The 52,500-nt window shown below is 44.7% G+C and overlaps 4 protein-coding genes across 9 annotated transcripts in view; all 4 read left to right on the top strand.

Annotated features, from left to right (window-relative positions):
* Nucleotides 1-10,075, top strand: part of taok2a (TAO kinase 2a) — a 21,132-nt gene extending 11,057 nt beyond the window's left edge. Inside the window, exons 9-20 of one of the 4 annotated variants that reach the window (XM_083931337.1) lie at nucleotides 24-117; nucleotides 1,026-1,107; nucleotides 1,197-1,367; nucleotides 1,475-1,684; nucleotides 2,435-2,563; nucleotides 2,737-2,973; nucleotides 3,895-4,023; nucleotides 4,102-4,305; nucleotides 5,037-5,276; nucleotides 5,427-5,639; nucleotides 6,602-6,784; nucleotides 7,238-10,075. In XM_083931337.1, the coding sequence (XP_083787463.1) occupies nucleotides 24-117; nucleotides 1,026-1,107; nucleotides 1,197-1,367; nucleotides 1,475-1,684; nucleotides 2,435-2,563; nucleotides 2,737-2,973; nucleotides 3,895-4,023; nucleotides 4,102-4,305; nucleotides 5,037-5,276; nucleotides 5,427-5,639; nucleotides 6,602-6,784; nucleotides 7,238-8,236 (2,891 nt within the window). In that variant the 3' untranslated portion in view covers nucleotides 8,237-10,075. Of the gene's footprint in view, nucleotides 1-23; nucleotides 118-1,025; nucleotides 1,108-1,196; nucleotides 1,368-1,474; nucleotides 2,564-2,736; nucleotides 2,974-3,894; nucleotides 4,024-4,101; nucleotides 4,306-5,036; nucleotides 5,277-5,426; nucleotides 5,649-6,601; nucleotides 6,785-7,237 lie in introns of all 4 variants that reach the window. The other 3 variants (XM_083931336.1, XM_083931335.1, XM_083931334.1) reach the window with 3 other exon arrangements.
* A 7,274-nt stretch (nucleotides 10,076-17,349) lies between these two features.
* cdipt (CDP-diacylglycerol--inositol 3-phosphatidyltransferase (phosphatidylinositol synthase)) lies at nucleotides 17,350-23,559 on the top strand. Its single transcript, XM_083930647.1, has 6 exons — nucleotides 17,350-17,518; nucleotides 18,557-18,691; nucleotides 18,774-18,927; nucleotides 19,454-19,535; nucleotides 19,755-19,836; nucleotides 20,584-23,559. Exons 1-6 carry the CDS (start codon nucleotides 17,476-17,478, stop codon nucleotides 20,724-20,726), a joined length of 639 nt encoding a protein of 212 aa, XP_083786773.1. The 5' UTR covers nucleotides 17,350-17,475; the 3' UTR covers nucleotides 20,727-23,559.
* A 1,793-nt stretch (nucleotides 23,560-25,352) lies between these two features.
* Nucleotides 25,353-31,935, top strand: maza (MYC-associated zinc finger protein a (purine-binding transcription factor)). Of its 3 annotated transcripts, XM_083932053.1 has the most exons (9): nucleotides 25,358-25,482; nucleotides 25,849-25,992; nucleotides 27,026-27,176; nucleotides 27,890-28,296; nucleotides 28,514-28,758; nucleotides 29,762-29,825; nucleotides 30,044-30,215; nucleotides 30,666-31,048; nucleotides 31,806-31,935. In XM_083932053.1, exons 2-8 carry the CDS (start codon nucleotides 25,960-25,962, stop codon nucleotides 30,989-30,991), a joined length of 1,398 nt encoding a protein of 465 aa, XP_083788179.1. In that variant the 5' UTR covers nucleotides 25,358-25,482; nucleotides 25,849-25,959; the 3' UTR covers nucleotides 30,992-31,048; nucleotides 31,806-31,935. The 3 variants fall into 3 exon arrangements, with proteins under 3 accessions (XP_083788180.1, XP_083788178.1, XP_083788179.1); XM_083932054.1 differs by having other exon boundaries at nucleotides 25,353-25,992; nucleotides 27,890-28,290; XM_083932052.1 differs by having other exon boundaries at nucleotides 25,353-25,992.
* Nucleotides 31,936-36,839: 4,904 nt separating this feature from the next.
* On the top strand, nucleotides 36,840-45,772 carry nlk1 (nemo-like kinase, type 1). The gene is made up of 12 exons (XM_083931344.1): nucleotides 36,840-37,001; nucleotides 38,041-38,495; nucleotides 39,634-39,763; nucleotides 40,060-40,115; nucleotides 40,399-40,505; nucleotides 40,775-40,860; nucleotides 41,455-41,664; nucleotides 42,351-42,452; nucleotides 42,772-42,858; nucleotides 43,353-43,551; nucleotides 43,643-43,736; nucleotides 44,671-45,772. The coding sequence occupies exons 2-12, from the start codon at nucleotides 38,188-38,190 to the stop codon at nucleotides 44,717-44,719; spliced, it is 1,428 nt and encodes a 475-aa protein (XP_083787470.1). The 5' UTR covers nucleotides 36,840-37,001; nucleotides 38,041-38,187; the 3' UTR covers nucleotides 44,720-45,772.
* The last annotated feature ends 6,728 nt before the right edge of the window (nucleotides 45,773-52,500 follow it).

The raw sequence follows: 52,500 nt of genomic DNA, 5'->3' as shown, positions 1-52,500 counted from the left end.
TAACGCGGTGCTCTTTTCCACAGCGGAGAGGAAGCCCCCGCTGTTCAATATGAATGCTATGAGTGCCTTATATCACATCGCTCAGAATGAAAGCCCCATCCTTCAGTCCAACCACTGGTGAGAGCTTTTCTCCTTCTCATAATGATCATTTTATCACGTTTCTGTCAACCCTCTGTGAAGGGAAGCTCTTGTTCCTGTTGTCTGTTAATGCTGTGCCTTTACACGTCTCTGTTTGGAGTTCATTCACTTATGAGCTACGTACGTAGGTAAAGATGTAACATACACAGTCAGTGTATGTTTAAATGTATTATTAAATCTGCAGTAAACACTCCACCTCCGCATCACACCAACGTGAACCTTTCACCGCCATTGTTTGAAATGTCCGCGCATGGTCCCTCCTTCTTTTTTCTACGTCCCAACAGGTGCACAGGAAATGACCTCAGAACCGCCGTAGGCCTCGTGCTCGTACACGTGCGCACGCTCGTGCTTGTACACGTGCAAACGTGCTTTACTAAAGCCCACCTCTCCCAAGCGTGCCGCTCCTAGACGTGGTACGGTTGCACTCACACTGGTCAAAGGACCCAGACTTTAGCCGTGACACGTGCTGGGGCACGGTACGGAGGCACAGTGGGAGTGCTTACTGGATCTCCACGCTGCGTCACCTCCTTTCACCGCGTGCGTGCTCCGGAGCGTCCTGATATCAGGAAACGAACTAAACGGGAAACTAAAGGACAGAATCGATGATCTAAAGAAGTGCTCAGAGCTTCTTCAGACGCCTCCATGTTAAAAAACCACAGAAACTCTGTTTAAAGAGGATTTGCCTGAATATCACCACGTGTTTTACAGACGCTCGTGTTCAGACAGGATGAGTTTGAACCTGTACGGTGAAGAACCTAAACACCAGATGTGTTTTTCCACCGGCGCTAATTTCGGCGTGTTCGTTACCGGAGGGTCGGAGCCGCAGATTAAGAAATGAGCTGAATATTCTGATCTCTTCAATAACATTATCCCGTATTTCTCCGCAGGTCTGATTCCTTCCGCAACTTTGTTGACTCTTGCCTCCAGAAGATTCCCCAGGACCGTCCTACCTCCGACGTGCTGCTGAACGTGAGAACGCGTCCCTTTCTCTACCCAAACATTTCCGTCCTGTTCAGTGCCTCCGTGCTCACGCGTGCCTGGTCTCTTCCCTTCCGCAGCATCGCTTCTTGTGCCGCGAGCGTCCGCTGACGGTCATCATGGACCTGATCGCACGAACCAAGGACGCAGTGAGAGAGCTGGACAACCTGCAGTACCGCAAGATGAAGAAGATCCTCTTCCAGGAGACGCAGCAGAACGGCCCTGTGTCCGAGGGCGGGGAGGACGAGGAGGTGAGGAGAGGGCAGAGAGGGGAGGATGACGGCCGTTTATTTACTTTTATGTTCTACTTGATGATGAGTACGGTGCTCAACCCTGTGTGTGTGTGCGTGTGTGTCAGGAGGTGGAGCAGTACCTGCTGCGGACGGGCACCGTCAACAGCATGGAGAGCTCCCAGTCGGTGCCCAGCATGTCTATCTCCGCCAGCTCCCAGAGCAGCTCCGTCAACAGTCTGGCCGACGCCTCCGACGACAGCAGCAGCGAGATGGCCATGATGCAGGAGGGCGAGCACACCGTCACCTCCAACAGCTCCATCATCCACAGACCCATGGTAAGCACCCCGTCACTGGGCCTCCTCCTGCAGCTCCTCCGTCACTGGGCCTCCTCCTGCAGCTCCTCAGTCACTGGGCCTCCTCCTGCAGCTCCTCAGTCACTGGGCCTCCTCCTGCAGCTCCTCAGTCACTGGGCCTCCTCCTGCAGCTCCTCAGTCACTGGGTCTCCTCCTGCAGCTCCTCCGTCACTGGGCCTCCTCCTGCAGCTCCTCAGTCACTGGGCCTCCTCCTGCAGCTCCTCAGTCACTGGGCCTCCTCCTGCAGCTCCTCAGTCACTGGGCCTCCTCCTGCAGCTCCTCAGTCACTGGGCCTCCTCCTGCAGCTCCTCAGTCACTGGGCCTCCTCCTGCAGCTCCTCAGTCACTGGGCCTCCTCCTGCAGCTCCTCAGTCACTGGGCCTCCTCCTGCAGCTCCTCAGTCACTGGGCCTCCTCCTGCAGCTCCTCAGTCACTGGGCCTCCTCCTGCAGTTCCTCAGTCACTGGGCCTCCTCCTGCAGTTCCTCTGTCACTGGGCCTCCTCCTGCAGCTCCTCTGTCACTGGGCCTCCTCCTGCAGTTCCTCCTTTACTGGGCCTCCTGCTGCAGCTCCTCACTGCTCCTTGCTCACAGAATTATCTACAGTTTTAAAAATTGTTTTTTAAATCTGGGTTCATGTGATAAAAACGTGCCTGACTCTGCCCCTCTCTCCTGTCCTCCTCCTCTTCTCCTTCTTCTTCTTCTTCTTCTTCCTCTTTCTCTTCCTCCTCCTCAGGGTCAGGATAACATCTACGATGATCCGTACCAGCCAGAGATGGACCAACCTCAGGCTCCGTCAGCCGGACGCCGTCGAGCGTATTACCGTAACCGTGACCACTTCGCCACCATCCGAACTGCCTCATTGGTCAGTCTCCCTCCTCCTCCCTGCTTGTTGTTGTGGGAACGTTTTGTGAATAGATGTGGGCGGGGCTTAATGTGCTTCGTCTCTGTGATAAATAATAAAACTGTCTGCGTCTCAGTCGGTGTGTTTTGGGACATGTTCGCCGCCTTCACCCGTCCATCTCCTCCCTCCTGCAGGTGACCCGTCAGATCCAGGAGCACGAGCAGGGCTCGGCGCTGCGGGAGCAGATGTCCGGGTACAAACGGATGCGGCGGCAGCACCAGAAGCAGCTGATGGGGCTGGAGAACAAGTTGAAGGCGGAGATGGACGAGCACCAGCTGAAACTGGACAAGGAGCTGGAGAACCAGAGGAACAGCTTCTCCACCGAGGCAGACAAACTGTCCAAGAAGCACCAGGCCATCCTGGAGAAAGAGGTACCAACAGGCTGCATGTTAAAGAGGACCTATTCTGCTTTTCCATCTTTCCTGACCTATCAATGTGCCTATATTGTTCTATAGTCGTGTTAAACGTCTGGGTCGGCTGTGCTCAGCTCTGAACGCTAGCGTGTCGCTTGCTGTGAGAGTTTTCTCCAAATTTCCTGAATTTGTCTCTGTAGAAAAATCCTGACTTCCTATCGGTATTGCTGCTACACACAGGCTCACACTGTAAGCTGTGAGTTTGGACACTTTTGGAAATTAACCTGTTAAAGCTAACGTTAGCATGTTAGGCAGCTAACGTGGCTGTGTTCAGCTGCTTAGGTCACTTGCTGTGTCTCAAATCGCGCACTTCCACCCTCAAACAGGCTTTGAAAACGCCCAAACGGCTGAGTGTGGATCGATGGACACTCAACTTCCTCAACAACTACATTCACTTTATAATGTAAATATTTTTGGCGATGTGCTGAGTCAGAAGCGTTGATGGGAAAGTGCAGGGCGGCAGTGTGTGATTTTGGACACAGCAAAGGATTCCGTAACATTTCCCTGCACGCTGCATAAACGGACCAGCCGACCGTATTTGGACCATCGCTCCAAATGCGTGAATGACGATATCATGAACCCAACAAGAGAGCAGCCGGGGACAAACGACCGGGGTCCATGGGAGTCTTCAGGACTGCAGCTCGTCTACTCTGCTGTTATGCTAGTGCTAACCAGTGCTAACTGACGTTCATAGTGAAGCAGATCAATAACAGGACAGACACATGTTCACACGACCCGCCAGAAAAGTTTTCAACCCGTGTGTTGGAGGTTTTGGGACAGGCCTCCATCCTGTAATGCGAAACGTTTGAAGTCGCGTCTGTACATTGGCTTTGTTTGTGAACGCGCCTTCACCTCGACCATGTTTGTGTCCCACCGCAGACGAAAGCTGCGCTGACAGAAGAGAAGAAGTTCCAGCAGCACATTCTGGGCCAGCAGAAGAAAGAACTGACCAGTTTACTGGAGTCCCAGAAACGTCAGTACCGCCAACGCAAGGACCAGCTGAAAGAGGTCAGAGCGCGTCCTGGAAAAGTATTCATCAGTGTTTTGAGCATTGGTTCTTATCTGGTCTCCTTCTTTTCTACACAGGAGCTGAGTGAGAACCAGTCGACTCCGAAGCGAGAGAAGCAGGAGTGGTTGATCCGTCAGAAGGAGTGTCTGCAGCAGATGCAGGCGGAGGAGGAGGCCAGCCTGCTGCGGAGGCAGCGGCAGTACTACGAGCTGCAGTGTCGTCAGTACAAGAGGAAGATGCTGCTGGCTCGCCACAACCTGGAGCAGGACCTGCTGCGAGAGGTACGGCCGCTCGAGGTTCTGCACCAGAGACGTGACGAGCGCTCGACGGCCGCCTTTAACCACGAGTGCAGCCGGGAGACTCTCTCTGCCGGAGTTAATTACCGTATTTTCCGCACTATAAGGCGCAGCACATTATAAGGTGTATAGAACAGACGCTACAGTGGAGGCTGGGGTTACGTTCTGCATCCATTAGATGGAGCTGCTCTAAAGGGAACGTCAACACAACAGCCAGGGGAGGTCGTCTTGTTGCTTCCTCCACTTCGGCACCATTGATTGGTTCATGTTCAACTCTCTGGCTGCTGCTCTATTCCCGTGTTCTACTGCGTGACTAATGGCCTTGAGTGTAAACTCTGCGTCGTAAGCGTGTCTCTTAACAGGAGCCATTTTGGGCTCTTTACACAAACACACACATGGAAATGAAACGGCACGCTTCACGCAGTCGTATATCTCAACATGCACCGCGCGTTACTTCTTCTACGGGGAAAATAGAGTCGGTGGCTGCTCACCGTAGTTGGAGACCTGTTGTGGTTCAATATTGGTCCATATATAAGGAGCACCGGATTATAAGGCGCACTGTCGGCCTTTGAGACATTTGAAGGTTTTTTAGGTGCAACTTATAGTGCGGAAAATACGGTAGATCAGGACACAGTTTCACACCTGTAATCTGTATTTTCCTTCTTCTCCGTCTCCTCCCGTGTTCCCACTGACCCCCTCGTCTCGTCCTCCACCAGGACCTGAACAAGAAGCAGACCCAGAAGGACCTGGAGTGCGCCATGCTGCTGCGGCACCACGAGTCCACCCAGGAGCTGGAGTTCAGGCAGCTGGGCTCGGTGCAGCGGACGCGGGCCGACCTGATCCGAACGCAACACCAGACCGAACTGACCAACCAGATGGAGTACAACAAGCGGCGCGAGCAGGAGCTGAGGCAGAAACACACCATGGAGGTCCGGCAGCAGCCCAAGAGCCTCAAGGTCGGTGGAAAACCTGAGATCTGGGCAATACTGTGTTTGAGTGATTGGAGCAGGGACGTCAGGAGGAACCGACGGCCTCGTAACAACAGTTTTAGCAACGAAAAATCCCAAATCTTGTAGAATAACTTTGGTACTGTGTGATTGTTTCAGTCCAAAGAGCTGCAGATCAAGCGTCAGTTCCAGGAGACCTGTAAGATCCAGACCCGTCAGTACAAAGCCCTGAGGAACCACCTGCTGGAGAGCACTCCCAAATCCGACCACAAGGCCGTCCTCAAACGCCTCAAAGAGGAGCAAACACGTAAGCTGGCCATCCTGGCCGAGCAGTACGACCACTCCATCAACGACATGCTGTCCACACAGGCTGTGAGTAAGGCAAGGAAACCCCCGCGCACCTGCTGCACCTACACCACCCAGAGAACCAGTAAATACACTTAAAACACATCAGAGAACCAGTAAATACACTTAAAACACATCAAAGAACCAGTAAATACACTTAAAACACGTCAAAGAACCAGTAAATACACTTAAAACACATCAAAGAACCAGTAAATACACTTAAAACATGTCAAAGAACCAGTAAATACACTTAAAACATGTCAAAGAACCAGTAAATACACTTAAAACACATCAAAGAACCAGTAAATACACTTAAAACACATCAGAGAACCAGTAAATACACTTAAAACACGTCAGAGAACCAGTAAATACACTTAAAACACGTCAGAGAACCAGTAAATACACTTAAAACACGTCAGAGAACCAGTAAATACACTTAAAACACATCAAAGAACCAGTAAATACACTTAAAACACATCAGAGAACCAGTAAATACACTTAAAACACATCAAAGAACCAGTAAATACACTTAAAACACATCAGAGAACCAGTAAATACACTTAAAACACATCAGAGAACCAGTAAATACACTTAAAACACATCAGAGAACCAGTAAATACACTTAAAACACATCAAAGAACCAGTAAATACACTTAAAACATGTCAAATAAATAATAAATACACTTAAAACACGTCAGAGAACTTAAAATAAATAATAATTACACAGTTAAAAATGAATAAAAATAAATGAATAAAAGGGAAAATTAAATAGGTATGTAAATAAATAGATGGATTTATATTAATAAATAGATTTAATCAATAATTAATGCCGACGTTCTGATATCTGTGCGTCTAACGCCACAGTGAGGGACGTGTTTCTCTCACAGTCGCTGTGAAAGACTAAAAAATAGATGAAATGTTTCTGCACGTCACCTCTGAGCTGACCTCCTCTGACGCCGCCGCTCGCCCCCGTGCTTCTGCTCCCACAGCTGCGTCTGGACGAGACCCAGGAGGCCGAGTACCAGGTGCTGAGGATGCAGCTGCAGCAGGAGCTGGAGCTGCTCAACGCGTACCAGAGCAAGATCAAGATCCACACGGACACGCAGCACGAGAGGGAGGTGAAGGACCTGGAGCAGAGGGTGTCCATCCGCCGGGCGCTGCTGGAGCAACGGGTACGTCCACCAAACACACAGGTCAAAGGTTGAATCTGGAGAATGAGCAACAACAAAAAAGAAGTCTAGCAGTGGGGTTGCCAGGTTGGTCAGACCCGGCCCAGTAGCTCCAGGAGAGCGGAGTCTGTTTGAGCCTGTTTGAACCCGTCCCCTCCAGAAAATCACAGCATCAAAACAAGGATTAGAGGAGTTTGACTGACAGTTAGCGTTAGCCGTTAGCGTTAGCCATTGCAGCTAAGTGCAGATGAAAGTGATGTTAGCATCCAGGAGCAGCGTAGCCATGTGGGCGTGCGTTTGAATGGCGTTCCTCTCCTTTCTTTCATTATTTTCTCTATAAATTGTTGTAAAATAGTAAAAAAGTTCAAAACGATGTCTTTTAAATAGTTTATTTTCATATGAGGCAGAAAAGCGTCGTGTGTTCGATCCCCTGACCATGTGCTCGTGTGTTTTCAGATCGAGGAGGAGATGCTCTCGCTGCAGAACGAACGCTCCGAGCGAATCCGGACGCTGCTCGAGCGCCAGGCCCACGAGATCGAGGCCTTCGACTCGGAGAGCATGCGCCTCGGCTTCAGCAACATGGCGCTGAGCGGCATCCCGGCCGAGGCCTTCAACCAGGGCTACCCGACCCCCAGCCCGTCCTCGGGCTCCAGCGGGTGGCCCTCCCGGCCCGTCCCTCGGTCCGGCAGCCACTGGACCCACAGCGTGCAGAACTCTGTGGCGACGCCGTCCTGGCGCAGTCAGAACCACGGCGGGGGAGGCTTCAGCCGCGCCGAGTCCATCAGCTCGTCCCACGGCCTCGGCAGGGACAGCGAGATGCACAAGAGCAGCCGGGGCCACGTCTCCTCGCACGCCTCCCACTCCTCGCACGCCTCCCACGCCTCCTCCCACTCCTCGCACGCCTCCTCCCACTCCTCCCACGCTGTCTCCCACGCCGTCTCCCACCACCACCACCATCACCAGCAGCAGCAGCAGCAGCAGCAGCACTACCTCCCTCAGCACTACCAGCACCACCAGAGCACGCCGCAGCTCTACCGCGAGACCCACGACAGCCGGGAGCGCGACCGGGCCAGAGAGTGGGTGGGCGGCGGCAGCGGTGGCGTCGGCGGCCAATACCCCCTTCACTCCCAGGTCCACCACCACCGCCACCACCTCGCCACCCACGCCTCCTCCCAGTCCTTGGCTCTCCTGCCTCCCCCGCCGCCACCTCCCCCCATGTCCTCCTCCTCTCCTCCCTCCTCCGCCTCTTCTTCGTCATCGTCACAGGGAGGCTACGGCGGCGGCGGCCTGAGCATCAGGGGCCCCGGCCTCATGGCCCTAAGGAACAGCCCCCAGCCTCTGAGGAGGACGGCCTCCGGAGGGCCGGGGGGCGGCGGGGGGAGCGACGGCGGGCTGAGCCGGAGCACGTCGGTCACTTCTCACATTTCTAACGGCTCGCACCTCTCTTACTCGTGAAACCGCCCGACTCCTCAGACGGCGCCGCCACAGAGAGGAGGGTGTTCGCTTTTAGCCGATTTTAAGAGTAAAACGGCACCAAACAGGTTTTCAGTGAAGAGTCCAACGTCTCCTTTCTTCGAGTGTTTCTGACGCACGCCAAGAAAGAGAGGAAGTCTCTTCTTTATGTTTTTAGCTCGCTCCCACAGACTGTGTGAAAGAGATGGACGCCTCACGGTGTGTGGACGACGGTTCTGAGCGCTTTGACCGTCACCATCCCGGATGTGGTCATATTTGGGCGAGAGGGCGGAGCGGGAAGCCAGCGTCGCTTCAATGACGCTAAGCTAAACTCTACAAATACGCCGCCCTATCTCCAGTTACCAGCTAACGTTAGCGTCGTTAGCAACGTTAGCACGCTGATTTTTCAGAGACACAAACGTCCCAGACTTTAACACAGACGATGCCCAAAAACAAGTTCACTTATTCACTATTTTAATGTCCACCGTTGCCATGGATACACTTAAATGTTGATTGACAGGTGGCTGTGTAGCCCCGCCCCATAGCGCCCCCTGCGCTCTCGTCCGTTTGACTCTAAATGAACATCACGCTGAACTGAAGAAGACTTGAAACTAGAGACTGAGACACGAACTCATCAGGAAAACATTTACTAAGGAAATAAACCACGAGAAGTTCAGACTCATTTTCTCATTGACTTCTACACAATCACGCTTCTGTGTGGAGCCGGTGGAGTCGCCCCCTGCTGGACATGAGAGGGAACATCTCTTTTCCACAGTCTGTGGTCGATCCGGAGTATTACACATCACTGTCGACCTCTTCCTCCACACGGTTAAAGAGTTGCACAGGAACAGGGATGGAAACAAAAATGAGCCACGTGCTGCGAAACGAACGAGTCCAACAACAACAACAACAACAAAAGTGTGTTTGTTCATTTTGCGTCGGGTCGAATCTGTCGCACGGTCGTGAACCGTCGCAGCAGCGCGAGCGTCGGAGCGGGTTTCGATCCCACGACAGTTGTGGAGCTTCCACTCGGCCCGCGGTGCTTTTAAGAACCACTGTAACTATGTAAATAACAGTCAGTTGTAAACACTTTTTTTGTTTGTTTGTTTTTTCCGGAGCGTTGGAGACATTGGCGTGCGGCGTCGACCGAGACGAAGACTTCCTGGAAACACATTTCTTTTTATTGGTAGAGCTTAAATAAGATTCTGTACATGACAATTAAAGAAACACTGCCATCTCTGTGGGGCTGAACCCGCGGCGCCCTTTACGTCGTCTTAAAGGGGCGGCGGCGGCTGAAGCGGCGGCGGCGAGGGAAGCTTGAGGCTTGTTTGCTGTTTTCATCAGATCATCTGCAGCTGAGAGACGAGCTCCAGCAGCGAGTCCTGCGTCAAAACTAAGCAAAATAAACTCAAGACTGTCAAATCAAACGCTTTCTTCCTGTTCTTTTCCACCGTGCACCGTTTGGATTCAAGCTTTCACCAAACTGAGACGTTAATGACATTAACGCCTCAAAACGACCTCGTTTAAAGCGACAGGACCTAAAGAAAACTCCCCAAACTCTCGTAAAGTTCAGTTCAGACCGAAGATTCACAGAGAAACTGAGTCTCCAGAGATTCAAGTCATCAAATCTCCAGCGGCTGCTTTCAACGTCACACACGTCACCGGTTACAACAGCCAGTCAATCGATCTGAGGCTCAGAGAGAGACGGACGGCGCCCTCCCACTGTGCGTGCGTCCCGTGCCCCGTGCTTTAGGGTCCTTGTCCCCCCCTCCAGGCCCGTTTGTACTCACACTACCTGGGCCTCGGAGAATGCTTCTTGCTGCCTATACGTCATCACGCCGTAACACGTCACACGCATTGATGACGTCATGGCGATGCGTGGCTTTGTTTCCAGATCTTTCCGTAGACCTCGGAGTTTTTGTGCGTCTTGTCGACTGTTTTTGAATCTTTTCATCGACCAAATCTGCAGTAAACACTCCACCTCCGCATCACACCAACGTGAACCTTTCACCGCCATTGTTTGAAATGTCCGCGCATGGTCCCTCCTTCTTTTTTCTACGTCCCAACAGGCGCACAGGAAATGACCTCAGAACCGCCGTAGGCCTCGTGCTCGTACACGTGCGCACGCTCGTGCTCGTACACGTGCAAACGTGCTTTACTAAAGCCCACCTCTCCCAAACGGGCCGTGGACGGCAAGCGTGCCACAGTTATGCGCGGAGCAGTTGCACTCACACTGGTCAAACGCACTCGGCTTGACCCGATAAACCTGTTTTGGCGCGGTGCGGAAGGACAGTGTGATTGCGCCCGGAGAGAGAGAGAGAGTAAGGGTCGAGCGAGCGCCGTGATCCAGAGCGAAGCAGAGAATCAGGGAAATTAAACGGTATTTTCTCTGTTTCATCTCCATGGAAACGCAGCTGTAGCGTTCCTCAGCGTCTCTGTCCTCGTTTATATTTTATGATGCTGCAAAAAACCTGAGAAGTCGGAGATTAGGACAGAAGAACAGAGGCGTTGCTATGGAGATGAACCCCGTCGCGTCTCCTTGGTGTTAGCAGGTCTCAGAGCGCTGCACGTGCAAACGGGACTCGTCACGACTCTTTTGTGTGAACTGGACTTTAAACGGTTCACACTCGTAACGAGCCGTTCACTCTTTAACCTTTAATCTCCTTAAACGCCTCGGGGGTCGCGGGTCTCTCGTGACCTTTACCTCCCGTCAGCTGCGTCCTCACAAACTTTCAGCTGTTAAACGAGAATTTGCATCAAACACAAACATCTTGAAATGTTCACAACAGCGTTAGGAGTCGATATACACGGCGACGACTTCGTTGTTGGTCAAACGTGGGTCTGAGGCACGGACGCCACGGGTCTGGGGGCCACACGCCAATCATCCCAGAGACGGGGAGCCAGCCGACTGACTCATGGAGCGGATTTATGGAAATATGTGAGAGGCAAACAAAGCCCTCTGAAGCGTGTGTGTGTGTGTGTGTGTGTGTGTGCGTGCGTGTGTGTGTGTGTGTGCGCGAGAGCGTGCGTGTGTGCGTGCATGCGTGTGTGTGTGCATCTGTAGATCCGATGAACGTGAACAGAGTCAGTGTTTGGACCTTCGCGCACAGACGCGTTTGTGAGGACGCTCTGTGTTTCTGGGGGACGCCTTTGAACGTGGCGCCGCCCGGACACTTCCTGTGCACAGAAACACGCTGACGCAGGAGAAACACGGCGGCTCGATGCTCGTCGTCCTCCTTCCCTCCGCTGCAGCGTCACTTTTCTGTTTCCCGCTCTTTTTTTAAACGTGTAGTTCCTGTTTGAACCACCAGGTGGAGGAAGAGCAGCGTTACCGTGGTCACGTGTGTGAGCAGGACTGCGTTTCCCAGCATGCCTCTGGGCCTGCCTTTGACTTTGAGCCAGTATTAAAACGTGCAGCGTTTCCTCAGCGTCCGGTGCCATTTTTTATCTTTTATTTCATATTTTTACGTCAAAAGATTTCACCTCGAAAACACGAAGCCACAAAGAGTTCAATATTATTTTATTATTTTATTGTTTTATTTTATCAGATGATTTAAAACGTCGTTATAAAGAAGGAGATAAAGGGGTCAAATATTTAAATGAAGCAACATTAGTGACGTCAATGATCCAAACTCAACTCATTTCTGACGTTTTTTAACTTTAAAGTGTTTTTATTAAAACAATTTAAAGTTTTATTTGTGATTTTTTGATTTTTATTCTTAATATTTGATTTATTTTTTGTTTTTTTGTCATTTTTGTTTTATTTGAGCATTTTTTTTAAATGTAAATAAAAAATAAACTTCCACAAAACATTTGATTAAAAAAAAAAGTTCAGGTTTAGTTTAATTTTACACATTTATTTTTTATTTATTTAATATTGAAAACTTTATGGAAATATATTCAGCCCCAAAGTGTCCAATATTAAATAATTCAAGATTAAATATTATTTAATTACACAAATACTCATTTTAAAATCAATAAAACATCTGAATGAACCTTTTTATTTGGGAAGAAAAGAATAAAAACTACAAATTTTAAAATGTTTTTTCAGAATCAAACTCATTTTTATTTCACTACAAATTTGACTTTTTATTTAATTTTTAATTTTGTTTTATTTTGAAATGCAGTCGTCATAAAAAGAGACGTTATGAAACTTTAAAAAACGATTAAATACAATTATTTTAAATTAAAATACAAAAAGAAACTTCATTAAAATAATTTCAGGTTTTATTAATTGAATTGATTTTATAAAATAATTTCTATATTTTCTCATTTATTTCTGTTGATTTATTAAATATTGAACACTTTGTGGTTTCTGTTTAAAGGCTCCTCGTTGTGACTGAGCCGAGGTCACGGGTCACTTCCTGCGGCGGCGGCGGCGCCACCTGCAGGAGGACGCCACCGCGGTGCGTTCGGGTGCTGTCGGCCGTCGTCACGTCTACCTCGTCTGCACTGACGGTGACAGAATGTTCGGGTGCGTTCGTAAAAATGCGTATTTACGTGAAAACTTTCGTTTATTTCACGAGTTCGTGCAAAAGTTTGAGGCGTTCAGGAGCGAAAACGACGTTTGAGGTTTCATTTTGCCAACTGTATTTTTATTTTTATTATTTTATTTTATTTGATGCGTTGTTCTGTAAACATCATTCCGCAGTCGTGTTATTTTTCTTTTTGCCAAATAAAATTATTAATAAATTAAAACTTTCATCAAACCGCCGTGAGACGTTCGCTGACGTCGGGATTTCTCTGTTTTCATGATTAAAGGAACTTTTCTGAAAAGTTCATCAGGATTATTTTGTTGTTTTTGACGATAAAAGTTCTGAAAACAGCGAATAAATGTTCTCGTTTCCAACTCGTGACTTAGAGAACAACTAACCGACCAACTGACGTAATTTTTCAAAATAAAACGACAGAAAAATCTTTTCAAATATGAGATTTTTTTCTGCTTTTCTTTGATTTGTTGGTTTGTTTTTTAACAGTTCACAGAACATTTTTGGACGTTTGGTCGAATAAAACAAAACATTTGAGGTTTTATAAAGTGAACCGTCGATTAATTAAAGGAATATTCCGCAGCTTTATTGTGAAACTGTTCGGTCGATGATTGTTTTCTGTTTGTTTGGTTCATAAACACGAACGAATGCAGAATTTCTTGAGATGATTTTCTCTTTTTTACGTCATAAAAACGAAACAACGATGAAAACAAATCTTACGAGTCTCAATTTGAACGTTTACTGAACTTTAAAACTGCGTCTGCAGCGACACGGAGCCGCCTGTGGACGCCCGTCTGTGAGTAACGACAGGAAAACCAGAGAACGCAGCAGACGATACACGTGAAAAACGCAAAAATCGGGCTATTGACTCGTCCGATTTTTGTGTTTTTCACGTGTCTCGGTAAATGACGATACATCGGCGGGTGTGTGTGAGTCTCTCTCACTCGTTCATGATGAAGTTAAAATGTTTTGTTTCATGTTCAGTTCGGTCGTTTTTCACTTTATTATCATTAAACTCAGTTCAGACTGAGCTCCGTGGTGCGTTCAGGTGCAGGTTCACATGTTGAATAAATAACAACAAACAAAAAGATGTGAACAAAAACGGCAAACGAGCAAATTTCCCAGAATGCCGTGCAGTTCTTCCTTTAATCACCAGTTCCTTTAATTTCTCGTGGGTCCAAACGTTTCACCTGGAACCTTCACTGTTTGTTTGTTTGTTTGTTTGTTTTTGTGGCAGCAGCTTCACAAACACACAGGGAGGATGATGATGATGATGATGAAGATGATGTTTTTGTTTTGTTGAGTTTCGAACGTTCGGCGTCTTCGACAGAAAACATTTGTACAGAAACGTAAAAATAATTTTTGGAGAAATAAACGAACAAAAACAGAAAAAGTTGGTTTGTTTTTATTTGATTTATTTTATTTGTTTCGTTCAGACCTAAATAATTAATCTGTATTAAAGAATTAAAGAGTTAAATGTGGAAATATAAAGTTGAAATAAAATAATAAATATTTAAAAAAAATTCAATTTAAGGCTGAAAATAAAATAAGTATATTTAAAAAATGTAGAAATAAAAATAAGTATATTTTAATAATGATGAAAATAAACAGATTTTTATACAGAAGAGAAAAATAATATATGCAATTTTATACAAACACACAAATAGATTCAAATAAATTCTTATTATTCAATATTTTGCCAGTTCTTCATATTTCCACATCATTTTATTATAAAGATTGTTATTTATATTCAAACATGTATTTATTTTATTTATTATTATTTATCTTCCCACATTTATTTATCATTTTATAGATTTATCTTTATATTTAAACATGTATTTATTTTATAGATTTTTATTTTTCTTTATATTCAAACGTGTATTTTCTTTTCCTTACAGATTTATTAATATTTTTTATGGTTTTACAGCAGAAACTTTATTTTAAACGTCATTTTCACACATTTTTCCGCTTAAATCAAATACATTTTCTATTTTATCACAATAATAAAAAAATATATTAATTTATTAATTAATTTTATATTTAATTTAACATTAGTTTAATGTGACGCGCTGTTCACGTGAAGTAAATATTAGTGTCTTTATTATATAATAATTTATTATATAATTATTTTATATATAATAATTCATTTCCATCTTTTCTTTTGTCTTCGTCCCGGAGGAAGTGGACTTCCGGTGACCTCAGAGAATAAAAGTCTAAAAATAACTCAGTCGGTTAAAGGGGAGGCGCGCGCTTCAGGCTGTTGGATACGTCACATGACGTCACGACCGCGCTTTGGTCACTGTCAACCGGAAAAAGAGATTCTGTATTTCAAAGTAAAAGCACAACGTGAATGTATGTTGCTCAGCTACAAACGTGTTAAAGTGTCCTCTAGGAGCATAAACGTGTGCTAAAGTGTCCTCTAGGAGCATAAACGTGTGCTAAAGTGTCCTCTAGGAGCATAAACGTGTGTTAAAGTGTCCTCTAGGAGCCTAAACGTGTGTTAAAGTGTCCTCTAGGAGCATAAACGTGTGTTAAAGTGTCCTCTAGGAGCATAAACGTGTGTTAAAGTGTCCTCTAGGAGCATAAAGGTGTGCTAAAGTGTCCTCTAGGAGCATAAACGTGTGCTAAAGTGTCCTCTAGGAGCATAAACGTGTGTTAAAGTGTCCTCTAGGAGCATAAACGTGTGCTAAAGTGTCCTCTAGGAGCATAAACGTGTGCTAAAGTGTCCTCTAGGAGCATAAACGTGTGTTAAAGTGTCCTCTAGGAGCATAAAGGTGTGTTAAAGTGTCCTCTAGGAGTATAAACGTGTGCTAAAGTGTCCTCTAGGAGCATAAACGTGTGCTAAAGTGTCCTCTAGGAGCATAAACGTGTGTTAAAGTGTCCTCTAGGAGCCTAAACGTGTGTTAAAGTGTCCTCTAGGAGCATAAACGTGTGTTAAAGTGTCCTCTAGGAGCATAAACGTGTGTTAAAGTGTCCTCTAGGAGCATAAAGGTGTGTTAAAGTGTCCTCTAGGAGCATAAAGGTGTGTTAAAGTGTCCTCTAGGAGCATAAACGTGTGTTAAAGTGTCCTCTAGGAGCATAAACGTGTGCTAAAGTGTCCTCTAGGAGCATAAACGTGTGTTAAAGTGTCCTCTAGGAGCATAAACGTGTGTTAAAGTGTCCTCTAGGAGCATAAAGGTGTGTTAAAGTGTCCTCTAGGAGCATAAACGTGTGTTAAAGTGTCCTCTAGGAGCATAAACGTGTGCTAAAGTGTCCTCTAGGAGCATAAACGTGTGCTAAAGTGTCCTCTAGGAGCATAAACGTGTGTTAAAGTGTCCTCTAGGAGCCTAAACGTGTGTTAAAGTGTCCTCTAGGAGCATAAACGTGTGTTAAAGTGTCCTCTAGGAGCATAAATGTGTGTTAAAGTGTCCTCTAGGAGCATAAACGTGTGCTAAAGTGTCCTCTACGAGCATAAACGTGTGCTAAAGTGTCCTCTAGGAGCATAAATGTGTGCTAAAGTGTCCTCTAGGAGCATAAACGTGTGCTAAAGTGTCCTCTAGGAGCATAAACGTGTGCTAAAGTGTCCTCTAGGAGCATAAACGTGTGTTAAAGTGTCCTCTAGGAGCCTAAACGTGTGTTAAAGTGTCCTCTAGGAGCATAAACGTGTGTTAAAGTGTCCTCTAGGAGCATAAACGTGTGTTAAAGTGTCCTCTAGGAGCATAAACGTGTGTTAAAGTGTCCTCTAGGAGCCTAAACGTTTGTTAAAGTGTCCTCTAGGAGCATAAACGTGTGCTAAAGTGTCCTCTAGGAGCATAAATGTGTGCTAAAGTGTCCTCTAGGAGCATAAACGTGTGCTAAAGTGTCCTCTAGGAGCATAAACGTGTGTTAAAGTGTCCTCTAGGAGCATAAACGTGTGTTAAAGTGTCCTCTAGGAGCATAAACGTGTGTTAAAGTGTCCTCTAGGAACATAAACGTGTGTTAAAGTGTCCTCTAGGAGCATAAACGTGTGTTAAAGTGTCCTCTAGGAGCATAAACGTGTGTTAAAGTGTCCTCTAGGAGCATAAACGTGTGTTAAAGTGTCCTCTAGGAGCATAAACGTGTGTTAAAGTGTCCTCTAGGAGCATAAACGTGTGTTAAAGTGTCCTCTAGGAGCATAAACGTGTGTTAAAGTGTCCTCTAGGAGCATAAACGTGTGTTAGTGTTCTCTAGGAGCCTAAACGTGTGTTAAAGTGTCCTCTAGGAGCATAAACGTGTGTTAAAGTGTCCTCTAGGAACATAAACGTGTGTTAAAGTGTCCTCTAGGAGCATAAACGTGTGTTAAAGTGTCCTCTAGGAACATAAACGTGTGCTAAAGTGTCCTCTAGGAGCATAAACGTGTGCTAAAGTGTCCTCTAGGAGCATAAACGTGTGTTAAAGTGCCCTTTTTAAATGTTTTTGTGTGTCTGTTTTATTATTACATTATAAAATAATATTAATTATTGAATAATGAACTCATTTAGGTAAATTTTCCATTTTATCAGAATCCAAACTTGAAGAAATGCAATTTTAAAAACGGGCCCCGCTTTTATTGTGAAGCTGAAGCGGAAGTGGTGTTGCAGTTGTTGCAGTCCGGAAACAGGAACTTGATGTGTGTGTGTGTTACTGTGCGGAAGTGACCGCAGCCGTCACTTTGATCCCGTTTCTGTTTCGTTAAAACGCGAAGTTTAAAAAAACACGACGTTAAAAAAAATCACGAAGTTTAAACAGAAGAAAAAAATAAACCGTTAAAAATCAAAGATGGCGCCGGAGAACATCTTCCTCTTCGTCCCCAACCTGATTGGTGAGTTTTACCGCCTGTAGCAACATGTAGCTTAGCCTTAGCTTAGCTTTAGCTTAGCTTTAGCCTCAGTCAGTGATGCTGACAGGTCACAGCAGACACGATATTTAAATATAATATTTACTGTCTATATCTTCATCTATGTATTTTATTTATCCATATATTTATACATCTACTTATTTATCCACCTTTCTCTTTATTCATCTATTTAATTATTTATCTATTGATTTCTCTATCTCTGTTTGTTTATTTAATTATTAATCTGTTTATTTATCTTTCTTTCTCTTTATTCATGTATTTAATTATTGATTCTTGTTCCATCAATCTATTCATTTATTTTAAATTATTTATTTATTTATTTATTTATCCATCCATCTATCTTTTTATTGGTTTATTTATCTATGTATTTGATTATTTATCAATTTATCTTTCTATTCATTTATCTATTCATTTATATTTTTAATGATTAATCTGTTTATTAATTTATCTATGTATTTAATTATTTATCTATTATTTATTCATTTATATATCTTTTTATCTTTTCATTTATCTATTGACCCATCTATCTTTCTATTTCTTTATTTATAATCTATTTATTTGATTCATTTATCCATCTCTTTTATTCATTCATCGATCGACCTTTCTATATATTTATATTTATATTCAGAGTGTGACTCAGCGTGACCCAGTGTGACCCCGTGTGACCCGGTCTGACCCCGTGTGACTCTGTGTGACCCGGTCTGACCCGGTGTGACTCTGTGTGACCCGGTGTGACTCTGTGTGACCCGGTGTGACTCTGTGTGACCCAGTGTGACTCTGTGTGACCCCGTGTGACCCCGTGTGACCCGGTGTGACTCTGTGTGACCCCGTGTGACCCCGTGTGACCCGGTGTGACTCTGTGTGACCCGGTGTGACTCTGTGACCCGGTGTGACTCTGTGTGACCCGGTGTGACCCGGTGTGACCCGGTGTGACTCTGTGTGACTCTGTGTGACCCCGTGTGACCCCGTGTGACCCGGTCTGACCCGTGCTTTGTGCTGCAGGTTACGCCCGTATCGTGTTGGCGCTGCTCTCCTTCCTCCTGATGCCCTGTTGCCCGTGGCCCGCCGTCTTCTGCTACCTGCTCAGCGCTCTGCTCGACGCCTTCGACGGCCACGCTGCACGGGCGCTCAACCAGTGTACGTACCCGCAGGGAGCTACTGCTTCACCCCGACCGCGTCGCTGCGAGTCTCTAACCACATGGTGTTCTGACCGTTTCAGCCACTAAGTTCGGAGCCATGATGGACATGCTGACGGACCGCTGCGCCACCATGTGTCTGCTGGTCAACCTGTCGCTGCTCTACCCCTCCTGCACCTTCCTGTTCCAGGTCAGCATGTGCGTGGACATCGCCAGCCACTGGCTGCACCTGCACAGGTACGTCTGTCTGCACCTGCACAGGTACGACTGTCTGCACCTGCACAGGTACGTCTGCACCTGCACAGGTACGACTGTCTGCACCTGCACAGGTACGTCTGTCTGCACCTGCACAGGTAGAATGCAGCTTTAAGTGGAGTCTCCTCCTGCTGGACATTAGAGAGAATGCAGCTTTAAGTGGAGTCTCCTCCTGCTGGACATTAGAGAGAATGCAGCTTTAAGTGGAGTCTCCTCCTGCTGGACATTAGAGAGAATGCAGCTTTAAGTGGAGTCTCCTCCTGCTGGACATTAGAGAGAATGCAGCTTTAAGTGGAGTCTCCTCCTGCTGGACATTAGAGAGAATGCAGCTTTAAGTGGAGTCTCCTCCTGCTGGACATTAGAGAGAATGCAGCTTTAAGTGGAGTCTCCTTCCCCCTGTTTTTGTAACACGGTAAAAACAGGATTTGAATGCGTTGACAAAACCTCCTTTTATTGTGAAAGGTCAGAAGGAAGGAAGTGTGTCATCTTCTCTCTTTTGTTTCCTCAGCTCCACAATAAAAGGCTCGTCCAGTCACAAGACCATCGACCTCTCCGGGAACCCTGTCCTCCGGATCTACTACACATCCAAGGTCAGGAGCACACACACACACACACACACACACACACACACACACACACACACACACACACACACACACTCAGACTGTACATTACAGACAAAATAAGCTAGTTTTTCACTGTTTTGTAAATGCCTCCACTGTGCATTAAACCTATAAGTGTGTGTGTGTGTGTGTGTGTGTGTGTGTGTGTGTGTGTGTGTGTGTGTGTGTGTGTGTCTCCTCCTGCAGCCGGTGCTGTTTGTGATGTGCGCTGGGAACGAGCTCTTCTTCTGTCTGCTCTACCTCCTCCATCACATCCAGGAACCTGCAGGTAACACGCGCCCCTGAACGCATCACAGCGCCTGACCTCTGACCAAGCCCCGCCCACAGAGAGAGAGGCTTCCTGTTTTTGATCCAATCAGGAAGCTCCGTCAGCGTCAGTTCTCTGAGTGTCCACTAGGGGCAGGTTTCATAACAGAGCAGTTTCTCATTGAGCCCCATGTTAAACAGGCCGTTTACACAGCATCATTAAACCTGTTTAAGGACAAAAGAACATTCTAGTCTGTGTGTTTAGCTCAGATCTCCATGACAACACTGAGGGGGAGGGGCTAGTTTTTATTTGATTGGAGGTTAAAGTTTATGAATAATTAGGGGCGTGGCCTCTTGAGTGACAGCTAGCCTCTGGCCCTCACTTCTCCTTGGAGGCTAGTTAGCATCATTAGCATGCTAACTCCGTCATCTGGACCTGGACTGTGGTCATTTGTGTGGTGGCGTTTCCATAGAGACAAGATGGTTTAGGAACACCAACACTTGCACCATGACTTGGATCCAGCCTGGTATCTCTGACACAGACACTAGATGCTAATGCTAATGCTAATGTGGAGCAGCGGAGGATTGTGGGTGTTTACCAGTCTGTGAGTGTGGGACTGTGTTGAACATCAGTTTCTCTCTCTCTCTCCCTCTCCCCCTCTCTCTCCCTCTCTCCCTCTCTCTCTCTCTCTCTCTCTCTCCCTCTCCCCCTCTCTCTCCCTCTCTCCCTCTCTCTCTCTCTCTCTCTCTCCCTCTCTCCCTCCCCCAGCCTGGCTCTACCTGCTGCAGGGGCTTTGCGGGATCATCTGCCTGCTGAAGACCGGCATCAGCCTGGTGCACCTGGTCACCGCCTCCCAGAACATGGCCGCCCTCGACGCCGCAGAGCGAGAGAAAGACACAAAGACGCAGTGAGAGGGAGAGAGAGAGAGAGAGGGAGGGGGGGGGCATCAGCGACAAATCCACCATGTTCTCTATTTATTTCTGTTTCTGTAAAGGTGTAGCGGTCAGGTTGGTGTAGGTGTAGCGGTCAGGTTGGTGTAGGTGCAGCGGTCAGGTTGGTGTAGGTGTAGCGGTCAGGTTGGTGTAGGTGCAGCGGTCAGGTTGGTGTAGGTGTAGCGGTCAGGTTGGTGTAGGTGTAGCGGTCAGGTTGGTGTAGGTGTAGCGGTCAGGTTGGTGTAGGTGTAGCGGTCAGGTTGGTGCAGCGGTCTCATGTTATGGACCAAATGATTGGAGGTCGTGAAGCAGATTTCTGATTCATCCTTAAAGAGCGTCGATCAGACCGTGGTTCCTGGTGCGTTCACGCTCCTCAGCGACGACACGGCGTCTGAATTCACCTTTTATTCCTCGTTCATTGTTTATTTTTTTTTATTTATGAAGATGAAATTTCCCTGAGACTTTCGACCAAAGCCTGAAGCTTTCGTTTGTGCCGCGCCGTTCGTAAATCGCTGGTTTTTATTCTTTTCCGGAGCTTCCTGCTGATTGTTCTGGTTATTCTTCCACCTGCACGCTGTTCTCCCGTGTTCCTGCGTCAAAAACGCGCTTTATGAAATCGTTTCAGGGTCGAACGACGTTTAAAAAACTGTTTAATTGTTCTTGGGGTCAGTGAAACTGAGAGTCCGAGCGTTCGAACCCTGCGCGGTCTTCTAACAACGCCGGCGAGGTCACGAAGACCGCGTCCTTACGAACCCCGGACCCAGGAGCGCCTCGAAGAATCAAAAAGCGTTTCCATAAAAAAGTCTGTTGGTAAAACCTTCAGCACGCCGTCAGAACAAAATGGCTGCGCCCCGTCTGTTCGCTGCTGCGTCTGTTCGCTCACGGAGAAACGACGCTCTGAAGTCTGGTTTTGCCGTAACGCCCTGTTTTCCCTCTGACGTCCGCCGTGTGCAGACTCGTACCGATGACGCCGACGCACAAACGCTCCTGTGAGACCTCACTGACGTCCGTCTGGCGGTCCTGATATGAGTCTGAGGCTTGTGTGTGTTAAATCAGCTCGATTGCGCCCCTAGAAAATTTCAAAGTCACTGCCCCGACCTTTAAACTTGACGTATGAAAGTTGGTCGGCAGATGTGAAGCATGGAGACTTAAAAAAAAGCCTCTTGGAGCCGTACCTTAAGTCCAACAGGAAGTCGGACATTTTGGATTTACTGTGGCATTTTTTCTCCAAGTGAAGCCAGACGGACGCGTCGTACTTTGACGAACTCCTACGTAAGAATGAACCCGCGTGACTTCAGATCTGGTCGTTTGCCTCTAAAGACCTTTGTGATGCTAAACGCCGAAGCTTTGGAGGATTCATGGAACGCCCTCGATGCGGCGCCTCAAATTCCCCCTGCTGGATCACCGTCCAGGCCTGAGGACGTCTCCAGGCTGCAGTGGAGTCACAGTCACAGCGCCACCTGCTGACAACAGGAAGTCCGCTTCATGTGTCAAACTTTGTCCCATTCTGAGCGGCTTAAGATTCTCGAAAACGCACCAAAGCTGGCACAGAGGTCAGAAGTGGCGCCCCGGTGAAACCTGACTGAGGTCCCCGGGGTGTGGCGCTCCAGCGGGTGCGGTTCATCAGTCCCAGACGGCGGCGGCGGCGTCGGTGTCTTAGTTTTTGTTCCTTTATTTAAAGACGACAGACTTCGTCCCTCTGAGCTCTGCCTTTACCGTCCTCCTCACACTGTTTCTTCTTCTTCTTCTTCTGTTTGGAAACGCCGTACGCCACCTGCTGGAGCGGCGTGGGGAAATACCGGAGCATGAGCAGCACGGGCGATCGCTCAGCGCACGCTCAACGCGGTCACTTCTCCGGCGCTGCGTGCGGACGCAGAGTTACGATAAACAAAGACGGTTTCATCTCTGCAGCTAGCTCTGCGGCGCGCGCGCTCAACACCTTTGATGCTCTGCGCATTACATCACGTCTGCGGCGCGGTTTCATAGAACCTGCGTGGTAATGACACGTCGGACGATGGCGCCCGTACGGACACGCGGGAACCTGCCACCCGGGACCAAGGCGAAGGGGCGTGTCTGACGGTGCGGCGTCCGTCTGTGACCGTCGAGCAGAAATGAAGCTTTTACAGACGTGAGAGAGAGAGAACGGCGTCCAGGTTGGTAAAGTTTGCCGTCAAATTGTGTTCGTGGAGGAAGTCGATCCGTTTGAGTTTTTTCTGACTTTGATTTTATATTTTTATTTATTTCACTCGTTTGTGTTTTCGTGGTAGAAGACACGAGTTTGCTTCGACGTAGAAACAAAGAAAAAGTCGAGTTTAATCAAAGTTAAGCTGACGTGAAGAGCACCAAGTATAAGAGTGAGTGTGTGTGTGTGTGTGTGTGTGCGTGCGTTTGTGTGTGTGTGTGTGTGTGTGCGCGTGCGTTTGTGTGTGTGTGTGCGTGCTTGCGTGCGTATGTCTGTGCGCGTGTGCTTGTGTCTGCGCGTATGTGTGTGTTTGTGTGTGTGATACCTCAGCAGGCAGCAGTGTGTGTGTGTGCGTGTATGTGGTTCTGCGTGTGTGCGCGCTCGTGTGTGTGTGTGTGTGTGTGTGTGTGTGTGTGTTAATGCAGAACGTGTGTTTAAAAGTGTTGAAATATAAAAATGTGTTTCCTAGATTGTATTATTCTAAAATAAGTAAAATATTATATTTAAAGACTTAAAAAGATGAAAATTTATCATATTTAGAATTGTGACGATATTTGATGTTTTTGTTTGTTACTGTAACAAAACAAAAGTGTATAAATAAATAAATGAATAAATGAAGCGTTTTATGTCTTTGAATGTTTCTGTTTCACAAACAAAAGGAAAGAAAAGACGTTTGTTTGTATTTATATAAAAAACAAAGAAATAAATAGAAATAAATATGTAAACGTGTTTCTGCCAAAGTATAAATCAAGTCTTACATGTTGAAATAAATAAAAATATGCACATTATTCTACTATAAAGTGATAATATGTGGAGAAATAAAGATAATAAATACAAATGATTTAACCTTTAAAATAATAACGTGCTGGAAATTCTTGAAACACTTGAATTTTAAGGTGTTTTCACTAAAGTTCTTGAACCTTTGTGAGGATTTGAGGTTTTACAGGATAAAAAAAGTCGACTTTGAATAAGAAATAAACATAATTGTGTTTGTTTACAACACAATCAAATCTGATTTTAATAAAGAAGGACAATAATCTGTAAACTGTGAACACATGTCAGTTTTCACAGCTGGAAAAGCTTAAAATGCACCTTTAAACTCTGGTGATGACGGCTGATTGTGCTGAATATCAGAGATTTAAAGCACGAGAGTGTAAAGTTTTATATTTTTGAATGGAGTTTGGTGTGACCCACTGGTGAAGGTTTGTGTATTATGCTTATAATATGGATTTAAAGCAAAAATGTGATATTTGAATGGAGTCTGGTTTGACCCAATGATGAAGGAACCTTGAATATTAAATGCCGAATTAACAAGTGAATCTTATTTAATGGTAAAATATAATTGGCTTTGTTTATTATTATTATAATAATGGATTTTAAAGCAAAAATGTGTAAAAAATTATATTTTTGAATGGGGTCTGGTGTGACCTACTGGTGAAGGTTTGTGTTTTATCCTTATAATATGGATTTAAAGCGAAAAGTGTGTAAGAAACCTTAAATATTTAATGCCGAATAACAAGTGCATCTTATTTAATGGTGTAAGATAATTGGCTGTGCTTCTGGTGCTATGATAATGGATTTTAGAGCAAAAATGTGTAAAAAGTAATATTTTTGAATGGAGTCTGGTTTGACCCACAGGTGAAGGTTTGTGTTTTATGCTTATAATATGGATTTAAAGCAAAAAGTGAGTAAGAAACCTTAAATATTTAATGCCGAATTAACAAGTGCATCTTATTTAATGGTAAAATATAACTGGCTGTGCTTCTGGTGCTATAACAATGGACTTTAGAGCAAAAATGTGTAAAATGTGATATTTTTGAATGGGGTCTGGTGTGACCCACTGGTGAAGGTTTGTGTTTCATGCGTATTTAAAGCAAAAATGTGTAAAATATATATTTTTAATAGAGTCTGTTGTGACCCGCTGATGAAGAAACCTTAAATATTTAAAGCCGAATTAAAATTAACATCTTACTGAATAATAAAATATAAGTGGCTTTGTTTATTATGCTTTTAAATATGGATTTAAAAGCGAAAGTGTGTAAAATGCTATATTTTTGAATGGGGTCTGGTGTGAGCCGCAGGTTCGACTCCCGCCGTTGCACCTTTAAGATGCTGAGGATAAAGACTCGTTTTCACTGAACTCGACACCATTTTAACTAAGAGCGCTTCCGGTGAGCGGGTGAGTCTTTTATGTTTATGTTTATTTTTATTTTTAATAAAAAAGCACCGTCGTGTCTTTGAACCGCGGCGGGCGGATGAGCCATTTTGTGTCGGCCGACCGTGGAGCGGCGGCGGCGGCGGCGGGGGCGAGCGGGACGGCACGAGACGGGAGACGGGGTCCGCACGCGAAAATACTTTCCCTTTAAAAAAGCAGGAGAGGGACAAGTGGGGGTGAAGGAGAGATAAAAAAAGAGAAGGAAGAAAAGACAGAGAGGGAGGGAGGGCGAGAGGGAGTGTTAAAAAAAAGAGAAAGATGTCACCCCGTGGATCGAAACACCGAGGCGGAGCCACGGACCGCGGCCGACCGGGAGCGCTCTAGTTCGGGGACGAGCTGTACGCAACGCCGAGGCTTTGGGACCCGACGCTGCGGCCTTTTTCTCGGAGCTTCTGCAAAAATAAAAACAAAAAAGCAGCTGCTGTGATTGGCACTTTCACCGTCTTCTGCATCCAAATTAACCTTTATTCTGCATGCCATTCACCAGATTAGTATTATTACAGTAGACATAAGCAAATTATAGTAAATGCACCATTAAAGGGAAGCATGGCACCATTTACATGTGAGTGCCTGTTTAACCAGACACATCCATGACCAGCAGCCGATAACTGAGCCGATCTGAGCTGAAAACCGTCCGGTGTTCGTGCATGAATTGACCCGTGCAGGTAGAGACGCGCAGGCCTCAGACTGTGTTTTCATAGCAGCAGTTGGAGCGGTTCTTCCTGGGCTCCGGTTCCCCTCCTCCCTCCCCTCTTTGCTCCCCGGGTTGGGTGGCTGCCCCCCCGGCTGCAGCTGCAGCAGTGCTCGGGGTCAGGATGGATACCTCCTGGAGCAATTTCCTCTTTCAGGTGAGTCTTAATTGATGCTGGAGGTTTGGGGGTTGTTTTTGTTCAGGGAGGGGGGAAGAGGAAGGAGGCATCTCTGCATGGGGTTAAAGATGGTGGGGGGGGGGGGGGGGGGGGTCACAGAGGGGTCAGGATGGAGCTGGATTTGGGTCCCACTTGTGCAGGTTGTGTAACATGTGCCAGTCTTTTTTAAATCCCCCCTTTCTGCTTTGATGTTTATTAATAATGACACTAAGGGACGCGTATAAACAAAGACGGGATGGTAAACGTACTCTCCCGTCAGAGGTGGAGTACGAAGAAGTTGGTAAAATGACTAAAACCACACGATAAAAAACTCATCGGCTGATTTACTTCCGTTAAAACATTCCCAAAACTATAATTCATCCATATTTATCCATCAGATCCTCTTTATCCTCTGTCTTCATCTTCTGTGGAGTCCCACAGGGTTCTAGACTGGGCCCAGACCTTTTCTTTTGTTTATACACTCCTGTGACGTCACTTTATTATTATTTTATTATTATTATTATTTTCTGTTACACTGACAACACTCCCATCGACCCCGTCATGTTCTGTTTGGATATTAATTATTAGTAAAAACTTTTTTCTCTAAGTATTACAACTTTTTGTGTCTAAATATTACGCTTTAGTTTTCACAATATTACAACTTATTTCTCACAATTTAACAACTTTTTCCTCTAAATATTCAACTTTTTTCTGTTAATATAAGGACTTTTATTGTCATTATCTTCCGTGTTTTTTCTCTAACTATTACGACTTATTTGTCACAATTTACCAACGTTTTTCTGTTAATATTACGACTTTTGTGTCTAAAATTTACGCTTTATTTTTCACAAAAATACAACTTTTTTTGTCATATCACGACTCTTTTGTCATAATCTTCCGTCTTTGTTTCCTGCCGTGTTTTTCCCACAGATCAGATTTTAAACTGTAAAGATTTGCAGATGAACTGATTTATTTTGAAAGTGTAACTGCAGGATAATAACCAATAAACGCGTTTCCTGTTTTATTGTGGCAGACGCCGTCGACTCAGAGCCAGCCTGAGGCGCCGCTGCAGTCGGAGCTGCTGCCGGAGCTCACCGGCTCGGCCCAGAGTCCTCCGTCAGAGCACATCGTCCCGCCGCCGTCCACCGTGGACACCGCCGCCCTGAGCGAGGAGCCGCTGCCCGGTGAGAGGACCTTTTCTTTATAAGCTCAACATTTATCCTCCAAACACGTGCAGAGGAAGTTTCTGCACAACACGTTCAAACGTCAGATTGTGTTTTAAAACAATAAAAACCTGAAGACAATCATTTAGAATCAAAATGAACATTAACGTGGATGAAAATGTGTTTTAATGATTGGTTTAAGATGGAAGTTTGTGCAGGTAGAAGCCTGTTCCTCAGAGGTGCGACGCTGTGTGACGTGTGTAACTAGAAACAGAGTGATGAGGAAAACATCCCAGAGAAAGAAAGAAAGACTTCACTTCTGTGTCAAACACGAATGAACAAGAGTGTCCGTCAGCGTTTCCTCGACAGAAGATCGTTAAAGACGGAGAGAATCTGCAGGAAACCAGTGATGAGTTCAGGAACCCTTTCAAACTGACACACACACAAGTGTCCTCAGTTCCCAAACGCGTTGTTAACAGAAGAGCTGCGGAGCTCAAACACGACGCATCTGCTTTAAACTGCTGATGCATCACATTATTATCACCATCACATGTTTGGAATAATACTTATAACTGTTACACAGCGTCACAACTCTGCTGCCTCAGGGTTTTAAATATGAACAGAAACAGTGACGGGTTGTTTATGTTTATTGTTATTTATTTCTGCGTGATGATGATGTGAGAGAGAAACTCATAACCGTGATTGAACCGTGACCCTCTGCCGTGTCCCGTCAGTCAAAGCGCTCGCCAAGCCGAGCCGGCCGGCCCACATCTGCGCCACCTGCAACAAGGAGTTCAAGAACAGCTACAACCTGCGGCGGCACCAGTCGGTGCACACGGGCATCAAGATGAAGGACCGGGCGGCGCGGGAGAAGGAGGATGGGGCGAAGGGCGGGCGGGTGGAGAAGCAGACGGTGCCGCTCTCCCTGCTCCACCTCACGCTGCCCCCACAGCCGCCCGCCCCCCTGCCCCCCATCGCCGTCACCGCCGCCCCGGAGACCCTTCCCCAGCCCGGTCAGCACGCCAACCAGGAGAGCCAGCCGCTGTCTGTGTCCATCGCCCCGGCAACTGTAACCATGGCTGCACCGCCTCAGCCCATCCAGGCAGCTGTCGTTGTCGTGGGCTCCATCGAGCAGGTGTGTGTGTGTGTGTGTGTGTGTGTGTGTGTGTGTGTGTGTGTGTGTGTGTGTGTGTGTGTGTGTGTGTGTGTGTGTGTGTGTGTGTGTGTGTGTGTGTGTGTGTGTGTGTGTGTGTGTGTGTGTGTGTGTGTGTGTGTGTGTGTGTGTGTGTGTGTGTGTGTGTGTGTGTGTGTGTGTGTGTGTGTGTGTGTGCTGACGGACTTCCTCTGCTGCTCCACAGAATCCAAACGCCAACGCCCACCCGGTGAGGAAGAACCACGCCTGTGAGGCGTGCGGGAAGGCCTTCAGAGATGTGTACCACCTGAACCGCCACCGCCTGTCCCACTCTGACGAGAAGCCGTACTCCTGCCCCATCTGCCAGCAGCGCTTCAAGAGGAAAGACCGCATGAGCTACCACGTGCGCTCGCACCAAGGCGGCGTGGAGAAACCCTACGTCTGCCCCCACTGCGCCAAGGCCTTCTCCCGGTACAAATGAATCAGCTGTTTGTCAAAGTGGAACCTCCCAGATTCACTAGGAGGTTTCACTTTGACGGGTATTCCAGTGCACTTTGCTGAGTTGGAGGTCCGAAACTTCGGACTTCCCATGGCACCTGAACGCAGCATGAGAAGCACAAGTGAAATAGAGCGACGGTCGACCAATCGGACAAAACGATTGGTCGACTTTTATTAGGACTGAATATTTAGTTTTAAAACGTTATGAGGAGAATTTAAAGATTAGAAAAGAAAAAAGTGAAAGTGACAGAAAGGGAAGAATTGATTTAAAGGGACAGTTCAGACGTGTTGAAGTGTGTTTGTGTGAAGTTCTTCTCCACAGTCGCCGTGTTACAGGCACACACGGACGCACACGGACGCACACGGACACACACGGACACACAGAAACGCACACGGACGCACAGAGACGCACACGGACGCACAGAAATGCACACAGAGACACACAGAGACGCACACGGACACACAGAGACACACAGAGACGCACACGGACACACAGAGACACACAGAGACACACACGGACGCACACAGAGACGCACACAGACGCACACAGACACACAGAGACACACAGAGACGCACACGGACACACAGAGACACACAGAGACGCACACAGACGCACACAGACACACAGAGACACACAGAGACGCACACGGACACACGGAGACACACACGGACGCACACAGACACACAGAGACACACACAGAGACACACAGAGACGCACACAGAGACGCACACAGACGCACACAGACACACAGAGACACACACAGACACACAGAGAGACACACACGGACGCACACAGACACACAGAGACACACACAGACACACAGAGACACACACGGACGCACACGTTTAATTTCAGCTTTACTCAGAATAGTTTCACTGCTCCTCTTTCCCTTGAGTCAGCGTTTTCTGAAGCGCCTGAACCGTGATCTGTGGCGGCGCTGACGTGTTGAGTCTGTGTCTGTTGTGTTGTTTTCAGGCCGGACCACCTCAACAGCCACGTCCGACAGGTGCACTCTACAGAGCGACCGTTCAAGTGCACGGTAACGTCTTCATCTGTCTGTTTACTGGAGTTCAGCCGATGATGGGTTTGTGAATCTAACGAGCATGAAACACTGGAAACTGATGATTAACACCATGATGCAGGCGTCTCACTGTCGTCATGGAGATTAGAGCTGTCCTTCGGTCGCTGTGACGTGTCCGTCTTGCGCCGCTCTCTCTAACTGGCGCGTGCTCTGTGTCCCCTCCCTCCCCCCCGCAGACGTGCACGTCGGCGTTCGCCACGCGGGACCGTCTCCGCGCCCACCTGGTCCGGCACGAGGAGAAGGTGCCGTGTCACATCTGTGGGAAGCTGCTGTCGGCCGCGTACATCACCGACCACATGAGGGTCCACAACCAGTCGCAGCACCACGCCTGCCACCTCTGCAACCGCAGTGAGTCTTTGTCTCTTTGTCTGTTTGTATCTTTGTCAACCAGTCGCAGCACCACGCCTGCCACCTCTTCAACCGCAGTGAGTCTTTGTCTCTTTGTCTCTTTGTCTCTTTGTCAACCAGTCACAGAACCACGCCTGCTACCTGTGCAACCGTAGTGGGTCGCAGGGGCTGCCTCTGTGTGTCTTTGCGTCTTTGTCTCTTTTTGTATTTGTATCTATGTCTCTCTGTGTCTTTGTGTCTCTCTGTCTCTGCCTCAGTGTGGCTTTGTGTCTTTGTCTCTCTGTCTCTTTTGTCTTTTGTCTTTGTATGAAAAATAAAACAACTGCATTCCAAAAAAATCCTTATTGTGTTCAATTCTTTTTGCATGCGTGCGTGCGTGCGTGCGTGCGTGCGTGTGTGTGTGTGTGTGTGTGTGTGTGTGCGCGTGTGTGTGTGTGCGTGCGTGTACAGGCTTCACCACGCTCACCTACCTGCGCGTCCACGCTCAGAAGCACCACGGTCAGGAGTGGAAGGAGAGCGGCGGGGCGCGGGGGGGCTTTGGCGGCACGGGGGCCGGTGGCGTGCTGCTCTGCCAGCTGTGCGGGGTGCAGTGCAAGACGGCCACGCAGCTCCAGGGTCACATGGGCACCCACGCCAACCAGGGTGACCCGGGCGCCGACCCGACCAGCACGGGCCCTGTGGGCACCACCAGCGTGGCCGTCACAGTGTCCAGTGCGAGCGCGGTGGGACTGCTGGTCACCGACTGCTCCAGTATCGCCACGCAGCCCCACAGCTAGCATGCTGGGGGGGGGGGGGGCGAGGAGGAGAGGACCAGAAGACGCCATCCACCCCAGGTGTGTGACTCATTCCTCTACAACCTTTTATTAAAGCGGTTTTGTGTCCAATCGGAGCATCGAACACGCGGCTTGATACACAAACTAATAACTAAGTCTAATATTTGTGCAGTGTTTCTGCTTTAAGGTGAAAAAAAGGACCGGACGTGGATCCCACGGGTCGCAGTCACGCCGCGTTCACGCCGCGTTCACGCCGCGTTCACACCGCGTTCACACCGCGTTCACACCGCGTTCACACCGCGTTCACACCGCGTTCACACCGCGTTCACACCGGACACAAAGCGAATATTCACCTCGCTCTATTTTGCGTTTGATCGCAGAATCATATTCGGATCAGTTTTTGCGACGAGACGTTTTGAATCTTGCAACATTCAGGTTTTCAGCGTTCTTGAACCTTCCAGTTCACACCAGTGGGACGAGGGGAGACGGTGTAAAGACGGACGTAGCGTCTCCGTCAGGTCCGTTCTCTAACTTTATCCAATCGTCCTCACCTACAGCGGACACTCAGAGAACTGACGCTGACCGAGCTTCCTGATTGGATCAAACAGGCAGGAAGCTGGGGGCGGGGCTTGATGCTAACATGCTAACACTGTAGCAGACACATCAGTTGAACGTCCTCTCGTGCGTAAGACAAACAAACCGTCTTGTATCTTGAATTTGCGTCGTTCTCACCGCCGCCTCACGCAAGCGTCCGTGACCTCCTGTGGAAGTGTGACGGTGAAACCTGAGAGTTGATCTTTTACCGTCTCGTCTGCAGCGTCTGGACGCAGATCGGGGAGAAGCTGCCGTGACGGGGGTCGTCTCTGCTCCTCGCCGTTGTTCGTGAGGACGGCGCCCTTCTCTGACCTTTCACCTCCGGCTCCGTCACGAACACTCTGAGGACTGGACGTGTGTTTGTCAGAGCCAGGGAAGAGACTGAGTACGGAGGCCGAAGCTGCCGACAGCAGACATGAAGAAACGGCTCAGTGAATTAATTAATATGACATTATTTCTTTTTTTAATGTATTTATTTCTTTATTTATTTTAGATGTAATTATATAATTTAAAATTATTATTTACTCTTTGAAATTTACCCCCTTTTTGTTTCCCTAAAGTTATTAAATCAACAAACAATAAACAAAGAAATTCATAAAGAAAATAAATCATAAATAAATAAGTTTGAGGAAACAAATGGGAAAATAAAACATGGATTAATTAATTGATTAAAAATAATGATAATAATAAAATTGAGAAAAAAATAATAAAAATATATTTAAATAAATAAAATTGAAATTAAATAGAAAAACAGATAAATAAACAAGGGGGTGAAGGTCAATAAATATAATAAATATTGATTTGTCACATTTTATCAATGAATTAATGGATACATTTATTTTTAATATATTGGTATTTTATTTAATGACATATTAATTCATTTACCAAGGCATTTATTTTTATTTAGGTTATTTTTTATTTATTTTAGATTTATTTATTCATTTTAAAATGTAGTTTTTTTTTTATTATTTACTCTCATTTTTATTTCCCTAAAGTTATGAAATCGAAATAAAACAGAAATAAATAAGTTTGGGAAACAAATAGGGAATAATTAACTAATTAAAAGATAATAATAAAATATTAAATTAATGAAAATAATAAATAATTTTTAATAAATAAAAAGGAAATATAAATTTGAAAATGACATGAATAAATAGGGGGTTTAATATAAAGGTAAATAAATAAAACATAAATAAAAAAGTTTGGGGAAACAAATAGGGGAATAAATAATACATGAATTAATTAATTTTAGAAATGAATTAATAAAATGGAGAAAAATATTGAATACATGAAATATAAATATGTTTAAATAAATAACAGGGAAAAATAAATAAAAAATGACAAAATTAAATAGGAAATTTAATATAAAGGTCAATAAATAAAACAAATATCAGTTTAAGTCACTTTGTATCAGCTAATTAATGGCTACGTTTAATTTTAATATTATTTTTTATATATTTAATGTCGTATTAATTAATTTTTTAAGCCGTTTGTTTATATTTTATTTATTTTCGTCCTTGTGCCGGAGAAAAGGAAACTTCTGCTCATCATTAAGGAGAAAAAGTGTAAATATGTATTTTTATTGCCGTTGCTTAGCGATTAGCCGTTGTGTCCCTGAGCTGCACAGCCTCATGCTTTTGTAAAGTTGGTGTTTTAGATTCTTTATATTCCATTAAATCAGTGTTTTTAAAGAGCAAACGGAGCTGAAGACGCCCGGGATCAGCTGTTCGAGTCGTGTGAACGCACTTTTATAACGCTGGGAAAAGGCAAAGTCACGGTTTCCCTCCATGAACATGAATGTGCATCGCTCCTCTGCTTCCTCTGCTCTGGACGCCGGTTTGTGACTCTTGAATAAGGTAAATGTCATGTGAAGCTCCCTTGGTGACACATTTCCTGTGCATATTTGATTGTACTTGATGCAAAACGCCTCGTATTAAAAAAGCAGTGAAACGCACGCGTGTGTGTGTTCATGATGTGGACGTCACGTCACGTCTCAGACACGTTACTTCAGGTTATTCTCTTGTTTTTGATTCTTCTCCTCCACATTTATCTCACAACTTCACTTCTTTTCTCTTTAAAAATGAGACTTTTCACACAAAACGCACGAAGAGTTCATAAAATCTGATGTTTAGTCATAAACTAAACCCTAAGTTTATACAACAATCGCTCCATTTATCATCTGCCTGCAGTAGCTGCACCCAACAACAGACAACCCTGGCAACCAGCAGCGCCCAACACTATTGGCTGCTGCCATGGAAACACAACGGGACAGGAAGTCAAACATTTAAAATATCCATTCAGACAGAGAGATATAATTGTCATTTTTTTAAGATATTAACTAATTATTTTAAGATATTAACTCATTATTTGAGATAATAACTCATTATTTTAAGATATTAACTCATTATTTGAGATATTAACTCATTATTTTAAGATATTAACTCATTATTTTAAGATATTAACTCATTATTTGAGATATTAACTCATTATTTTAAGATATTAACTCATTATTTGAGATATTAACTCATTATTTTAACATATTAACTCATTATTTTAAGATATTAACTCATTATTTTAAGATATTAACTCATTATTTTAAGATATTAACTCATTATTTGAGATATTAACTCATTATTTTAAGATATTAACTCATTATTTGAGATATTAACTCATTATTTTAAGATATTAACTAATTATTTTAAGATATTAACTCATTATTTTGAGATATTAACTCATTATTTGAGATATTAACTCATTATTTTAAGATATTAACTCATTATTTGAGATATTAACTCATTATTTTAAGATATTAACTCATTATTTTAAGATATTAACTCATTATTTGAGATATTAACTCATTATTTTAAGATATTAACTCATTATTTGACATATTAACTCATTATTTTAAGATATTAACTCATTATTTTAAGATATTAACTCATTATTTGAGATATTAACTCATTATTTTAAGATATTAACTCATTTGACATATTAACTCATTATTTTAAGATATTAACTCATTATTTTAAGATATTAACTCATTATTTTAAGATATTAACTCATTATTTTAAGATATTAACTCATTATTTTAAGATATTAACTCATTATTTTAAGATATTAACTCATTATTTGAGATATTAACTCATTATTTTAAGATATTAACTCATTATTTTAAGATATTAACTCATTATTTTAAGATATTAACTCATTTGACATATTAACTCATTATTTTAAGATATTAACTCATTATTTTAAGATATTAACTCATTATTTTAAGATATTAACTCATTATTTGAGATATTAACTCATTATTTTAAGATATTAACTCATTATTTTAAGATATTAACTCATTATTTTAAGATATTAACTCATTATTTGAGATATTAACTCATTGTTTTAAGATATTAACTCATTATTTGAGATATTAACTCATTATTTTTGAGATATTAACTCATTGTTTTGAGATCTTAACTCATTATTTTAAGATATTAACTCATTATTTTAAGATATTAACTCATTATTTGAGATATTAACTCATTATTTGAGATATTAACTCATTATTTTAAGATATTAACTCATTATTTTAAGATATTAACTCATTATTTGAGATATTAACTCATTATTTTAAGATATTAACTCATTATTTTAGATATTAACTCATTATTTTAAGATATTAACTCATAATTTGAGATATTAACTCATTATTTTAAGATATTAACTCATTATTTTAAGATATTAACTCATAATTTGAGATATTAACTCATTATTTTAAGATATTAACTCATAATTTGAGATATTAACTCATTATTTTAAGATATTAACTCATTATTTTAGATATTAACTCATTATTTTAAGATATTAACTCATTATTTGAGATATTAACTCATTGTTTTAAGATATTAACTCATTATTTTAAGATATTAACTCATTATTTGAGATATTAACTCATTATTTTAAGATATTAACTCATTATTTTAAGATATTAACTCATTATTTGACATATTAACTCATTATTTTAAGATATTAACTCATTATTTGACATATTAACTCATTATTTTAAGATATTAACTCATTATTTTAAGATATTAACTCATTATTTGAGATATTAACTCATTATTTGAGATATTAACTCATTATTTGAGATATTAACTCATTATTTGAGATATTAACTCATTATTTGAGATATTAACTCATTATTTTAAGATATTAACTCATTATTTGAGATATTAACTCATTATTTTGAGATATTAACTCATTATTTTGAGATATTAACTCATTATTTTGAGATATTAACTCATTATTTTGAGATATTAACTCATTATTTGAGATATGAACTCATTATTTTGAGATATTAACTCATTATTTGAGATATTAATTTACATTTTGTTAAACAAAGTCAATATTTTTGAGATACTTTCATGATTTGTTTTCATATATTGGCAGAAATGTGCTTCCATACTTTTGTAATAACTATAATCTAATGACATAATATAATATAATATATATATATATAATATAATATCTGCTAGTGTTATTATAGTTTATGCTTTTAATACTTTAGGACATGTTTTTGCTGCAGGATCATTTTAAAAACAAAGTGTTTAGAGTTTTTTCCACAGGACTTTTACTGCAGTGGGACTTACTCCTCCTTCCTGTCTGAAGCTAGTTAGCATTAGCATTGTTTACAGCAGCCTGCGGAGCATCGACCCTCCCCCACCCGGCTCCTTCACCTCCAGCTCCGCGGTCTCCTCCAGCTTCAGCCCCGCTACACCTTTGAATCAACGCCGAACACAAGAGGACAGACCTGGATGAGGCGCTTTTCTCCACAAAACACCGGAAACTTTGTTCACGGGACGTTTTTCCGGAGGATATTACGGTGCGATGCCCAGCTAGCTGCTCGGCTAACCGGGGCAGCAGCGGCTCCGGAGACCCGCAGACCCGCAGCTAAACTCGGCTTTTTCACCCTAATTTAAACCGCCTGCTTCTTTTACTGACCCGGGTGTGTGTTTGTCCGCTTGTTGACTCACATTTCCTGTAAAAATGTGTTGTTTTTGAACATGTAGGTCAGTGCAGCCGACCGATGAGCGCTATGTGGGTCAGAGCCATCATCTGTTAGCCTGTTAGCACCAACAGCTGGTTAGCACGGGAGCTAGCTGCTAGCTGCTAGCTGAGTTTATTATTTATTTATTAATGAGACTTTTGGAAGTGAAATATTATAAACACACATGTTTGTGGGGGTGAGGTTCACGCTGCAGCTCGCGTGTCTGAGGTTCACATCGACGGGGACGTTTTAATCTTTTGGAATATTCTGGATTCGTCGCTGACTGTCGTCGGCTAACTTAGCTTAGCTGTTAGCATCCTGTTAGCAGCCTGTTAGCATCCTGTTAGCATCCTGTTAGCAGCTCCGCTCATTAACCAGGTGAGTGATTTAGTTATTTACTCTTTATTTATTTTGTTCGTGCTCAAATGAAGTTATGATATATATTAAAATATAAAATCATATGAATTTTAATGTTTGCTTTACTCTTATTTATTTTTTATTTCTTTGAATTTATTTTATTTATTTACTGTTTATTTATTTTTTGTGCACTACTGAAGATTAAATATTAAAATATAAAATGATATGAATTTAGATGTGAGCTTTATTTTTATTTATTTATTTAGTTTGTGCACAACTGAAGGGATATTATCATATAAAAAAATACGAATTTTAAATTGATCTTTATTTTATTTAGTTTTATTTATTTACCGTTTATTAATTTTAGTGCACAACTGAAGATTATATATTAAATGATTAAATTACATGAATTTTAATGTTTGCTTTATTTTTATTTATTTTATTAATTGACTGTTCTTTAATTTTGTCAGTGCAAAACTGAAGAGATCAAATATAAAATAAAGTTTAATGTGAAATAATATTGAGTTGTATTTGTAATAAGTATAAATTGATATTATATAAATATTAATATGTAGTTTAAATTTGCTGAAATTATTTTTATTTCATAAAATAAAGATATGTTTGGATTAATAAATTATCCATTATAAATCAATAAACCGACCACATTAGTATTTAATTGATTTTTTAAATAAAGATATTTTGGGATTAATTATAAATAAAATTGAAAATGAAATGAATTGATTTAAGTGTTGATTAATGTATTAGAAATAATAATAATAATAATGTGCTGAAAGTATTTTATTTATTTTTATAAAATAAAGATGTTGGGATTGATAAATGATAAATAATGAATAAAAATGCTGAAATTAAAAAAATATTTTAAAAAGTGTTTATTCTGGGATGTTTTTCACACGTTAAAGTTCAACAGCTGCGTCAATTGTAACCTGGCAACCGTTGCCGTCCAGCGCCGGCTCTGAATGAAAATGAACGAGCGCTGCAGAAAAGTCTGACACAGCTGACGAGGCGACCTTTGACCCCGTGTGATTCTCGTCACCCACAGGAAACTACAGGATGATGCTGAGCGAGGAGCCGCGTTTCCTCCGCGCCTAGCCGGGCGGCAGCAGCAGCAGCGGCGGCGCCCTCAGCACCAGCGGCGGCGTGGTGGTGGTGCACACCGAGCAGTTCCTGGGCTTCGGTGAGAAGAGCAATGGCGTTTCACGGCGCCGGCCGACAGACCGTCTGTGGAGACTTGTTTCCGGGCTCTGAGCTGGGCCACAAATACTTCTGTGTCAACTCCTCCTGCGGCGCCCCCTCCACGGGCCTCAGCGCCACGCCGTGCCTGACCGGACCCACGGCCCCGGCCGGGACCCCCCGTCACCCCACGGCGCTCGGAGGGAGCACCGGCGGCGGAGCGGCGGTGCCTCAGCCCTACAGCAACCCGGCCAGTGAGGTGCCCAGCCCCGCAGAGATGGAGCCCGACCGGCCCATCGGTTACGGAGCTTTCGGCGTCGTCTGGTAAACACGTTATTAACGACTCGGGTTTCGACACAAAATCTCAGTTTAGAGATTTAATTCAGTTTTATTTACGGTGTCAAATCATCTCAACAGTGATCTCAGGACACTTTACGGAGCGGGTAAAGACCAAACTCTGTGACTTATTCATGATTTACAGAGACGCATGTTACCATCAGATATTCAGAGGAAACGTTTGGCCATGAAATAACTTCATTTCTGAATATTTACATGTTTGATTTAGATTTATTTAACACATGTTAAGATTACGGCTGAAAGACATTCAGGGCGCCCTCCCACTGTGCGTGCGTCCCGTGCCCCGTGCTTTAGGGTCCTTGTCCCCCCCTCCAGGCCCGTTTGTACTCACACTACCTGGGCCTCGGAGAATGCTTCTTGCTGCCTATACGTCATCACGCCGTAACACGTCACACGCATTGATGACGTCATGGCGATGCGTGGCTTTGTTTCCAGATCTTTCCGTAGACCTCGGAGTTTTTGTGCGTCTTGTCGACTGTTTTTGAATCTTTTCATCAACCAAATCTGCAGTAAACACTCCACCTCCGCATCACACCAACGTGAACCTTTCACCGCCATTGTTTCAAATGTCCGCGCATGGTCCCTCCTTCTTTTTTCTACGTCCCAACAGGCGCACAGGAAATGACCTCAGAACCGCCGTAGGCCTCGTGCTCGTACACGTGCGCACGCTCGTGCTCGTACACGTGCAAACGTGCTTTACTAAAGCCCACCTCTCTCAAACGGGCCGTGGACGGCAAGCGTGCCGCTCCTAGACGTGGTACGGTTGCACTCACACTGGTCGGAGGTGGGGCCATGATGCCGTCCTTTAACAAGGTCTGAGCTTTCACCGTTCAGACCACAACGCCATGGGGGGCGTTTACAATCTTCACACTCTGGGACCCGGTTTCTAAAGATCCTGTTTTCAGGCTCCGATAACGAACCAGACTGAACCAAAGCATTGGAAAGAAACACACACAAAATTACATTAAAACACACACACACACAGCGTTGGATAAAGCGTGTTTAAGTGTGAACAGTCACCGTGGAGACGCTAATGACTCTCCGGCGTCTCAGAGGCGAGTGTGTGTGTATCTGAACTTCCATTGTGGTTCTGGTTCTGTTGCAGGTCCGTGACGGATCCTCGTGACGGCCGTAAAGTGGCTCTGAAGAAGATGCCCAACGTCTTCCAGAACCTGGTGTCGTGTAAGAGGGTCTTCAGAGAGCTGCGGATGCTGTGCTTCTTCAAACACGACAACGTAAAGACGAGGGGGCGCGGGGGGCGGGGGGGGGCTAGTGTGTGTGTGTGTGTGTGTGTGTGTGTGTGTGTGTGTGTGTGTGTGTGTGTGTGTGTGTGTGTGTGTGTGTGTGTGTGTGTGTGTGTGTGTGTGTGTGTGTGTGTGTGTGTGTGTGTGTGTGTGTGTGTGTGTGTGTGTGTGTGTGTGTGTGTGTGTGTGTGTGTGTGTGTGTGTGTGTGTGTGTGTGTGTGTGTGTGTGTGTGTGTGTGTGTGACGGGATCGCAGGTGGACTCACTCTCGTCTCTCTGTCCCTGCAGGTTCTGTCGGCTCTGGACATTTTACAGCCTCCGCAGATCGACTGCTTTGAGGAAATGTATCCTTTTTATTAAACATGGCGTCCGAATCCGCTTCATCCGCAGCTCACCGTCTCTACTTCCTGTCCCAGTTTCTCTTCTTTTAATCATCCTGTCCTCCTTTTATTCTCTCCGTCTCTCTGCTCTGAATCCAGGACTCCCTTCTCGTTCTTTTTTTGTCTCATTGACCACGAACGAAACACACAAAAAAAAGCCCCGCGCTGCGTCGTGTCCGTGTGGGCGTCGTGTCCGTGTGGGCGGAGGTCAGTCGTGTTCTCTTCCTTGACAGCGATCCGCCCGCAGCTACGTGATCACGGAGCTGATGCAGAGCGACCTCCACAAAGTCATCGTGTCTCCGCAGCCTCTCACCACCGACCACATCAAGGTCTTCCTCTACCAGATCCTCCGAGGTGAGCAGGCGCCGTCAGAGCAGCAGCTCGGCGCCGTTTACTCTTTAAAACGTGTGTTTGTCTGCAGAGCTGCAGATGGACTCATCACTAATTCATTAGTTTGGTGAATTGTTTTGTGAACAATATCCCAGATACGGGTTCATCTTGTGAGTTTGTTTGTGTTTAAAACGTCACTGCCGAATTTAAAGTAGAAGAAGAAGAAGAAGAAGAAATCCCCTTTTGTTTGTGACGTGCGACTGAATCCTTCTTCTTCTTCTTCTGTGGTGCAGGTCTGAAGTACCTGCACTCCGCTGGGATCCTGCACAGAGACATCAAACCCGGGAACCTGCTCGTCAACAGCAACTGTCTGCTCAAGGTAAACCTCGCTGCGGCTCAGTGGTAGAGCGGGTCGTCCTCCAGTCGAGAGGTTGGCGGTTCGATCCCCAGCTCCCCCCGTGCTGTGATGTCTGTGTGAGAGCGCCTTGAGCGGCCAAATAGAACGAATGAATGAATTTATTTCAGATTTGTCAAAAAAAAGAAAACGAAAGTACAAAATAAATGAGTTTAACAAATAAGAGAGAAAAACAACAAAGATACATTTAATTCTGTCTGAAAAGGAGCAGGAAGAAGTTTTCACTGAGATTTTATATTGTTTTTTAATTAAAATGAAATACACAAACTGAAAACACGTCAGAAACACGCCGTATACACGGTGAATCAGCATGAACCAGGGACACGTTTGTCTCTAGGATGGAGGAGGATTTGGAGAGAAACTCTCCGGTGTTTGGATTCTCCACAGCGTCTCCCCGTCTCTTCTTCTCTGGTGTTGGTGTATTTCTGTGGCAGTTACAGCGCCACCTCCAGGCCTGTCATGTGTACTACAGCGTTTGGAGTCGCTGCACAGGAAAGCAGGTGCAGCGACTCCAAAAGTTGTAGTCAGAAACAAGAACGTGACGTTTTCTCTCCTCAGATCTGCGACTTCGGCCTGGCGCGGGTGGAGGAGCCCGACCCGTCCCGTCACATGACCCAGGAGGTGGTGACGCAGTACTACCGGGCGCCGGAGGTGCTGATGGGCTGCCGACACTACGGCTCGGCCATCGATGTCTGGTCCGTCGGCTGCATCTTCGCTGAGCTGCTGGGGCGACGCATCCTCTTCCAGGCTCAGAGCCCCATCCAGCAGGTGAGTCTCCTCCCCCCCCACTCATGTGTTCATTCATGTGTGTACAGTGTGATTGTTGTGCAGCTGCAGTGTGTGTGTGTGTGTACATACAGTGTGATTGTTGTGCAGCTGCAGTGTTTGTGTGTACAGTGGGACTGTTGTGCAGCTGCAGTGTGTGTGTGTGTACAGTGGGACTGTTGTGCAGCTGCAGTGTTTGTGTGTACAGTGGGACTGTTGTGCAGCTGCAGTGTGTGTGTGTACAGTGGGACTGTTGTGCAGCTGCAGTGTGTGTGTGTCTACATACAGTGTGATTGTTGTGCAGCTGCAGTGTGTGTGTGTACAGTGGGACTGTTGTGCAGCTGCAGTGTGTGTGCGTACAGTGGGACTGTTGTGCAGCTGCAGTGTGTGTGTGTCTACATACAGTGGGACTGTTGTGCAGCTGCAGTGTGTGTGCGTACAGTGGGACTGTTGTGCAGCTGCAGTGTGTGTGTGTATGGTGGGATTGTTGTGCAGCTGCAGTGTGTGTGTGTGTGTGTGTGTGTGTGTGTACAGTGGGGTTGTTGTGCAGTGTGTGTGTACAGTGTGATTGTTGTGCATCTGCAGTGTGTGTGCGTGTGTGTGTGTGTGTGTGTGTGTGCGTGTGTGTGTGTGTGCGCGCGCGCTTGTCGTGCAGCTCCGTCTCTAAACACACACTTTGTGTCCTGCAGCTGGATCTGATCACAGACCTGCTGGGAACGCCTCCTCTGTCCGCGCTGGCGTCGGCGTGCGAGGGCGCCAGAGCCCACATCCTGAGGGGGCCGCACAAACCGGTACGAGTCCGAATCCACCGACACAAACACAAACATTCAGATCTGGAGCCAAAGTGTGTTTGAAGAAAGGGTTCATGTTTGAATCCCTGCAGCAGCAACAGTGAAGTCAGCGTTGAGTCTGGAGACGTAAACTTTCTCTATGAAGCTTTAGAAACGTTGACTTTGTCCAAATCCACGGCCTGCGATGACATCATCTCTGGCTGCAGACGTCGGGGTTCAAACCGAGGCTGGAAATCCATGAAAACACTTGAGTTTGAGTGTTTCTGTCTGATCGTGTTTTCCCAGAATAATAAAATAAACTTTATTTACTGTGTTTCAGCCGTCGCTGTCGGTGCTCTACATGCTGTCTGACGGAGCCACGCACGAGGCCGTGCACCTGCTCTGCCGGATGCTGGTGTTTGACCCGGTGAGTGCGACACAATCGACCATCGCATCCTGCTGCAGAGACTGGAGCGTCTGATCGGCATTAAAGGAACTGCACTGAGCTGGTTTAGGTCTTATTTATCAGATGGATGTTAATGACAAACCCTCCATGCACACTAAAGTTAGTCACGGAGTCCCACAGGGTTCTGTCCTTGGACCGATTCTATTCTCCTTATATTTGCTTCCCTTAGGAAACATTATAAGGAAGCACTCCATAAACTTTCATCGTTATGCTCCACAGAGCTGGGTCTGTCTGACGTTCCTGTCTGTTATAGTGAAGGTTTTCGTCTCCACCGTACTCTACGGGGGAATTGTTGTGTCTCTGTAAATCATAAATAAGTCACAGAGTGTGGTCTTTACCTACTCTGTAAAGTGTCCTGAGATCACTTTGGTTGTGATTTGACACTGTAAATAAAACTGACTTGAACTGACGCAGAGAAGGTCATGTGTCAGTAACCCGTGCGTCTTTGTCTCCAGGCTAAACGCATCTCCGGCAGCGACGCGCTGTCCCACCCGTACCTGGACGAGGGGCGCCTGCGTTACCACACCTGCATGTGTCAGTGCTGCTACTCCGTCCCCAGCGGGCGCGTCTACACCCGGGACTTCGAGCCGGTCGCCGAGCGGCCGTTCAGCCACAGCTACGAGAACAGCCTGCTGTCCGTGTGGCAGGGGAAAGGTACGCTTCCTGCCGCGTGAGCACAGTTCCCGACCGTCGTTCAGGTCATCGCCTCGAGTGTTTAATTCCTCTTTTTGTGTCTCGATGGCAGAGTTGATCCATCGCTTCATCACGGAGCACCAGCAGGGCAAACGGGTGCCGCTGTGCATCAACCCTCAGAGCGCCGCCTTCAAGACCTTCATCAGGTGAGCCACACGCCGCTTCTGTCGCATCAGCAACACTCTCAGCACAGCGGTGACGCACGTTCACGTAGAGAAACCTCCAGAGAACTCGTCCACTTCAACTAAACGTGTTTTAGACAAAAGCCTCCCCCCGGGGCTTAAACGGTCCCAGAGTGCATTTAATATGTTAAGTGGCTTCCCCTCAAAGTGCCTTCATCATCATCATCATCATCGTCATCGTCCTGCAGAGACAGAATTTACAGCCGTTGAGAAAATCAGATAAATAGCAGAAGGCTGTTTAGTTTCTTTATCAGGGGCGACCCCGATCAGTCGAGGATTCGCACCGAGAACCTGAATCTTCATCTCACAGTCGAATCGAAAATAACAGCAAACCTCTGCAGCAGCAGGAGAAGAGTCCCTACACACACAACAAAGCGTCATCAGCGTAGTTAGTGAAGCCAGAGTTTATTAAAGAGTGTTTTAAAGACTTACCTACTGGCCCCTGCACCAGCTCCTCTCATAGTAAAGTCCATTACAGTGGAAGGAGCCCATTGGTGCTTTGTTGTGTGTGTAGGGACTCTTCTCATGCTGCTGCAGAGGTTTGCTGTTATTTTCAGCAGCATTAGTGGTTAAAAAAGACCTTTGAATGCCTTCACCGTGCTGCCCCGAGCTAACCACTGTTAGCCACGTCCGGCTGTTAGCCACTCTCCTGGATTTCTACCTTAATAGTCTGGATTTACGCTGGAATTCACTTAAAGGTCAAACTTTATCAGTGGAAACAGAACAGAAGAGTCAGAAGTTGTTATTGTTATAATAACAGAGTAAATGCAGAGTTGTGAAGTAACGAAGTTCATTTACTGGAGTTCTGTTGTAAGTGTCACTAGTTTGACAGGTGTGTGTGTGTTTCTGTGTGCGTGTGTGTGTGTCTCTGTGTGTGTGTGTGTGTGTGCGTCCTCAGGTCCACTGCATGGCACTCCTCTAAGGTGTCCAGGAAGGAGGAGAGATGAGCGGCAGAACGGATTCATCAGCCGTGAAAATACCGAAGAGTTTGGGTCTTTTTTTTTTTTTTTTAAGTTTGTTTTTGTTCCTTTGTCAAAGACGCGGCGAGGAAACGACAGCCGACGAGGAACCACCCGGACTTTTTACCCGCTTTTGTTTCAAATGTACAAAGTTTCCACTTCACGACCCAAACGTTCGACGCCCGAGGCGTTTTCCCGGTGCTGAATTAAAAAAACAAAAGTAAAAAAAGTGCTGCTGAAGAGCTCGGGGAGGAATACGAGCGGAGGATTCTGCGTCTGCGTTCGCTGAGACGTGAAGAAAAAGTGTTTAGTCGTTGCGTTTTGAATCATTCCAGCTCCGGTGCAATAACACGGTTTAATCTGCAGACACGGCGGCGCCGAACACGCGCCCCCGCCCAACGCAACCACCCCGTGAACCGCCAAACACACGCCACGGTTTCCTTTTCTTTTCAGCTGCATTTGAACGCATCACTCACTGTGTTCCCGCCGCTGCAGCCGCCGCCGCAGCGTAAATAATGCAATCTCACAGATGTAGCAGGTTTCAACCACATCCACAGTTCGCCGCGTTGCTCCGCGCACGCTTGTTTTTGTTTTGATGTCAGAGTTTAGTTTCCAGGATACGAACAAACGCGTTTCTCACAGTTTTTATAAGTTTGTTTAACGTCGACAGAAGCTACGGAAGCCCCGAGACGCAAGAGAGGTTTATTATCTCTGATCCGTTTAAAGACGTTTGATTTAAATCGTTTTACTTCCTGTTTGTGACGCGAGAACAGGAGGAAATGAGGTTTTATCAGGATCCATTTTGTTTAGTTTTGTTTTTGTGATTTGGAGCCAAAACTCAGGACAAAACACCAGATTAAAATAAAACATACTAGAGAAAAGTTTCTGTTCTCTGAGATTATGAGAAAAAAATCTGAAATTTCTTGTTTTTTAGCAGAAATTTCCAAGAAAAAATTCTCTCAAAAAAATAGAAAACAAAAATGGACGAGAGAGAAAAAAATCGGAAATTTCTTCTTTTATTTTGAAAAAAATCTCTGAGATTAAAACAATTATTCTATACAAAAAATTAAGAGAACTAACTCACTTTTAAATCAGAAATCTTTACAAAAAAGAAAGTATGAGAGAAAAATCTGAAATTTCTTATTTTATTTTGAAAATTCTGAGATTAAAAGTGTTTTTTTTAATCTATTAAATTAGAAATTTCAGAGAAAAATCAATAATCTTCACAAAAAAGAAAACAAAACATTTTTTTACTTAAAAAATCAGATTTTTTGTTTTTGTCAGGACGAATTTTCTCTAATTTCTTTTCTTTCATCTGTAAAAACAAAAATGTCTCGTTTGTTGTTGTTGTTCTCACTTCGGCCTCAAAAGTGCAAACAAAACAAACCGATCATCAAAAATGATCCTGACGGGAAATAAAAACCCTGAAAACTTTGTTTCACCTGGAAAAACAATCTTTCAAAGTTTCTGCAGCTTTTCAAAGTAAAAGTTCAGAACCTTCCAGCTTCTTCCAGCCGTGCTGAACTCCAATCGTCAGGATTCAGTAAATATTACAGTTTATATTAAAGTAGTTATTAAAGTAAATATTACAGAAGTTATTTTGTCACAATCATTAAAACGATCCTCACAAAACTCTTCTTTAAGTTTTAATTATGTTTACATATTAAAACAATAATCAATATTAAGAGAAATACATTTTCTCTGAGATTAAGTTTGAAATTTTTTTTCTCTTTGACAGAAATAAATAAAAATGAATTTCTCAGAAATTTAACTCGACTTTAATCTCGGATACTTTTTTATGTTATTAGTAATTTACGGCTTTATGTTTAAAGATGTTTTCATATTAAAAAACATATTCTGAAATAAGTTCAACAGAAAAAATGTTTCTGTATAAAATCTATAAACAATAAATAAATAAAATCTAAATAATGCAAAGAAACAGAAAAACAGGAAATGAAAAAGTGCATAAAACGGAAAAACTTCACAATAAATCAAGTTTATAAATAAAATAAAACTGAAACAACAGTTAAAGGCACTGATGAAGACTAAATAAAATAAAATGGATCACCAAAATAAAAGCCTCTATTTCCTCTCAGGGCTTCCGTACGAGACCGTGTCGTTTGCTGTTTTATTTTGAAAATCTGCCGATAAAAGACGCCACAAATATCCGGCATCTCGGCGTTTTTATTATTATTATTTTATTCTTTTCCTCTCGCGTCTGAGGAGAGAAACAGGAAGTGAGCGTGTTTCTCTCCGTCTGATTTCTTAATTTATTGCGTGTTTGTCGTTGTGTGTTCGTCGTCGGGCGTACGTCGTCGGGCGTTCGCCGTCGGGCGTTTGTCGTGCGTTTGTCGTGCGTTCGTCGTCGTGCGTTCGTCTTTGGGCGTTCGTCGTCGGGCGTTCGCCGTCGGGCGTTTGTCGTGCGTTTGTCGTGCGTTCGTCGTCGTGCGTTCGTCGTCGGGCGTTCGTCGTCGGGCGTTCGTTGTCGGGCGTTTGTCGGCGTGCGTTTGTCGTCGAGTGTGTCGGCGTGCGTTTGTCGTCGTGCGTTCGTCGTCGGGCGTTCGTCGTCGGGCGTTCGTCGTCGGGCGTTTGTCGGCGTGCGTTTGTCGTCGAGTGTTGTCGCCGTGCGTTTGTCGTCGGGCGTTTGTCGTTGGGCGTCCGTCGCCGTGCGTCGGCAGCGTTTTGTTGCTTCGAAGCGTTTTTATTTTTTTACCTCAGACAGAAAAAAGGCGTGAAACTCTCCCGTCACCACTTTCAGCCTCATTCCTCAGCGTTCTTCTTCTTCTCCTCTTTACCTCGCGCTCGCTCCTCGTCTCTCGTCTCGTCTCGTGTTTTGTTCTGAAAGCAGGGCGTCATCGTCGTGGAAACGCTGCTGCTCGTTGTGCGTTGGTCGTGTTCAGTTTCAGGCTCAGGTCGTTTTTACAGACCCACAGGACGACGCACCAGAACCCACGATCGTAAAGAACCAGATTCTTCTTCTGTGTGAATCCGACGCACGTGTGACTGAACCAAACACCGGAGGTGTCCCGAAGTCCCAGAGTGAACAAACTGGTGTTTTTTACGCGTTTAACTCTTTAACCACGACCTTAAATCCTCCTGAAGCGTGTTTTTCCTGCAGAGACGGAAACTTTCTGCAGAATAACGAATCTCTTTAAAACCAATGACTGTTTCAAACTGAAGCTGCTCGTTTTAGTTTCTTTGATGACGGTTTCAGATCCGCGGTGGTGCGTTCAAAGACACGGCTGTTTCATTCGACTCACAGGGAAAAAAAGGAATAATTTCACTGAAATCTCACGATCAGAAAATCTTCACGTTTAACAAGTGAAGTCAAAAAGTTTCTTTATTTTATTAAAAAAATCTGCCAAAATGATCAATTAAGATACGAGCGGCTACATGAGCAGCTACGTCACGGCTACGTCAGCAGCTTCATGAGCTGCTACGTTAGCAGCTACATGAGTGGCTATGTAAGCAGCAACATCAGCAGCTACCTCAGCGGCTAGATTAGCAGCTACATCAGCAGCTACATGAGAAGCTACGTCAGCGGCTACGTTCGCTGCTCACGTAGCTGCTTCGTGAGCTACAGAAGTGGTGCAGCTCAGCAGTCTTTAAGCGGCTCGTCTGTTTGCGGACGTGCTCTTTAATTGTCGCGTGTTCGCGTAGATTCCTCAGAGTTTAATTTTCACTTTGACTTCAGAGAATTTAGAGACGTGAAGTGCAGAAACGACTGCAGCTAACGAGCTAAACCTCGGCGTTATCTCGGAACTGTGGTCAAAAACGAGTCAAACCCGTTTAAAAACGCTAAAGAAACACAGTTCAGCATCGAACCAGAGTTAACGTGAAAAAACGCCGCTGACGTGAAAAAACGCCGCTGACGTGAAAAAAACGCGAACAAATTGACAAAAACCTGCAGAAAGTTTCCGCGTCTCTGTTTCTGCGAACGAGCGTAAACGTCGGACGAAGCGCGTAAACCCGTGGGTTCGATCTCCTGGTTCTGGGGTTCGGATGTTCGGCCTCGGGGAACTTTTCCAGGAACCTTTTGTTTTATTTCTTCAGTCTTTAAGGATCTCAGGAACCTTCCGCTCACTCGACGTCACCACGGCGACAAAAGCCCGTCTCCGACCCGAGAACGCGCCCACGAACCTCCCGCTTTAGTTCCTGCGTCGCGTGTTAGAAAGGTTTTTATGTTTGGTGTAAATGTCCTGCAGCTCCAGCGGGTCGGGGGCCCCTGAGCGCCCTCGCCGCCCCCCGCGGTTCCCTGAAGCACCACCTTGTAAATGTGCATGTGTATATTTATTCTCCGCGGAGCGTTTGGCTTTGAATGCTGTGCAACTGGTTTGAGTTTGTCGACGAAGAGAAACGAACATTTTGTGGTAAAAATTTTTAATTTAATTCATTTTTTTTTTTAGGAAGTTATTTTTATTAGAAGTTTTGTTTGTTGTGGTCGGATTAGTCGGGGAACGTTTCAGGGATTGTTCCCTAAAAACACGTTTATTTATATTTTAAAGTAGAAAAGTTTCATTGTGATAAATTAACAGAAATAAACGCGTTTGTGAAGAGTTAATAATTAATAATCAGTCTTAAAGTTCGACTTTGTTCCCTCAAAACTGCTGAATTAGTTCCCTTAAAGTAACTGATGTTTTATCCCATGAAAAACTTAACTTTAAATAAATTTAAATATTGAAATTAGGATCTTAACTTAAGAACATTGTCTTCAAATTACAGCTTAATTCCCTTAAAACCGCCAAATTAGTTCCCTTAAATTAACGTTAATGTTTTATCCCATAAACATTTAAATATTGATTTAATTCGAGGATATAAAATTTGAAATCAGGACCTAAACTAAATAACAACTGTCTTTAAAAAACAACTTCATTCCCTCAAAACTACTGAATTAGTTCCCTTAAATTAACGTTAATCTTTTATCAAACAAACGCTTTTGATATACAAAAACAAATTTGAAAAAAACATTTATGGGAAAAAAAACATGTTTTTATTCCACAAACGATTTTGATCGACTCTTAAATTTTGGTGTAAAATAAAAAATTAGGTGATCAATCAATGAACGCGTTCAATTAGTTCCCTGAAATTAACATTAATGTGTTAATCCCATAAACACATACATTTATTTAATTTGAGGTAATAAAACTTGAAATGAGGATCTTAAGTGTCTTCAAATTACGATCTAATTCCCTTAAAACCGCTGAATTAGTTCCCTAAACGCTAATGTTCTAACCTGTATACACTTTTATTGATTTAATTTGATGGTATGAAATTTGAAATGAGGATTTTAACTAAAGAACAATTTCTTTAAATTACAATTTCATTCCCTTAAAACTGCCAAATTAGTTCCCTTAAACTACTGTGAAGGTTTTATCCCGTATTTATTTAAATATTCATTTAATTTGAGGTCATAACAATTAAAATGAGGATTTTAACAAAGGAACAATGTCTTTAAATTGCGACCTAATTCCCTTAGGACCACCAAATTAGTTCCCTTAAATGTAAAGACAGAACTCGAGGTTTCAGCTTAAAAAATAACTTTAAACTATAAATTAACTTTTAAACAAACAAACAAACTAAATTAAAGTTGAAACATTAAAACGACCCGAGGAAGCGATTTTTATTTAAAATTGTGTTTTTAGGGAACAATGAACCGAAACGTTCGTCCTCCTTTGGATTTTCTTTCTTTCTTTGTTTTTGTTTCGTGTCGAGTAGAAAAAGCTTCAGGAGGAAGCGTTTAAACGAGACGACCTCCGCGGCGTTCAGAGGTCAGCTGACGAGTGCGTTCAGAGGTCAGCTGACGAGTGCAGAGGTCAGCTGACGAGTGCAGAGGTCGGCTGACGAGTGCGTTCAGAGGTCAGCTGACGAGTGCAGAGGTCAGCTGACGAGTGCAGAGGTCAGCTGACGAGTGCGTTCAGAGGTCGGCTGACGAGTGCGTGCAGAGGTCAGCTGACGAGTGCGTGCAGAGGTCAGCTGACGAGTGCAGAGGTCAGCTGACGAGTGCGTTCAGAGGTCAGCTGACGAGTGCAGAGGTCGGCTGACGAGTGCAGAGGTCGGCTGACGAGTGCAGAGGTCGGCTGACGAGTGCAGAGGTCAGCTGACGAGTGCAGAGGTCGTGCGTGCAGAGGTCAGCTGACGAGTGCAGAGGTCAGAGGTCAGCCGACGAGTGCAGAGGTCGGCTGACGAGTGCGTTCAGAGGTCAGCTGACGAGTGCAGAGGTCGGCTGACGAGTGCGCGCAGACGTCAGCTGACGAGTGCGCGCAGAGGTCAGCTGACGAGTGCAGAGGTCAGCTGACGAGTGCAGAGGTCGGCCGACGAGTGCGCGCAGAGGTCAGCTGACGAGTGCAGAGGTCAGCTGACGCGTGCAGAGGTCAGCTGACGAGTGCGCTCAGAGGACGAGTGAGTGCAGAGGTCAGCTGACGAGGTCAGAGGTCACCTGACGAGTGCGTGCAGAGGTCAGCTGACGCGCGCAGAGACACCGTACGGACGCACGGACGGACGGACGGACGCTGGTCATCTTTAGAAACTAGCCTCGTTTTTCTTCTATGAAAAGAAACTTGATGTTTTTCTGATTATTCTAAATATGAAACTGATGTTTTGTCTTCGTTTTAGCAACAAAAAAAGTTTTGTTTTGTTTTTTTGACTTGTTCCAACAAATACTTGAATTTCTTAAAAAAAAGATGTAGAGTTAAAATAGTGAATGAATAAATAAATAAATAAACGACACTGGAGAAAAAAGTTTCCTCGTGTTCAGACTTCGTTTCTTCACTTCACCTTTAGAATCCAACACTTTTGTTTGAATTCAAAAATTTTGTTTGAATTCAAAAATTTTGTTTGAGAATCCAGAATTTTTGCCTGCAAACCAAATTTTTTGTTGAATCTAAAGAAAATTACAAATTCAAAATTTTTGTTTGAATTCAAATTTTTGTTTGTGAATAACCCAAAGTTCTGCTTGTTGTTGAATCTCAAAAAAGAAAAAGTTTTTGATTCACATTCACACATTTCTAATCACACATTTACTTTGCATTTTTTTGATCGCAGTGTTTAAAAAAATTTTCTCAAACAACAAGAAAGGAGTTCAAGTCCCTCGGGATCTTGTTCAGGAGTGAGGGGACGATGGAGCGTGAGTTTGGCCGGAGAATCGGAGCAGCGGGGGCGGAGCTGCAGTCGCTCTACCGCACCGTTGTGATGAACAGAGAACTGAGGAAGACAAAGCTCTTGATCTACCCTCAGTCCTGGTTCCTACCCTCACCTGTGGTCATGAAAGCTGGGTCAGGACCCAAAGAACCAGGTCCAGGTCAGGACCCAAAGAACCAGGTCCAGGTCAGGACCCAAAGAACCAGGTCCAGGTCAGGACCCAAAGAACCAGGTCCAGGTCAGGACCCAAAGAACCAGTTCCAGGTCAGGACCCAAAGAACCAGGTCCAGGTCCAAGCGTGTGAAATGTGTTTCCTCAGGAGGGGGTCTGGAGTCTCCCTTAGAGAGAGGGGGAGAAGTTCAGCATCCGTGAGGAACTCGGAGTAGAGCCGCTGCTCCTTTGTGTTGAAAGGAGCCAGTTGAGGTGGTTCAGGATCATCTGGTCTGGATGAACCCTGGGCGCCTCCCTAGGGAGGTGTTCCAGGCACGTCCAGCTGGGAGGAGGCCTCGGGGAAGACCCAGGACCAGGTGGAGAGATTAGATCTCCACACTGGCCTGGGAACGCCTCAGGATCCCCCAGTTAGAGCTGGTTAATGTGGCCCGGGAAAGGGAAGTTTGGGGTCCCTGCTGGAG

This window comes from Echiichthys vipera (genome assembly GCF_963691815.1).
Source record: "Echiichthys vipera genome assembly, chromosome: 17".
Lineage (NCBI taxonomy): Eukaryota > Metazoa > Chordata > Actinopteri > Perciformes > Trachinidae > Echiichthys > Echiichthys vipera.
This window is presented reverse-complemented; position numbering and strand designations above follow the sequence as displayed.

Coding starts and splice junctions, on each gene's coding strand:
- cdipt (XM_083930647.1), top strand. CDS start 17,476: ATGGCGCCGGAGAACATCTTCCTCTTCGTCCCCAACCTGATTG. Junction 18,692..18,773: donor TGCACGGGCGCTCAACCAGT/GTACGTACCCGC, acceptor TGACCGTTTCAG/CCACTAAGTTCGGAGCCATG. Junction 19,536..19,754: donor GGATCTACTACACATCCAAG/GTCAGGAGCACA, acceptor CTCCTCCTGCAG/CCGGTGCTGTTTGTGATGTG.
- maza (XM_083932052.1), top strand. CDS start 25,960: ATGGATACCTCCTGGAGCAATTTCCTCTTTCAG. Junction 25,993..27,025: donor GGAGCAATTTCCTCTTTCAG/GTGAGTCTTAAT, acceptor TTATTGTGGCAG/ACGCCGTCGACTCAGAGCCA. Junction 30,216..30,665: donor CTGCCACCTCTGCAACCGCA/GTGAGTCTTTGT, acceptor GTGCGTGTACAG/GCTTCACCACGCTCACCTAC.
- nlk1 (XM_083931344.1), top strand. CDS start 38,188: ATGGCGTTTCACGGCGCCGGCCGACAGACCGTCTGTGGAGACTTGTTT. Junction 40,506..40,774: donor CCTCTACCAGATCCTCCGAG/GTGAGCAGGCGC, acceptor TCTGTGGTGCAG/GTCTGAAGTACCTGCACTCC. Junction 43,737..44,670: donor GCCTTCAAGACCTTCATCAG/GTGAGCCACACG, acceptor GTGCGTCCTCAG/GTCCACTGCATGGCACTCCT.